We start from the raw sequence: 72,089 nt of genomic DNA, 5'->3' as shown, positions 1-72,089 counted from the left end.
GTTGTTTTTCACTATTTACAGATATTGAATCCTGCCAGCCAGCTAGTCAATATATGGAAGCAAGTGAAGAAGAGGAAGGTGAGGAGACAATGGAAGCCAATGTCCCAGGTAAGTTTCATGACCTGTTTATTAAAACCAAAACATGAACTTGAAATTAGGATCTTATTAGCTATTCTAAACTTTGAGTTACTGAATGTTATGGTTGTTTTTCACTATTTACAGATATTGAATCCTGCCAGCCAGCTAGTCAATATATGGAAGCAAGTGAAGAAGAGGAAGGTGAGGAGACAATGGAAGCCAATGTCCCAGGTTAGTTTCATGACCTGTTTATTAAAACCAAAACATGAACTTGAAATTAGGATCTTATTAGCTATTCTAAACTTTGAGTTACTGAATGTTATGGTTGTTTTTCACTATTTACAGATATTGAATCCTGCCAGCCAGCTAGTCAATATATGGAAGCAAGTGAAGAAGAGGAAGGTGAGGAGACAATGGAAGCCAATGTCCCAGGTAAGTTTCATGACCTGTTTATTAAAACCAAAACATGAACTTGAAATTAGGATCTTATTAGCTATTCTAAACTTTGAGTTACTGAATGTTATGGTTGTTTTTCACTATTTACAGATATTGAATCCTGCCAGCCAGCTAGTCAATATATGGAAGCAAGTGAAGAAGAGGAAGGTGAGGAGACAATGGAAGCCAATGTCCCAGGTAAGTTTCATGACCTGTTTATTAAAACCAAAACATGAACTTGAAATTAGGATCTTATTAGCTATTCTAAACTTTGAGTTACTGAATGTTATGGTTGTTTTTCACTATTTACAGATATTGAATCCTGCCAGCCAGCTAGTCAATATATGGAAGGTGAGGAGACAATGGAAACCAATGTCCCAGGTTAGTATTCTTATTATCTTAGCGTGCAACATGTAGTAATGCAAATACAACATGTTCAATTTTGGGGGAAGTATTCAGAACTACTGGTCCCTTGGTGTTGAATGATTTGACTACTTCCCTACGCTGACCTGTCAGGAAGTATTCAATTCATCTAACACCTTGGGACCAGTAATTTCGACTACTTCAGCTCCAAACATGTTGTATTTGTTTAACCCCAATTCTGCGCAAGCATGCATCCCAGGGTCTGCGATGACGCAAGGAAGTGTCAAATGCTCATGGAATTGCTGGCTGGGCAGCAATAACCTGTGTAGCTCTCGGTCCGTGATCGTGTGGTTGGCATGCGGAGGGATCAAAGGTTCGAATCCCGGGGGTGCCAAGTCAAAAATTCTTCTTCTTCACTTTTTCGGATCTTCTGTGACTTCCGATAGCAAAAAACTTAGGTCAGTGTTAGGGTTAATGTAACATTAGTAGCCAATGTAATGCAACTCTACTAAATGATATGTTCTGTTTTATTCATAGATACTGCAGGTCAACAAGCCAGCCAGCCAGCTAGCCTGGAAGTAATTACTGAAGGGACAGTTGAAGTGGAAGACATGTTTGAGACAAAAGGTCAGAATTATAATTTTCTGTCATTTGACATAACTAGCGGGACAATGCGTTCATGACTCGCATTACCTGGTTAAATGATACCTGGCAGTAATGCTAGCTATATGAAGAGATTGTTTCCAAACCATGTTAAGTCCACAATCATGTGTTTATCATTTACTTGTGTGAAACAATCACAATATTACTTTGGCAAGTTTGACTTAAATTGCAACAGTAAGTTGTACATGTACCATCAACAAGCCATTATTTACCACAAGAAATTGCTGCTGACCCGCTCCCACAAAACTAGACATATGTCATTAATATTGATGGCTTTACAGTAAAGGACAGTAAATGTGTAAGGACTTGTTTTGGCTCAGAAATTGCTCGATTTGGGTGCTTTTAAAACGTTAAAGAATATTCTGTTTTCAATGGTAGGTTATAGTAAACATATTAAGGAATCGTAAACATATTAAGGAATCAAAAACAATCAAAACTGAAAAACAAAATCCACAGGGTTTTTCACCCCTTTCCCAAATTTGACTCGCTGTATCTTGAAATGACTGATTGGGACTTAAGGCAGGTCTCATTATTATGCAGACTAATTGATCTTATTTTGGGAACCAAAGAGCTCACACAGTATTGTTACTGTACATCCATCCACTGTTTGATTTGTAATGGTGCATCTAACTGAAATTGCTATACATACAGCATCACAACCTATTGCAATATCACACATGTAAATGATCAGAAACATGTTTGTAAATTTAACATGGTTTAACCTAAGTCTTCATATAATTATTGTAGGCCTATCTGAAAAAGTTACCTTTGATATTCTGGTGTTTCATAGCTCATGTATTGTTACACTCTCCAAATTTAGCTATACTCCCTATAGAACCTGCAAAAAATAAATAAATACAAATTATTTATATTTCAGAAAATATGATGATATTTCACAACACATCACCTGTGGAAGATGTTCATGGATATAAAGGTTGCTTACCAGGTAAGCTACAATGTATGTACACTGATAATAATAAAAACTAGAATTATGCGGTTCGTGATTAGACCAAAAAAAAAATTGTTTGTTTGTCCACGTCCGACCGACCATGTACCCTGGTCACGACCGTGTCTTAAAATAAAATGAACAGTATAACATGTAGAACCATCAAGAGTTAAACCAGTAAAGTGCTGTGTGTTTTGACTTATTTACCAGTCTTCAAATTGTCAGTTTCAATTGCAATATCTGTATTACTCATATCATAGGCCTACAATATTTTCTTCATGCACATTAGTACCCCCACCCCCCATGTGGGGCACCCTCCCATTTACACGAAGAGTGGGGATCAAAAATTTGATGAATCATTGTTTTTATTAATATTGCTCATATATATCAATTTCAGTCATGTAGGCACAAAATAAGATAAAAAAAAAGTCATTAAAAATCATGATTTTTTTTATAAGCTTAAACATCAGGGTTTTTTTTCTCTCAAAATTGTGAAAATATTGCACCAAATGGCGTCAAAATTCAGGTCCACTTTTTTAAATTCTCAGGGGGCACATCTCCCCTCAGCCACCTCTGTCGGGGTTTCCGGCGCTAGCGCCCTAAAAGCACCACATTTTGATGCCGCCCCCTACACTCAATGTTATGGCTGCTTTATTCACAGGTAATGAAACCGGTCAGCCAGCCAGCCAGCCAGCTAACCTGGAAACAACTGAAGAGGCAGTGGTGGTGGAAGAGATATTGGAGATGAAAGGTGAGTATTTTTTTTATCATTTGACATAATGACGTATAACAAACAAGAGCACCAATGGCGCTGTGGCTCTGTGGTGACAGTGAAAGTCGAATGTGCAACAGGTGAAATCATTTGACTATATGTGACATATTATACATTCAATAGGTACATCTGGTCGGTTGGTAGCTATTACTGCCAACACCCCCCTTATGACCTTGTGAATCATTCATTCATAATTGTGACAACCTTGAGACCATCCAATCAGAACAGATCAGGATCGATTAATACGCCATAGGTCATGACCTCCTGCGTGTAAACATAAAACAAGCAAGCTGCTGTCCAAAATCAAGGCGAGATCGGGGACCAGCGACGTAACATCTATCGAATAAACCTTGGTCTTGAATTTCTTAAGGAGTCCTGGCCTAAAAACCATGTTATTTTTCAAGAGAAAGCATATCAATCTTTGATATTCTGAAGTATAAAAGTATGAGTGTGATGAAATACGAACATTTTTCATGACTTTTGGTCCGTGTTTTTGCACAAAAATTGAGGTCACAAAAATATGTGAACTTGCGCAAGGAAAAATAGTCCACTAGCACTAGGAAATTCATTTACCCGGTTCATTAGTTCAGATTTATTCAAGATTCAGACATGTTCTTGACCATTTTTTGACATTCCTCAACTATTTCTTTATTTAAATTGTAAAGAAATAGTTAAGAAAAGTTATGAAATAGTAAATAACTTCTGAATCTGAACTGAATCTTAAGAAATTACCCTCCGTTGGTTTCCGTCACTTTCACACAACTTAAATTATACAAACCAAAATAATCTCTAGCACACACGGGGTACCACAAAACAACTCGTTCATCGTGGCTTTTTTACCAAAAAATCATATTTTATCGACAGTATTTGAAATCCACCTGGAGTGCAATCGGTTAAAAATAAATAAGCAAAATTTAGAAACAAATTTCAAGACCAAATATCAACCAGACAAACATCCTTAGCATAAAAACCAACGCCCAAATTGGCTCTCTAATGGTTGCGATCACTTAGGCCCTTTAAGCTTCGCTCAGAGCCAAAAATGAGCATCGTTATATTGTTATGGCAAAACTTCAATAGTTTTGTTTAACAATGTGCAGGGTATACACTGTAGGTCTAAAAAAGGTGATCTTGTATGACCCCTTACACAGCCAAAAAAAATTGGGGGGGGGAGAGGGGTTGTCAAACTGAAATTTTCGGGGCCTGCATACTTATGATTTCACAACATCACAGTATTTAATATATTCCACAGATGTTACATTGTGCTTCCATATAAGTACACTCAATGTTATGGCTGTTTTATTCACAGATATTGAAACCGGTCAGCCAGCCAGCCATCAGCCAGCCAGCCAGCCAGCTAACCTGGAAACAACTGAAGAGGCAGTGGTGGTGGAAGATATATTTAAGACAAAAGGTCAGTATTTGTACTATCAACATACAACTATTTATAGAGTGTCAGTCTGTCGCAATCGTGATAGCACGCGGAGCTATCATAGAGTATCAACAGGCACAGTGCGCACATCAGAAAGCATTACAGGTGCATCTCATCAGATCAATAGGCTTACATTTTGTATTTTCAACACATATTTCAATACGGAATGCATGCACATGCCTATTTCAGCAGAACTAGAATTTCGCGGTTCTCGACCTGCGTGGTTCTTGACGCAAAGCCTCCACCTTTTCCCCCATCATTTTAACCAGTGCAATTTAACTTGACCCCAAAATGACCGTCACATTATTTGCCTCACTAAGGTGGCCATTCCCACCAAATTTCATGAACCTGCAGCAGTCTATGGCGATTTGACTCCAGATGACCCCAAAATTTTTGCCTTGTTTCAGTGGTCGTCCCCACAAAATTTCATGAACCTGCGACAATCTATAGCAAGTTGACCTAGGATGACCCCAAAATGACCTTACCAGTTCCAAGAAATTTCACTCGCAAGCTTGGACGGATGGACAACCAGGAAACACAATACCTCCGGTGGAGGCATAAAAAGGTCTAGTTTGTTGGAATGCACAGAACGATTGCTTTTACCATAAATCCTGATGCAAGCCGAGTATTGACAGACAAACATTTGTTTGGCATCCCGTCAAATTAATAAGTTACTAATATTTATTTAGTACTATAATATTCTTGTGATGAATTTACATTAATGTATGTATCCTGCTTCTTTTTCAGATAACACATACACTTTGCCAATCCCACAGCACCCACCACCATCATATGAGGCGGCCTTGAAAATGGCGAAGAATGAAGGTAAGAATAAGCAACTACGACATGGTTTGAGCCTGAGATCAGTGGCAGATTTAAGCTGTCAGGAAAGGTCCTATTTGGACTTCGGGCTCCCTGCTTTTTTTTATGCTTCTTTTCTATGCCCCGCTGCACGGGCATAGATAATTGTGATGATGCGTGCGCATATTTATTTATTTATTTATTTATTTATTAGATCTTATTTTGCCTGGGGAAACCCAATCAGTGTGAACACTGTTTTTCATGGGTGCCCAGGGGTCAAACAAAATACATCAAAATGGTTAACAATTTACAAGAATAATAAATATTATATATTAAAATACATTCAAAATTACAAACTCTGGAACTAAAAGACACTTAGGTACAGATAGCAAATATATATTAAAAATATAAAAATAGCATTAAGATACAATTCTTTTAAAAGTTCCAAGCTTGGCTGGAAGTGGTGCTTTAGCAGCAGTTGGAAGGTTGTTGAATGCTAAAGGCCCCCTATAACTAAATTTTCTACTGTCCGATGTGTTGCGACAGAGAGATAGGACCAAATTTCCCTGAGAACCAGCTCTTGTCCTGTAGCTATGAATGTCAGAAACAGTATTAAAAATATTGCACAGATTTGTGGGTAGACTGCCAGTAAGACTTTTGTAAACCATAATATTAAGGTGTTTCAAACGACGATCAAAGTTTTTCCCAGCTCAGTCTTCCTAATAAGACATCAGTTGGGAAACGACGTGGAAGACCGAGAATAACTTTACCAGCAGTATTTTGAAGAACTTTCAATTTAGACAAAAGAGTATTGTTGGCATTACCCCATACTACATCGCAGTAATCAAAGTGTGGAATAATTAAAGATTTGTACAACATGACAAGAGTTTTTGTTGGCAATACATTACGTACCCTTCTTATCAGACCAATACGCTTGTTGACTTTTAAGACCACTTTGTCAATATTTATACACCAGGTAAGTGATGGGTCAAACCAAACACCAAGATATTTAAATTGGTCAATTTGTTCTATTGCCTCACCTCTAATTTGAATGTTGAGCTTATCTTGGGTACGGGCAAGTTTTTGTTGAGTGCCAAAAAGCATGGATTTTGTTTTTTGACGTTGAGAGTGAGATAGTTGATTTCAAGCCACTGGGCAACATAAGAAAATTTAGAATTCAAGATTCTGTTAAGTGTATCAACTGTCTTTCCCCTGACGAAAATAGCAGTATCATCTGCATATAAATCTACTCTACAATCAACACTTCCAGACAATGACGTCAGATCATCAAGTCATCTATAGGCTATATAAAACTATTTCTGGAAAAGTTACCTTTGATAGCTTGGTGGTCCTTTGCTCATATTGTAACAGTCTCACTCCATATAGACCACGCTCCATGTAGACCTTGCAGAAATAAAAAATAAATACAAATTATTAATATTTCAGACAATGTGATAATATTCTACAACACACCACAAGTGGAAGATGTTCATGGATATGAAGGTCGCTTACCAGGTAAGCTAGTCATAATAATAACTATTCTTCTCAATTGCCATTTTCCAATTAATTTTTAGACTTAAATCGGTTAAATTTAAAAAAAAAATGAGGTGAATATATAGCAAATGCATAACCACCGTTCAAGTTTTTATTACGAAAATTTATAATAGATGCAACTTTTTAATGATTCAAATTCATGCATGGCTTAAAAGTTTCATTCCAGATTTAAGACTAAGAGGGGGGTGTCGCCCCTGAAGCTATCGATTTTCAGTATAAATGATGCCATTTGATGAAACATTTTATACTATTTTAGCCTGTCTTTACAGGGATAACATGGGAATCGCATTGTTTAATATTGAAATGTAGAATATTGGAGATATTCCTGATGGATGATAAAGTTTGATCTGATTTAATTTTGTTAAAATTTATTTATTCATTTATTATTATCTATATAAATAAAAGGAAGTCGCTAAATCTTGTTCGCGAATAGACTCAGAGATGATTTCACTTTCAGCTTTGATTTATACGTACATTGATCGGGTACATATTGCCATTAAACCATCTGAGGTTCTTTTTTGCAAAACTATTCAATCACTATGGAAATAATTTAAAAAAATGGTCGGTTGCCAGGCCGTTGAGGTCAAGAACCTTACGGCTCAGGTCATGACCAAAAACGTGTCAAATGCACGCGCGCGATTAGTGGCGAGTCATGCATGTACCCTGACACGTACTGTGTCTGGGTTTATATAGGTCGCGCGCCGCAAAGGGTTGTCTGAGGAGGGGGGGGGGTGGTGTCCACTCAGAATTGAACACTTGATCAAAATAAAGGCCTAGGCCTAATTGAAGCCATTTTCGAGTTTGTTTTGTTTTGTATTGCTTTAAAGTGTACAGGTGTCCAAAACAGAAGCCAAAACGGACACTTCTTTATACGCAGGGGGTATCAAGGGGAGGGGGTTGAGTATTTGAAAAAAAATCAAAATAAAGGCTCAATTGAAGCACCATTTTGACACTAATGTTGTTATCATCGTTTAAAACGTAAGTGTACAGCTGTCCGAAGCAGAAGCAAAAACGGACACTTCTTAATACCCAGGGGGGATGTGGCCCCCTGAGTAGGCCCTATTTGAAAAAAAATTCAAAATAAAGACCAAATTGAAGCTATTTCGCGACCACTTTGACACTATAATAGTTTTTATCGGATGTCCAAAACAAGCTTCTTATCAATACGCGGAGGGAGGGTGTCTGATGGAGGGTGTGCCGGGGGGGGGGGGGGCACTCGAATATGAAAGTAGCGTACCTGTCCCTACCAGAGTAGGCCTATGACACTAGGGGTCTATCGAAGGCGATTATGGTCAAAAAGGGGGTTATTCAGTGGGGGCCTCCAAGAAAATGTGTGAGAACACCAAAATTCAGTGCCATTAAAAGTAAAATATAACTTTCTGGGCAACGTTTTGTGAAAATTTGCCTTTTTGAAACTGAAATTGCTACAAAATTGTTAAATTTGTTCACAATGCGCGCGAAGCGCCCAAAATATTTGCATATTTGGTGTAAATTTCTTTTAAAAAAAAGGGGGTCATTGGGTGTAAGCTGGTGAAAAAAGGGGTCATTGAGTGAGTATAACAACATTTTCACAGATCTGGATATTCACTTAAATAAAAGTTTCTTACATGACAGGAGCTAACATGATTATCAACATCTGATTATTAACCGGTACTGGATGAATAATCTACACCAAGACAGCATGATTATCATCACCGTTTACTAAACACTCCTGTTTACTAACCGCTCCCGTTTACTCAACTAGCGGGAAGCACGGGTCTCCCGCTAGTTATTCATATTTTAAATCTAAATGGTGCCGCGCAAACCTGTTTTTGCCATTGTCAGTGGCAAAAACTGGCGAAAACCTGTTTTTGCCAGTTTTTGCCTGGTTTAAACCGGCAAAAATGGCAAAAACTCACATATAGTCACTCAAATATTTAAAAAAAACACCGAAAGCTCACTTGTCACTTATAAATGCATCTATTGAGCTATGGAAATACATTTGCTTTTTGAGCCTGACTGATTGCTTTTCATTTTTCTTTTCATCCCACAGGTTACAGACCAGTAACCATATATAGGTGTAATCCAGATCACAAATTACAGGAAGAAGTCAAAAATTTGAAACAAGAAAACAGAAAACTTAAAAAAAAGCTATCGCAGCACATCAAGAGGAGTAAACTTAAAGAATCAAAATTAAAAGCAAAGGTAAATGATCTGATAAAACAGGTAAAGAAACTTACGATAAATTTAAAGGATCCTTCACCAGACGAAATCGTCAATCATGTCAGTAAATTTCTGAAAGGGTCGTGTTTAACCTTATTCAAATTACAACTAACACAGCATAAGAAAAAGAAAAATGGTCGAAGATATACATATTTGGATAAGATTTTTTCTATTACTTTATATTATCAATCCCCCAAATGTTACAGGTTTTTACGCAAGTCATTTATACTTCCCAATAAGCGCACCATTTCTAATTGGTTAGAAGATGTACAATTTAAGGCAGGTTTCAACGATGATATTTTTGATGTATTGAGGGAGAAGGTTGAGAAGATGAGACCAGAGGAGAGAGTTTGCAGTTTGATGTTGGATGAGGTGAGTTTGAAAGAGGGGTTGTCGTACGACAGAGCTGAAGATGGAGTAGAAGGTGTGGAAGATTTTGGCATGTTGGGCAAGACGAAGACGATAGCGAATCATGGTTTAGTATTTATGATAAGAGGTTTGTATACAAATTGGAAGCAGCCACTTTGCTATTTTTTATGCAGAGAATGTACCTCTGGTGCTAAATTAGCGACACTAGTAAAAGAGTGTATAAAAAGATTATTTGAAGTAGGATTAATAGTAAAATCATGTATATGTGATCAGGGTACCAATAATCGAGTCATGTTTGAGGAATTCAAGATAACTGAAGAAAACCCATTTATTACTATGAATATGTTTGAGCATGTCACAGAAGAAAATCCTTTATTTACTATGTACAACGAAAAGATTTATTTTTTATATGATCCCCCGCATTTATTAAAAAATATTAGAAATAATTTAAACAATCATGACATACAATTTGGTGACAAAATTGCAAAATGGTCCCATATTGAGAGTTTTTACTTGAAAGAGAAAGAACGTGGGCACATTGGTTACAAGGCAGCGTTTAAGCTCACAGATAAACATATATACTTACCTGCCTTTTCTAAAATGAGCGTGAAACGTGCTGCCCAAGTTCTTTCTCATTCAGTAGCCTCGGGTATAAGCAGCCACGTAGCTATTGGAGATCTTCCTGCAGAGGCAATTCATACAGCAGAATTTTGTGAAAAAATAGATCAATTATTTAATTCATTTAATTCCCAATCAAAAAGAGCACCATTAGACAAAAAATGGAAAAATGCGTGCTCATCAGAATCAAATCATGTTGATTTTTGGAAAGAAAACATTGACTGGCTAAAATCATGGCATATCGATTCAAATAAAATACAATGCGTTAAGGGGTGGGTTTTATCAATGTTTTCTACAATTCAATTATGGGAGGATTTAAACAATAATTTTAATTTCAAATATTTTTTAACAAGACGACTTAATCAGGATCCATTGGAAAATTTATTTTCGGTATTAAGGCAAAAGGGAGGGTGTAACGACAATCCACAATGTAATCAATTTAGGCACTGTTTAAAGGCAGCAATCATCGATACAATTCTAAAACCATGCGGACGAAATTGCGAACCAGATCACGATAAAATACTCACAGAATTTCTGACATTAACAAAACGTAGACATCAAAAACATACATCCAATACCACAACTTCCACACCTTCATCCACAGACACATCATCAATACCCACACCAAGAACCCTGCCAGAAGATAATGTTCTCGTGTATGTATGTGGCTGGCTTTGCTTCAAAATTTTAAAAAATCACAAATGTAAATCATGTAACAATTTTATGATTAATCCACAACCAAATCTTGATGATCCCCGTTTAATGTTTTCGTACTTCAAATCATGTGACGTAAAAGACCGTAATTTTGGATACCTTAAGATACCAACAATACCAATGATTGAATTTATTTCAAATTGTGAAGACATTTTTGCACGTCAATTTCAATTATGTTACCATGCAAGAGGTCTTAAAGCCAAAATTATAGATCAAATTAGTAAGAAAACAGCAAGCAACTCAGCATGGCAGTCAATATGTCAGGAAACCATGAACGACATGTTGGATTTATTTGTGCGGATGAGGATTTTTTATGTATTGAAATTTTTTAATAGAAAACTTAGAAGCAGCAAAAGAAAAAATCGTAAATATCTAAAAGTCAGTCATCTGTAAATTATGTTTGTAATGAAATGACATTTTATTACAACAAGAACCAATTTTAAATATTTTTATATATTGTTACATGTTTTATACTGCATATTTTATTGATCATTTTTATACTTTTAATACTATTACTCCTGGTAATATTTGACAAATCAAACATTTAATAGTTTATGACACCAGATAATAAATACTTATATTTTTATACTTTCGTTGCTGATGATTGCTCCAACTTCTTTTTATCATGTTTATGTGACTGATTTTCTGCTATATGGAATGCCTCTCCCTGAACCAGTGAGATCAACTTTAGCTACATGTACATACACAACAATTATTTTTTTTATACTACCGGTAAAATAGTTTTATATATAAATGTTTTTATAATATTCCATGGTTTAGAAATGGAAGGCATATACCTTACTTTATTTTGTATGTTTTTACTCCATAGCTTGTTTATAAATTGTTCACCTATTATATGTTTGATACTTTTTATACTACCGGTACAATAGTTTTATATGTTTTAGAATATTTCATGATTTTGAAATGGTGCGCTTATTCAATACTCTACTTTTGTATATGTTTTTTTTTACTCCATAGCTTGTTTAGAAATCATTCACTTTAATATTGTATAATATGTAATGAAATTTTATAGATATTTTCACCTCTATTTCCTATTTATCATGTCATTTAAATGCCCATTCAGTGATCCCAGTGCAAATGTAAAAAAAAGTTTATAATTTGCAAAGTCATTCAAATTGTCATAGCAAAAAAAAAAAAAAAAAAAACAGTTCTCAGTATTGACGAAGTTAAGCTATTGTATACTGTGAGTAAATAATTAAAGATTTGTGTATATTTTGCCATAAATACACAGCTCTCATCTGAATGATGGTAATTTTTACAATCGGCGGTTGATCAAATCACTGAATAGGCTTTTAATAATTAATATTATTGATATTATTAAAGGTCTGTGAAAATACTACAACAATGCAGAAGATTAATTTTCCACGTATAGGCCTATGTACTGAAGCTTGGAAGTTAAAAGATGAATTACATTGTAATTTTTTTCCCTTAACCAGTACTTAGTGATTTTAATACTGATTAGTGTTGTGTCAGTACCATGTGTACTTTATTTATATGCAACAAATGGGGATATAAAGTTGCCCTGTCGAATTCAGGGCTACAAAATGTTATTACCCAAATTGAATTGAATATTACAATAACAAGTGGTGAACTGCAGATTTTACTATGAACCCGGCACCAGCTGCAGGACCTTGGGATGAACAGTGAAGAACAGTGAATCATCCCAGATAATTCAATCCCTTTGTACTTAAAATTAGAAATTAATTTACATTTGTAAAAATTAAGAAAAACAATAACAACAAAAATCTTACATTTGCTTTCAAGATTTGATGATTAGCAAAACAATGTTGAATTAATTTACATGGCTGGCTGAATTCGTTCAACATGTTGAATTCGATCATCAATCTGTTTAGATATTGAATTGAATTTATAATCTGAATTACATGCTGAAATAGTTGTAAATATTGTTAATATTTTATCATTTATTCATATACAAATTAAATTGAATTACATTAATTACTGTAAAAAGTGGTGAACTGTACTATGCAACTGCAGATTATTCTGCTATGCACCCAGCAAATGTAAACTTTTGTGTGCTTGTAATGTAAACTATGCTACATGTAAGCTCGAACGCTGCATTGTACCAGAAGGACTTTCTGCAGGACTTTGTTTTTTAATTGTGCTGAACAGTGATCCTGAACAGTTTATACATTGAATTAAATTACATTGTATATATACGGTAATTAATAATAACAATAAAAATACAAAATACAAAAAAAAAAAAAAAAAAAGCCACATTGCATACATGCTTTTAAGATATGATTACCAAAAACATGTTGAATAATTAACATTAATATTTCAACATTGTCATTGATTTCAAGCATGAACCTTTATAAAATGTGCACTAATATTTTTAAATGTAACAACCTGTTTTAAATAGTTTATAAAATGTGCACTACATTGAATGTTAACTGTGAAATGCTATAATAGTTTTTTTTTACTACCGGTATTTAAATTTTCACCTTATACCGTATTGTTTGTAATAAACGCCCCGGGCGTTTATTAAAGGTGAATTGTCAGTGAAAAAACCTTTAAATCGGGTTAATTGTGCAGATGGTGCTTCTATATAAAGGAGGGATTTACGGCTATACTAATATAGTACTATGGCGACACCCATGGAAAATATCATTTTTGTGGTAAATATATCAAAATTACACCCGTAAGTGGCGTGCATCATCAAGCAAGAATCTGGTGACATTCTACAATAATTAGGAAATGGAATGGATGGAAGTGTGAGCCATATTAGTTTTGTCCATGTAATTTAGCGAATGTCCCTGACAAGTCCTACTGACAAGACTGACTGTCTGGTGCCAGTTTCAAGCTTATTCACACGATATATTTATTAGAGGGGGAGCGTTTATTACAAACAATACGGTATGTACATTTGTATTGCTAATATTTGCCTTATGCAGGCCTCGAAATAAGCCAGAATTGCTGAGGGCTATTAATATTTGGGCCCTTGATCTTAAATGCTTGAGGGCCCTAACACATTTTTGTGGGCCCAAATTTGGGCCAATTGGTTTTAACCTATGAGCCCCACAAAAAATTGAGAAAAATTGCCACAAATTTTGCGGACCATTTGGGCCTGCTGGATGAGTCTTTTGTGGGCCCTCGCTGATTTTCGGGGGCCGAGGGCCCTTGTGCTCTCCTTATTTCGAGCCCGACCGTATGTATTTTAATTCTAAAGTGGTGAACTGTACATTGAACTTTGCAACTGCAGATTATATTGCTATGCACCCGGTAAACGCAAGTGTACAACTTTGCTTTGGGATGAACAGTGAATATTCATCCGTCATATTCATACGTTGAATTCAATTACATTGTAGATAATTTACAAATTTACAGTTTACATATAGATCTGTACAAATTTTAAAAAGAAAAGCAAAAAAAAAGCAAAAAAAAAAAAAAAAAAAAAAAATTGCATATATATTGCTTTTAAGATTTGATGATTAGCAAAACCATGTTGAATTAATTTAAATGGCTGGCTAAATTATTTCAACAATGATTTCGAGCATCAACCTTTTCATATTTTTTATGTGCACTACATTGAATTGCCGAAATACTGGTAGAATTATTTTTGACAAATTCAATTTTCACCATACATGTAAATTGTTAACTTATTCAACTCAAATTAAATTGATTTACTGTAAAAATTAGTTAAAATTAATATATCCATATAATTGTAAAATATAAATTATATATATTGTAAAATATAAATTATATATATTGTAAAATAAATTATATATTGTTAAATACTTCAGTTTTGGTCAGAGAAGAATGGCACTTGTTTACATTTTGAGAGCTTGCAGAGCGTAAACACGGTCCAAGTGGGGTTCTGATTGGCTGATTCAATCGTCTGAGAATCATAGCAACAGAACAATAATTAATCCGATTGACTAATTGTGTGTGAATTGTTGGTCGATGCAGATCGGCGCTCTTAAAGTGAACACAAAGCTTTGCGCATATCGCTCATGAATTTAAAACAGGGTGCTCGTTTCAATCTGAGCAAGGGAGTGCCGTTCTTCTCTGAAACCCAGTGTACCATATATAATATGAAGTGTATTACCGGTACTACTGTGTAACTGCAGATTATTCACTCTCCCTCTTTCTGGGATAGGTACCGTAGTTTTAAGTTCCACAGTAAGCGGGGTTGGGCGAATCCACTGCTTGAATGGGTCAATAGACCATGATAGGGTATGGCAACGGTGTACCCTATTAGTCTTCTAAATTAGAACATTCCAAACGGATTGAAACTGCAGAGGGAAGCCTTACTAATTAATTGTCATCAGTATGGATGGATCATACCCAGTGGCGGCACAAAGGGGAACGGTTCATTTCCACATGAGATCTACATTGTATGTCCCCAGTTTTGACCACAAATTGCATTAATTTGGCCAAATTCGCCAAATTTTAAGAAAAGGTTCTGATTTCCCCCATCCAAAGAAATAATAAAGCACCCCAAACACACCATTTTCCCACTCCTCAGGAAATATAACTAGCTCTAGTGTATCCTAGGCAGACGTATCTTTAAACCGTGACTCGTATTGCAATTCTACACTACACTAGTCTATTCTGAGGTAATACGGTATAAATGTACATAAACAAGTCATCTATATTATAGGCTAAGCTCAGCGTGCCTACAAGTGCATTCAATGCAAACCTTGTGCTGAAAGACATCTTTTGATTTTTAGGCTCTTGATAAAATGCCAAAAATATAAGGTTCACTCTTTGGTCTCTATGACAACCAGAATAAGTTTGGGTATGCTATAATGTCCACTGTCTAAGCATGTATTGATCTGATAATATTGTATTGCTAGTGTAAGTTTACTTGCGTATGTGTACCATTTATGAAAATTCCAATAATAAATTAGAGAAATTGATAACAAAGTACATTGTAGTATTTTTGTGTTATTGAGCTTGTTGTTATTATACTCTCGGCACATTTATAATCAAAATCATGTATAGGGCCTAGGCCTTTTAAGACCAAGTAAAGAATATAACATGCATTTTTTTGTATATTGTCTAGACAACAACAATTAGTCAGGGAGGCCCTTATTATGTTATTTTTTGACATTCATTTAATGACAACTATTTTATAAACAAAGTAAGGGAGCTGGATGTAGATTGAAAAACTATGATTTCACTGCCTGCAACCACATCCCCCTTCACCAACTTGCAGGTACAGCGACAATTTTTAGTAACTGAAGCCCGGGACTGAAGTAGTTAAATAGTTCCATACCAATTACCATGATGCTCTATCTCTATCCCCACACTATTAATTAGGGTTCAACTGATAATTGCATTGGATATCGTTTCGTTTAGGCCTGTTATTTGCGATTTTGGATCGGATATCGGTAAAAAAAAATCGAAGTGTTTGATTTCTTTGGAGAAATACTAGCCTTATTCTGCAGTGCTAGGATCACTAAAAGTTAATTTGAAAAAAAAAATGAAAAAAAGTTTGTTATAATAATAATGCCGTAACGCAACCATTTATTAATTAAAGGTTAATGAATGCGTCTTACTTGTTGAGAGTGAAATTGTACAAAATAATGCACGCGTACTGAGATGTTGGGGCGAGTGCATTAGACGCAACAACATCTCAGTACAAGTGCATTATTTTGTACAATTTCTCGAGCAACAAGTAATACGCATTTATTAACCTATTTCATACACGAGATAAAAAGCTGTAACTTTTGCTAATTTTATAACAAAATTGTCACTAAAAATGTTGGAAAATACGAGCAAATATAATACATCAACCCGCAAGGAAAATGAATCAATCCTACACGATGCGAACGCGTTCGGAGAGCACTGCGCGTAGTACGCGTCCGTGCAATTATACAATATTAATGCACTAAGCGTATTTTTCTAACGGCTTTTCTGATTGGCTATGTGGATCTAAGAGTGTATGAAACTTGTTTTTACCTCAAATCATGGTCTCCATCTATCTCATATTATTTTATGCTAGAAAAACCGATGCAACTGAAAAATTAAAATTAAATTTCATTACATGTGAACAATCTAGCACTTCAGTCAGACCACTGTGATTCTCCGAAAATGAATGATGGGACATTTCGGTTGAGCCTCAACTTCTTAACCATGAGTAGATTTCTTAATCAATTCAGTGTCTCTAGCAAAATTGCCAAGGCATGCATGGATGTATCAATATTTGACCTTGCAGGAAGTTGTAGGCCAGTGCCCTGGGCTGTGCAAGCACTCTGCTGAAACATCCATGATCATGATGATTGAACTCAACTGTATTTTTATTTCAACTTTTTTATACGAGCATTTAGAGAATAAACGATAGGAATTTTTATTTTGCCTATCCTCTACCGTGTGGTGTGATAGACGACAGGCAGGTCCAATATTTTGAGTAGTGGATGCCGGCGCAGCACTACGATCATAGCCTAGGTAGAGGATAGGCAAAATAAAAATTCCTATCGTTTATTCTCATTCTTAGTCAGTTAAATATTATTTTAATAACTGTAAACAATGTTTTTAAAGCAAAAACTAAGTTACCGTCATAAAAACTCCCCTCATTATAAAATGAACGAAACTTGTTTACAACTTCACGTATTCTGTTGCGCGCACTGCTAGCGCGTTCGCGTATTTCGCACTAGTCTACGCATCCAGCGCGATACACACGCGCACCTCTACACGCGTGTTACGCATTATCAAGACGCATGATGACGTGGGGTCGTCTACGGCCTGATAGACGGCACCCGAAATCATGCGATTGTCCAATCAGAAATGTGTCTACGAACTAGACCACTCCCACTGACTAAGAATTTTTTTTAACCAGCTCATGAGCTCAGTTGCTAATAATTTTTTATTTTAGTGAACTTGCTTTACAATCTGTATCTGTAGCAATACTGCTCAACGCTTCAGGTGAAGCCAGACGAACAGGAAATGGTTGTGCACATGCGGAATGCTATTTATTGTAGTTGCTTTAGGTGGTTGGTTGCTTGATTCTTGAATTCTTTTGAGTCTTGTATCGTGGTGATGTGGTAGGGTAGTTTGTTCCAGTCTTGTACTGTCCTTGGCCAGAACGAGTACTTGTAGCAGTCCTTATTTGCTGTTATAATTTGATATGAGTTCTGATGGGAGTGCCTAGAAGGACGTTGGACCGGCAGAAGGAGGTCGTCGACCGGTAGGGGCAGGAGACCCTCTCTAGCCTTGTGGAGGATGGTTAACCTATTGGCTGTTCTACGATCTTTAAGAGAACACCAATCCAGCTCCTTCAGCATGTTAGTGACACTACTAGTTCTTTTGTGGTCATTCATAACAAAGCGCGCTGCGCGACGCTGCACCATCTCAATTTTGTTACTTAAGTCCTTTTGATGGGGGTCCCACACTGAACTGGCATATTCAATGTGGGGACGTACAAGTGACATGTAGGCATTTTGTTTGATTTGTTTGGTGCAAGAGTATAAGTTCCTTCTAACAAATCCTAATTGTCTGTTTGCAGATGATGTGTTGCGGTTGATGTGATTTGACCATGAAAGATTGTTGGAAATCTCAACTCCTAGGTAGGGATGGCATTTTGTCTCTTCTAAAATGCTGTCTCCTAGTTTGTAATCAAACATTTTAGTGGAACGTGCATGGGTGATCCTCATGACGAAACATTTTTGGATGTTGAAATGTAGTTGCCAATCATTCTGCCATTTGACAAGTGTGTTTAAGTCATCCTGGAGTTGAACATGGTCATGATTGTGAACTATTTGCCTATAGATAACACAATCATCGGCAAAGAGCCGGACTTCAGACTGTATGTTTTGTGGCAAGTCATTGATATATATGAGGAATAGCAAAGGTCCTAGCACCGTGCCCGGGGGAACGCCAGATAACACATCTGTCCAAGCCGAGTGTTCACCCCCGACAACGACCCTCTGCTTACGGTGCTTAAGGAAGTTTGCTATCCATGTATGAATGTTATTGCGAATGCCATAGTGTTGTAATTTAAGCAGAAGGCGATTGTGTGGTACCGTATCAAATGCCTTGCTAAAATCCATAATTACAAGATCAGTTTGTTGTCTGTTATTTAGTGAAAGGGCCAGGTCATGAGTTGTTAATAAAAGTTGTGATTCGCATGAGTGGTTGCGTCTGAAGCCATGTTGTTTTGCGGTGAGAACAGAATGTTTATCAAAATGATGCATGATGTGTGAATGGATGACATGTTCTAAGACCTTGCAACATATGGCTGTGAGAGAGACGGGCCTATAGTTCGAGGCAGCTGTTCGGTCTCCTTTCTTGAAAATCAGGCTAATATTGGCACTAAGCCAATCAGGTGGTAGTTCGCCAAGACTCTAGGGAGCTTTCAAAATCATACATAATGCCGGGGCTATCTCCTCGGCTGCAACCTTGAGTATATAGGCAGGAATACCATCAGGCCCTGGGGCTTTGTGAATCTTGATGTTCTGTAAGAGTTTAATGATGCCCTCTTGTGAAATTTGAATGTCTGGTATTGTGGGATAATTACTAGGTCCTAATGTTGGTAATGTGTCATCTTCATTGGTAAAAACAGATTTGAATTGGTCATTGAGAATGTTAGCCTTGTTATGGTTGTCAGATTCCAGAACACCTGAGTTTGATCTCAGGGTAGATATGCCAACAGAGTCGGTCTTCAAATTCTTCATGAAGGACCAGAACTTTTTGCTGGAATCTAGACAAACAGAGTTGATAAACTCTCTGTGAGCCTTCCTCGTAGCTTTCTGAGTGGCCTTGCGCAAATCATGGGAGCGATCAAGAGATTCCTGGTCCCCAACTTTCTGTTTATGGTTAAACGCACGCTGTTTCTTTTTCAGCTGTCTCTTAATATTCCTCCCTATCCAAGGGGTCAGATTGCGCTTGCTGACCATGCGAGTCGGAATGTGGGAATCCATGGAATTCTTGACCGCTTTCTCAAAATCAGCCCATAGGTCACTCACAGAGCACGATGATGGATCACTAGAAGTCAGAGTATCACTAAACTGCTTGAGATCATTTCTGATGGCACTGACGTCAGCTTTCTGATATAAAAAGACCTTTCTAGGCTTGGTTTTGATCACCTTGGGCTTAGAGCTGACTATGATCATGGGGATACCGTCATGATCACTCAACCCTGGGATAAGTGAAAACCTTTCAACCAGGGTTGGATTGTTGGTGAAAAATAGGTCTAGGATGTTTTTGCCTCGAGTAGGTTTAGTGACCATTTGCTCAAGGCCAAAGTCTGCAGCAATCTCAAGCATGTGTTTGGAAAGTCCAACATACTGGGAATTAGGGGTGACACTCTGAGAATCCCAGTCGACTCCGGGAAGATTAAAATCGCCAGCAAGCCAGATATGGCTACGATTAGATCTTTTGATCTTGCTGAGCGAATCCCTAAGTTGGTCCAAGTACTCAGTGGTGTTACCAAATTGGTGCGATCGATAAAAAGCACCAACAATGATCTGTTTCATCCCTTGGACTGAGATAGAAATCCAGACAACTTCACAGTTTGAATCGAGGTCAATTCTGTGAGTGGCGATGAGGTCGTTCTTAACTGCAATCAGAACTCCCCCTCTAACAGCAGAACCAAAGTCACGGTCTTTTCTGACTATTTGGTACTGTGGTGGGAACAATTCACTACTATTAATGGAGCAATCCACATGGGTTTCTGTCCCTATGATGACATCAGGGTTATTGGTGTCTATGCAACAAGCCAATTCAGAAATCTTGCCCCGTATACCTTGAAAGTTGATGACTAACACTTTCAGGTTACTACGTTTGGCTGGCCTGTTATTATTGCCAGGAGTAGTACGATTAATATGAACACCACTGGTCGCTCTAGGCGAGGATGCCGCCAGAGGAGGGCTTTTTGGCCCAGAGCTATTACAACTAGCGTGGCTAGTGTTGGTTTCTATATCAGAATCGGTTGACAAAATTGAATATGAGTTGGACACGGTGACATTAGATGTACTAAAGAATGAGTCAGTAAAGTTTGGCAGTCCACACTTAATACAAATCCAGGAGACGCTGCAATTGGCAAGTGCTTCATAAACTGACAGGTCCATGTTCAGGCAATCCGAATGGCACCATTCCATGCACCTGTCGCACCCTAGCGCACGCTGCTTCCATTTAACCGCTTTGTTGCAGATCATACATGGGAATTTTGGTGTGTAGGGACCTGGATTGGGATGTAAGTCACCTGCACGTGCGAGCATCAGTATGGAAATATAACACAAGGTGATCTTCCACGGCCGATTACAACTCGTAATCCTCAAAGATTGGGGTCCTGTGTTGCTTAGGACTCCCAATAGGGCCGGGAAGTGGTCAAAATAATTCTGACTAACTAAACTGATCTCATTTGACATTGAGGGTTGATACTGAAGAGTATCAGGCATATGTTCCATCCAGGTTTGGTGGATCTGTAAGCCAGATCCAACAACGAATAATAGAGAGACGAGAACAATGTCAAGTCTCATGATGCGAGCGGGGAGTTTTCACAGCAGCATAAGAGATTTAGGCTGATGAAAACTAGCGTCGGGGATAACTACGCTCACGCGATCTTTTAAAGCAGGACTAGAACGTGTAGTGATGACACTACAAAGTCAACCAAAATTTGGCGCAAGTGTGGTGTACCTGACAAGCTTTACCCTCGGCAACATTACATGTAGCACGCAATTGAGCAAATATAAATATGATACAAAAATATATATTTAAATGGCAATGACAACGCCGTTGGCGATGTATACATAACAAAGTAATACAGTATACAATGCAAAACATGTAAGCCTGTCTGGCAAATGACAGGTAGGATAATATCAAAATTCATACAATCCAACTTACAATCAATGGAGCACTAGCGCAAGATTTTGATGCGCAAAATTTTGGTGCGTACGGCCGCACGCACAGCAATGAAGTATGGTACAAAATTACATAAATATCAAAGAACAATAATGACAACGCTGTTGGCGATGTTTACATATATTATATAAATACAGGAAACAAATATATACATGAGATAACAAGCAAGCAAATGCCAATGTGGATCATAATAATTCAAAGTCCACAAATTTGCTATAATATTTTAAGCTAGCACTAACGCAATTGGCGTGCGCACGCTCAAGACTATATATATACAAAGCAATTATCAATAAATAAGCAAAATACAATCAATATACGGGTATGCATAATGAAGATGCAATGTAAACAATACAGGGCCATACATTCATGCATTCGACAACATGAAGAGGCATGTAAACATGAGCATGAAAATGCTCAAAACAAGGCATATGAGAGGGACAACCTAACCCCACCGGTAGAGTATCTCACAACTACCGTCCCGCGGTCCAAGGCACTACTGGTCTAGCCAGCCATAACTACGCAATTGGGTTCAGTTAGACGAAGGAACCCCTCGTTGACAGAGTGACTGCACAGTGTGTAGATTGTACCTTGATGTCAAAATGGCCGCTACTGGGTCGGCGAAATACAAAACTTCAACACAAAATTTGAGGAAAATAAAGTCTTAAAGCTACCAACAAACCACACTATATCGCTCAGTAGATGTCAAAGAGCAATATCTGGAAAGAGTTTATGGTGGATGGAAAACATAAACTAGGGATTCTGATGGATAAAAATCCCCCGACCTCCAGGTCTACAAAAAAGCAACTACCGTCGACGCATGCGCACCAACCTTAACTTTTTAAGGTTAGGTATGTTCACAAAATGCAAAAATTTCAAGTAGGATATTTCACATGGAAATTAATTTGTTTAAAAAGGTGATTATTTAACTTAAAAAATGAGGGGTCAACCGGCATGACCATGTCTGTAGGTCAAAAATTAGCAAAGTTATGTGGACATGTCTAACAAGGTGTCATGCTTCAATGAATCCGACTAGAATTTATGTTAGAAACTGTGCCGGCCCTGACTGTTCACATTAGAAATTTTCTTCTTTCGACAAACCTCGAACCAAGATTGTATTTTCCTACTTCTACTTCTACGAAGGAAAGTGATCATGTCATGTCATGCATGTGACAAATGATCTTCGCCAGCAGCTTTAAATTTTTAATTTAAATAGCTGGGCGTTAATAGCTTTGTTTAGAGTTTCGTTATTTTTTTTGTGAAATGTGTACACAGTCAGTGCAGCGAGTCGCAATGTCTTGGACTTTGTTCGGTCTTCGATCCAATTCGTGGCTACATCAGATCAGTACATTAAACATGTACATGTGTATACAGTATGACATTTAGACTTCTCAACCACCTCTGGCTTCGAGCATCATCAATGATGACATCATGACTCATGTTGAGTTTTTTAAGCTTACCTCAAAACATGCAAAATTATACATGTACGCTGTCACATGTTCATTATGTTGGAGAAATCCTTCAAATCACCATCAAAAATAATTAATGTCCGCGTTGGTTTACATGTTTACAAAGGAAAGTTAAGAACTCATGAACTGATCATAAAACACTTACATTTATGCTGCTGCAGTAAAGGTTTGTCCGGCGAGTGTCGTCTGACATTGACAATCATCATCATGCATGCATGTTGACTGTGTTGTGTTGAACCGATTTGTCGAGTCGAGTCTCGTCTTTTGCAACTAATTTTATCACCTTTTTTTTACATTATTTCATCCCTAGATGAGCTCAGTTTGTGCAGTAGTTACTGCAGAATATAACATGTTGAAAAAACATAGTTAAGATCATTTTTAGGCGAAAATTTCGAATGAAATGATCTCACAAATTCGGCGTGATGACACTCACCCAGTCTGACCCAGTGTAAAACTTTCGCGGGAAATTGACAGCGGCAATGAATATCATTAGATTGCCTGGATACGCTCCGCCCATTTAATAAACGTCACACGAATTCATGGCCAATCTCATGAATAAGTAATAGCAGAAAAATGACGCTGCCGCCAACGGCGACAATAACAAGTATGACGTCACTGTCCTCAAATTGCACATGAGAGTTGCCATTCCACGCACTTCGTGCGTAACCGTCGATCTTCCTTGGTCTAATCCGAAAAGAATTGTCAGTTTCTTGTTGAAATATAATCGTTGGTGTTTTTAGTGCCATAATAATTACGACGTATGTGTAAACCTGCTTTATGAAATAAACGCACCAACTTCATATCGAGTTAGTGTCATAAATATTTAGAATATTTACATTAGGAAATTTTAAAGTACAATGTAAATGTAAATCCATCAATCTTTACTTATTTGACATCCAATGACCCTGATGACCTTTGTAAAATGTTGTCTTTGAACACATTTCATTTTGACCAACTTTCATGGAAATCCGTATATCTTTACTTAAAGGAGGATTTCGTGATCCTATCACTCTCTTTTTATGACATTTTTCAGTAGATTTCCACGAAAAAAGCTTATTCCCAAAATGTCAGTTAATTCAAATTTTGCCTTTGTGAGTTATGCGTGATTATGTATCTTACACTGCTCCATATGCCACTGTTGTAATTTCGTTCTGGAATACCAGAACGAAATTCAAATTTGACGACATTTTCGCTAATTGAATTAATCTGCAAGAAATTTTTGGTACATAAACATTATGTAGCCAGAGGTTTCCAGTGGTATAAAAATCTGAACTTTTTTTGAGAAAAGTGGGGGATGATGCTGTGGATCACGAAAATGCCCTTTTAATTGCCCTCTGATGGCACCCGATGTCCTCCTTGTAATGGTGGATCAAACGAATTAATGTGGATTTTGCTTTTTTAAAACAAAATCTAATTTTCGAAGATACGGTTTCCTTTTACCATTAGCTTTCCAGCCAAAACATTTTTACTTTATAATAGTGAGGATACATTTTAAAATTTCTCGGCAAACTTGACCCTGCATGAATCCTTAAAGACAGAGTTATGGGTTGGTATTACCTTAATAGGTAGGTAAAAAGTAGGTACGTACCTAATGAGATGACGCACAGTGGCATCGCCCGATATCTTCATGGCAGAAATCGCCATGGTAGGTTGAATCCACCGCCACGTATGGCCATTTTGTATCGACCTGTTTAATAGTTTTGAGTCGCATAATGGGCCGAAGGACATCTGACTAAGGCTACTGACAATAGCCCCGATTAGGCCGGTGACTGACCTCGCTGTGTGTGAGTCGAGCATGGTACGCCATAGGTCATAAGCTTTTAGACTACCTGCACGATTGGCCTATACACTGCGCTATATAATTCGGCACATATAAATCAGAATTATTGTCAGTTTTTGACTCAAGACACAAGCTTCTTTCTCAAGACGCAAGCTAACGACTATCATATCTGTTCAAAATATATATTCAAGTACAATGAACCATATCTGGTTTCTTTATACGAAATCATTTACGGGAGACATTCATCATTTTCTACCCCGGTATCCAAAGATTTTCGTCTCATATCAAACTCGTGCATAGTACATCACGGGTATTTATTTTAGTATCTCTGCTGACAAAGTAATTATTAGCCAGGCGATGTCGGTGTGTGACGTAGGTTATTAAAGTCAAAAGATATGTCTAAAGGAAGTCAGACAACCTTGAATCAAAATATATGGTATCATCATATAATCAGTCGAGAAGTATCGTTTCCGACAGCTATAAGGATTGGCGTGGCATATATATAGCCTACATGTAGTTATAAAAACATTACCCATGTATTATTATTATCGTATACAAGTAATCATGATCATCGTGTAAAGCCTGCGTATGAACATGACTCAGTGGTTTCGGTTTAGGGAGACCAGAGAAGACATCTTCTCTGGGGAGACCAACCTACACCAATACAGTGACAATAACATTTCCATAACAATAGTAGCTATGAAACATTTCATTTTAGAAAAATCATGTTAGACGCATGACTCTTGAAAACCCAAGGTCAGCATGTACACAATACACGTGTTGTAATTTCCCCACATTTTTGATTAGAATAAGTACTGTTGCTTTTGATTTTCTTCAAAACTGAGCATTTTTTAATACAGCTGACAGCAGAGTTGGATTCGTTAAGTAATTTATTTGCCTAAATATCTATAACTTTTGTACTTTAACAAAATCTTTTGAGGAATTATTACTTCTTTTTTAAAATTTAATTTAATTAAATGATCATGGTTTGATAATGCTTTATACATTTTAACAGCCCTAGTAATATCTTTTAGACTGTTGCTACAAATTGAGACAAACGGATATCATGATTATTATGAATACTAAGTACATTATATCTTGTTATGCGCTGGATTTCCCCACTTTTTTGCTAAGTTAAAATAGCCATTGTTGAGAATTTTTACATTATGTAAATCTGCCGGCACAGTTGGAGTCGTTAATAATTTGCCTTTGTATGTATAATTTCAATACTTGACCTAAAATTTCGCCATAATGAAACCCAAAATCCTCCATAATTTCAAGGTTAAATTGTTTCGCACAACCCTAAATGTAGTTATGATTTATTTGAGGGCAGTCGTCAAAATCACAGGCGGCAAAGCAAAAGGACTTTACACACATTTGTGCAACAATGTTGTAATCAAAATTGACCAGCTACAACTTTATAATTTCTATTTTTATGACGATATATAAAAATATTGAACGCATGTTATTTAACATCATTAATGTTAAACAAGATAACAATTATATTGAATTGATTGCATGAATTTAAAGTGAAATGTATGCAACTATAGACAAGTTCATATTCAATGTCTCTTGGATTGTCTTGTAGAATTCCAAGCATATGTGCCTCTAAATGAGTGTTGTTTGGTTTTTTTCACGAAAGAGACTAAAGGCAGACACCCTCCACAAAAACATTACAATAGATTGGTGTTACAATAGTACATGTTTGTACGGCCCAGTAATATAGTTGTTCAACCTCCAAATGTTTTTGTGGAGGGTGTAAGCCTTTCGTCTCTTTCGTCAGACTGTATTAGTTGATCACTACTATAATGCTGGCACATTGGGCTATTCTATTTAAAATCCACACTACCCTGTGGAAGATTTTGGAAATATCTTTCACAGGGGAGTATGTTTTTCAAATGTAATTGATCAGTGTTAATCTTTTTGATACTCCTTCTGTATTATGGCTTCCACAATGAAATATTAAAATAGGAGTTACCCAACTATCTATTTTATTCAAAACTCATACTCCCCTGTGCAAGACTTTAGCTAAATCTTCCACAGGGGGAGTGTAGACTTTAAATGGAATAGTCCATTACGCTACAGACGCCTAAACAAATCACTCGTATTTAACCAACATTTAGTAAAAAAAGGGGTAATTGACCATTCAACTATACTTTGGTCAAAGGTCACTTTCCGGAAAGCTGCAAATCTGATTCCATAATCCCTTGACTGTGTGATAAACTGACAAAATGGCTAAATTGATCAATTGCTTAAAGGGACATGTAGATATATTTGTCATAGTTTAGTTAAATGTCAATCCTTGCATGTAAGCAAACTGATAAAGACAGAAACTGTATAATTGCGAAACTATGGTATAACGTATACCGTAAAAACTCGATAGTTAGCATATGTGCTTACTATCGAGCGCTCTTGAAAACATGAAATTGTACCAAAGTCCGGCGCTTTACCAACTGAGCTAATGGGGGTTGAGACACAAATTTGCAGGTTTACTTGTCGTATAACTATGTGTATCGATGATTTGCTCAAAACCCTTTACACTTTTGTGGATGGTGCACTTCATGTTTGCATGTTTAAAGGCGCTCGATAGTAAGCACATATCGAGTTTTTACGGTATGCGCTAGTAGTCGACACTGTGAATAACAATTGACACTTATGAATTATTACATAAGATTTATGATCAGATTAGTCTATGTATATTTGTTGATGATTTGGTGATACAGTTTTAAGACAATTTTTTTGTACAGAAAATATCTCGTTTGTGGGCATTGTCTTCATCGTCGTCTTCATTAACTTCATCGTAAATAATTAGTGACGTAACTGCGAATAATTGTCTGGAGTTGAAGCCGAAACCAGATTCGTCTGACTGTATGGCTCTAGAGAATGCGTATCTAACTGAACCTCAGAAGATTTGACCTCATTGTTACGATTAAATTGAGCATAGGCACCTGATGGTGACAATGGACTCTTCAGCATTCCATACTTTTCTGACTCGGCAGTAGATGTCGCTGATATTTTTCGCTGTTTGTGGTCTATTTTGTTGTAGGTGTTGTTATTACCTGAGGCAACTGCATTTAGATGACCATATTCCAGTGTTTCTGAAGACTCTGGTCCAGTAGGTCGACTATTACTAGTGGCTACCCCTTTTGAAAAATCCCTGTTCACCTTGTTATAAGGACTCGAAAAATCATCGCTATCATTATTACGAAGTTCGCCATATGAGTTAAAGCTTACATATACAGGAGACTTTGGTGATGCAGAAACTCTATTCAAGCCATCGTAAGGATTGCTAACATATGTTCCTTCAGCCTTTCTTTGATGTGAAGGATCCACGTTTATATCCACATAATCATATTTAAATACAGCATTCGGAGGTTTCACTGCAGCACTGTTTTCCTTTGTTTTCTGTAATCCTTGAGTAGTACAAGATATCTCCACATAATCATACTTAAATTCGACACTTGAAGATAATTTATCATGTTCATTGGTTTTGTTTTTGGCAAGATCTTGCCTGTTTACTTTTTCCAACATTTCCGGTCCCTCCATTTTCTTGACAACATTATTTTTTCCAGTATCGGATGAAGGTATGCTAACGTCAATGTACGTGTATGCACTAGTACCGCCATCTGAATTTACATGTTGATCTTGGAGGTCTTGTGGTATCCCTGGTTCCGAATATACACTGGATTCTACGTCTCCATTCTGAAGAGAAATCTCCGAAGGTGATCGATATGTTGACTGACCTTTGATAACCGTTGGTGGCGTGTTTTCATGTCGGATCTTAGCTACGTATTGATTCTGACCGTCACCATTTGTATTTGTTCCTTTATTGCCGTCTTTTTTGTTGTCACTTTCCCTGAAAGAGAAAAAGAAAAAATAATAACGAAAACAATATAATTTCAATTACAGTGCTTGTATGAATTGCGTTTCTCATCCTGTTTTAAGAAATTATTAATTTAAATCCTTTACATGCATCTAGATTTGGTAAATAGATAATTTTCTAATGTGCAATCTTTACGTACTTCTAGATTTGGTAAATAGATAATTTTCTAATGTGCAACTTTAGATGTTTGTATTATACATTTTTTATAAGTTATGCTGCCATAACAGTGACAACAAATAATCTTTAAGAATAATGTATAAAATTTGCAATATATGTTATTTTTTTTACTTTAAATGTGTTTTTGAATAGTTATTGAATTTTAAATATGGTCCCAGGGTAAACAAACCAACAAACATGTATTGATGATCACTCGTGCTCCCATCCACTATTGAATTAGAACAAAAATTGTGTTTGAATTTACCTTTTCTTACGTCGACGGTGAATCATCACCACAGCAATAACAATTGTCATACCCAGTACCAAACCCAACGCAAATATAACGCCAGTAACAACAGCGGTGACGTCGTCACTCTTGTCTATTATTCCTTCTGTACAATTTGTGCAGTTTGAAGGCTGCAAAGATGATACTGTGAAAAGAGTGTCTTCATCAACGAAAGATACGTTCGTTCTGCTTGAAGATGCCCAGATAGACTTTACAGTTGTTGTAGATGTGTGGATTGAGGTTGCAGAAGCTGTAGTTGCTATCCTGGGGTAAAGTAAGATTGATTTGTATTAAACATCTCATAAACTGCAGTGTAACATATGTTACATAATCATTCCTTTCTTTGTTGCCACTGAACTTAATTGGTGGATATATAGCAGACAGATTGTTTTACATTTCCTTTTGTGATGCCGATTTTTTCTTTATGCCTTATGACAATAAAAGCATCCTGTAATATTATTGGGACACACTGTTCAACACGCCGTGTATTGAATCATGTGATGGCACTTTTAACGTATGGGATGTCAAATGCATATGACAAAATAACCAGCATATTCTGTAATACCACACAATATTATATCAGATGGTTGAATAAATTAATGTCATAAACGATATTTGATAATTATAATATCTTCGTGTTTTTGGAAAGGCATTTGCTTGAAAAGGTATTCGTTTCAAAGAAAGCATTTGACCTTTTCTTCTGAAATCTAATTGATTTTCCAAATATTTTATCAAATGAAAAACAAACAAAAAAACAAATTGGTGCAGAATTACGAAAATCAGCATAAAAACAAGTAATGGTTTTCACTACTATAGATATAGTCCTGAATAACGTGTTCGGCCACAAATTCGTTCTTATATCTAGGTTATAAAAGCTCCTGCATGCTAGTAAAATTATCCCAAGCATTTTTTTAATGTGAAATATTTATTTCGTTAACATCTCTTATACCTTTTCTTGCAAGAACACATTACAGAGTCGTCTATTTGGACCGATTTTCTACATTGACAAACAGTGGGTTCAACTAATGTCTCAGCATTGCACAAGCAAGTATCCATCATACCATCGATATCATAAATATCTGACGCACTACAGTCGATACTCTGTCGACATCTATCCAGTCCTGATTGAAACCTAGTCGCGCATGGCATATCAAAGCTGACCACTGAAAAAAGATAATAGTAATATAAAACAAATAAAACATTATTAAAGAGATTAACTGACATTTTGGCGAATTTAAATTACATGTATACTGCAGGATATATGAAGTCCACAAAGTACAATTCCGAGAAAAAACACGATTTTCTGATATGGCCATTTTAGTCTATTTACTTTTGTTAATATTGCGTGTGAGCAGTAGCGTAGCCATCTGGTGGGGGTTGGGTGTGGGGGGCGGGGGGGGGGTCGGGGGGCAATTTTGCCACCCATGACCAAGCAAGCTGGCTACGCCCCTGCTTGTGGGTAAGGTATCGTCATAAGGAACCAAAATAACGGGTTTATTTGAAATTTTTAAACTTCGTATATTTTTTATTACATCTTTTGTTTAAAAACAATTAGTGCACTAAGATTGACCCACTTTCTAGAAAACCCCCCTTTTGATCGTTTATAATCTTAAGTTAGTGTGTCAGTCTTAAGAGCTTGGCAACTGCTTTTCATATCGAAAACAAATAATCAAAAATCTCATTTCCTCTTTCAATTATGCGTTTATTTTAACATTTAGCCAAAATGGCCAAAATCTTCAATTATTTGGGATTTTCCAAAAATTCATAAAATTTCGTTTTTTGCTAAATTTTGACAAAATTAATTTTTAGATGGTATTTCTATGGTTTAATGTAAAAGAACCATAGTGTTCTGTAGCCTAATTCAACAAAAAACGTTTAAATTGTGCGTTTATTGGTCTATTGTAGCTGTTTTTATTCAAATTTTCCCCCAGTTTTTCAGGAAAATAAGGAAGATTACCGGAAATCAATAATTTGAATATCTCAAAAACGGAAAAAGATATGAATGTGAAACAAAGACCAAAAGATGTAGTTTAACGTGTTTAATACGGACATTCATATTACACTTCTCCAAATTCACTAGTCAAAATATCTATATAAACTGCCGGTCCAAGCGATCATACATTCAAGTGTATCATAGATTGATTATATTTTAGAAATTGAACAAGTAACGCTATCTAACCTGTTACGTCTATTCCCGAAGTAGTAGTGCAACGGCAGACACTGAAAGAGATATCGAGCGAAATTAGTGCAAAAAATAACATTTTATAAATATGTCCAGCTTATCACAGTATCTTCCTTCAAGAACACACAAAAAACACCTTTTATTATAAACACCCGTCTATCTATTCAAAATCACTCTTCCATCACTCTCCTGTGACGAAACAATCCCTTATTGAGCAAGTATTGAATATTCTACACGTACAAAATGAACGCGCAGACAACGTAGAAAATGCACAAAATTGGTCAGTTTTACAAGATTAAAGAAAGTCAAGGATATTGAACATACGAAAGACAGCGTAACTATTAATATGCTCCATTTTGTTTTTAAGAAATCATTATAATAAAGTAACATTGAGGTGTGAAAATGTACTTCATTCTAACACGCGGTACACATTTTATCCATTGAAATGCCTTTGAGATCGGCCGTATCAAAAAGAGATTGCGATTTGCATGTTTGGTATAAACTTTCACATAGAACGCACGGAGGACGTTGAAATTTGCAGTTTTGTTCCTCTGTCATACGGTTCATGCAACTCGACTAATTTTCCCCACGAAAAAGTATCATTTTGAAAATAAAGTCATGAAAAGTGTGATAATAGAGACCGTAAAACATCTTGTTTGTCGCCCTCCAGTGGACAGCAAAAGTGTTGGTCTCGGTCCCAGCCGGCTTATGCTTCTTCGTAACGAATGAGTACTATCTAGTCCATACAGGACCAACGCAATATTTAGTACTATAATCAACGCCGTCAGGCGTTGGTCCTTATAGATCCGACATATCCTCCCTTGGAAAGTCAAGGGAAATGTCAAACTGACTAACCACGCCTACTGACAGCTACTGACGATATTTAGCCAATCAGATTAGACTTGCCTTCCACCTGCCAACTACTAGCTTCCAGCTTTGGATCTAACACCACTATTGCGTAACGATATCGATAATCAAAGAGGTTTTAAATAGAAATAGAGTCGCAATAGATTATATAATATTTTGTTCGTTTGATGCCGATTAGAAGTTGCGACAGGCTATTCATAAAAGTGGTACCATTGTTTCGAATAAAGGGGTTCCGCCATTAAATTGGTCACTGATCCGGCATCATATTAACGCTCTACACAACAGGCGAGTATCAATAAGTGACCACACTACAGTCATGTGTAAGGGCAGTCATGTGTAAAGTGGTACCATTGTACTCATGTATTCCAAATGTGTGCTTGTGTGGGTCTGAAGACTATAAGGAGGCTTTAGCTGTCGATGCAATCATCTTTACCACCCACCTGACGATAGGTGTTTCATTTAAATAAATTGAATGCTCTTGGTGATCGATTACACATTAGAATGTATGAAGGCTGCCATTTCCAGTCCATATACATTATCTATATTACACCGTATAATGGTATACAAATATTAACTGTCTATGAGCGTGTTTATAGTGAGACAATCTTTCCGTTATTTAGCTAAACTACCGCGTAGTCTAGATTTGCAATGGTTAGTAAAACATAAACAAATATAGACTGCGTGGCAGTTCAGCTAAATACCGCATAATCTGGCTCACTATAAACACGCTCTATGAGCGTGTTTATAGTGGGAGCAGATGTGCGGTACATTGCGGTACAATTTCTACCCGGTTAGAGATTATCCGGATACTTGCCCACTATAAACACTAGCAGTATATGTATGTACGGTACATCGATATCCTTCTAAACCGAAGGATATTGTGGCGAGATATTCCCACTATAAACACACCAGTATAAATTGTGTGCGGTATTACCGGAAGTGGGAGCTTCTTCATGATGCGTAGGATGCGCGCAGGACATTCGGAACGATTGTCACCCCCAAGAGTTATCAAAACAGAAGCTACATGTTCACCGCCATGATCATATTGTTGAATGGGCTCTTTATAGCTCGCGCCACAATATTTACACATTCCCCGTGTGACCTCGGGGTCATTGCAAATGTACGATAATGTTAGTTGGTATATAATTTGTGCGGTAACTGTGTCTCACTATAAACAGCAAGGGTATCGGTATATATACAAGGATTATCGTATACGGTATACTCGATATGCGGTATATTCACTATAAACACGCTCTATGAGTGTGATGGTCGAAATATAATCACGAGGTGAAAGATGGATTGTTCCATTTCACGAGCCGGAACGGCGAGTGGAATGGAACAATACATCTTTCACCGAGTGATTATATTTCGACCATTACACGAATTTAAGACAGTTAATATTTGTTTTATATCACTCATGCATAAATTCTATTACTAAAGTACTATTTAAGGTAGCAAATACATTTTTTCATCAACATAACACCATGTTTTGCCGTGATGTACTTCACATTTTGGTGTCCACCCCATAACTAAATCGGCGAGTCCAAGAGTCAGCGCACGGCTTGGCGCAGGCGCACTACGGCAGAGCACATGATGGTAAAGACTATCACACGGAGAGGGTGATAGTAAAAATGATAAATGTTAATCAACCAATGAACTGTCTAGAATTTATGTATGAGTGATATAATAATCGCTATACGTATGCATGTAAGTATAAGTATAGGCCTATAAAGGTTGTTTTTAAGAAATTTCCATTTAATTTTATTTTAAGAAGGAGATTGGTATAGAAATAGTGGCGTATCCAAAGAGGGAGGGGTTGGGGAGGGACAGATTCACCTCTGTGAGAAGTCTTGGGAGGGGGAGGGAGGAAGAGGAGAGGAGGGGATATGGAGAATGAGAGAGGGCTGGAGGAAGGGATAATAAAAACAAGTAGATAAATAGAAATATAAGGAAAATGATGGGAATGAGAGAGGAAGGTGAGAGGGGACAATGAGAGCGAGGGAGTGATAAAATGTAGGCCTAGGAAAGAATAAGTACGGAAAAGAAAGGAATGATGAATACATTTAATAATAATTATTAGGCCTATATAATAACTAAACACATAACAGCACTGGGCAGCCATTCGACGATGTCAATGCCTTTATTCGTTACGTAATTAAAACGCCCAGTCAGATGTATTTCACACCTACCAAACACAACTCACCCAATTTCGCAAACTGGACGTTGAATGTACACTCTCATGAATATTGATTGGCAACATTTTCCAATATGTCAGCGCTCTAATCGGAAACAATAGAACAATAGACCCTGCAGAGCGTTGTCGATAATCATGTCCATTCATTCATTCATTCAATTTATCTATGTCCTCTTCAATCGCGATCAATGTTCATCATCCACGTGAATGAGCATTGATCTGATTTTACTTCTTTAGGCTGCGTTCACATAGAAGTATACTATTCGGGTATACGGTGCACGTTTTACAGGTGCACGCTTATATAGTTAAATCGAGCAAGGCAATTTCATAGTACCGGGTCACATAAAGCTACGATCGCATAGAAGTATACTATTCGGGTATACGATGCACGTTTTGAAGGTGCACGCGTATAGATTAAATCGAGCAAGGTAATTTCATAGTACCGGGTCACATAAGAGCTATTCGAAAAGGCCGTATACCTGCGTATAGTATAGTATAGTGGGAATCGCGCATGTTCGATTTTTAGTGCAGCGTATACCGTCCAAATTTTAAAAACCTAAACCATATGTGGGCAAATTCATTTTTTTAATTGATGCACTATCTAATTCTGCACATTATGACACCTCATTGAATGCAATGTGACCTCAAGAAGTAAAGTTACAAGCATTTGATAAGACGAAGAAAATGGGTAAACTGACATACTCGATATTCGCTATACGAAATACGCTCATTCGATCAGGCTGAGTTCACATAGTATACTCCTATATGAACTCAGCCTGAACGAATGAGCGTATTTCGTATAGCGAATACCGAATACCGTATACTTCTATGTGAACGCAGCCTCACAGGGTTACAAAACCGCGAGGTGGTAGGCAATTGGCAACTGTTGAAGATTTTCCCCGGGACTTTTGATAATAGAGGTTATCCACTTCACTCATGTGTGACTTCTAACAAAAGCCACTGGTTCCCGTAGTATTCCCCATTCAAACTAATTCAATGTACGACCTCGGAGTTACCTGCATGACTTTGGCGGGCTATTTTTGAAACAGTCATGGTTGCACATGCAGGTACTTCTTTAGAATGTCCTAAACAAGGTATATCAGTCGTTGATAGGACACGCAGCTTATAGAGCGTGTTTATAGTGAGCCAGATTATGCGGTATTTAGCTGGACTGCCACGCAGTCTATATTTGTTTATGTTTTACTAACCATTGCAAATCTAGACTACGCGGTAGTTTGGCTAAATAACGGAAAGATTGTCTCACTATAAACACGCTCATAGAACATGGATAACTTCTATTCTTGTCCCATATAAATCAATAGTTAAGAAGATATTTGGCGATTATTTGACCCGTGATTCGGGCTGAAATGTTCTTTTTCAAGTTCTTCACTTTGTAGGTTGCGCACATTATACAGGTTTTTTTTGGGGGGGTGGCCATCGTTTCATTTTCTCATTAGGCCTCAGTTATTATTATTTGTTTTACAATAATATAAAAATAGATGACGCCGCTATTTTGCATGCTTCGAATAAACTAGGAATTCAAGAAGTTACCCGCCAACAGACGAAGGGAGTTACAAGTTTTTTTACATGGACATGGTTTTCCGACAGGATATGGGAAGAGCTTTATTTTCCAGTCAGCACCAATTTTAAAATGTCGACATCGCCATAAAATGTAGTAATTTACTTGATTTGCAGTTTCGTCCACTTCCTATTAAAGTGAAGTAGGCCTATTCACTTTCTTTACTAACACAATATTTCAAGAGTTTGTTTCCAAAAGGCATTAGTTCAATAGCTGCCTTGTGTAACATTTTGCTGGAATATTTTTACATTCTAAAGTTTAAGTGACATTTAACGATTGGAATGGATATGTTTGCACATCTTGCTTATTCTCTTTCAATAATAGATTTGTCCCCTAAAATTGTCAAATCCAAGGTTTTAAAATGGCTGCTATTGCACTTGATGCCTTTTTCTTCTTCGCACGTGGGAAGTTAAAGGGATTTGCAATTATTTGCCAAAATTGTTATAACTATTATATTCTACTACGCCAATGTTATTAGAGTGGCAAGGTTAAAAAATCCCACAAAACAGTCTTTGGACTTAATGCCTTTTGGAACCAAACTCTTCATTTAATGATGTTCAAATTTTCTCCATTATTTTGGGACCCTGGAATAAGGCAAAAAAGACCATCGCTTAATTCAATACATTTAATTTATGGGTAAAAATGGCATTTTTTGGTGATTTTTGTTCAGTTTTGACCAAAAGAACAAATTTTTATACGGAATTTTTTTGAAAATTTACATATACATCTTGCAAAGTGTATCAGTTTACTAAGATGGATGTTTGGATCAAAAACGCCTGTCATAACATTTTTCTGCGACCTATGGTTTTTGAGCTATGACCCCTTGGAATTCATAAGTAGGCCTAAAGTGGGTGTTTTTAGTGATTTTGGTGTGGGGGTACAAAATATTTTGGTGTATACAAAAAAGGATCCAAAAAGTTTTGAATCTATAAAAAAAAGTTTAACATATGTAGGGGGTCAAAAAAGTTTTGACATACCGAAATCAAAATTTTCCAGCCCCCAAGTATTTATGAACGTTCCCTTAGCTCTTTAAGTACTGTATCTCTACCAAATGGCAAATTAGGCCTATAAACATTTAGATTTTGCAGTGTTCATACAAACTCTGTTATTTCCAGTTAGGTGTTAAAGGCTTAATGTACGATTTCTTCCAATTTTAAATTTGTCATTATATATTCAAAATGCTGAAATAATACAGCAATAGGCCCTAATTATCGGGAATGGCTTCTGTCCATTTTGAACTGAAATAACGAGGTAAACACTGCTTGTTATTTTGGCCATTTAACACGCAGTTCTATAGGAGGACATAAAGTCATAATTCTTGAATTATGACTTTATGTCGAACTTTGCTCTGTTTACCTACAAACACAACAAATTTGGCTGATTCCATTTAGATGCAAGTTGTGACATGTGTATACATTACAAATATGCCATAAAATCAGGTTTGAAAAAAATTAACCAAATTCATATTATAAGATCGTACATTATGACTTTAATAAATCAAAGTTCAGTTCCAAATAAACGGTGTGTAGAATTGATGTTCTTTTAGCTTTTTTAATGGTATCACGGTTAGGCCTATCGACAAATGTGACAATATTAAATAAAAAAAGAAAACAAACCTAGAATCATACAAATGACTTTTTGTTAACACTGATTAGGCCTACATTATCTCTGCACTGATATAGCAACAAAAAACTTTCATTTAATTCATACCAGCCCGATTTACACTCAGTTAAGGGGGTACTACACCCCTGGCCAATTTTGTGTCTATTTTTGCATTTTTCTCAAAAATTATAGCGCATTGGGGACAAGTAAGATATGTATATTATAGGGGCAAAGACTACAACTACTGCAATGGAAATTTTATTTCAGCACAGATAACAGTTGTGGAGTTACAGTCAAAAATGAGGGAAAACCAGTATTTGATCAATAAATCAAAAATTTCTTGCTTTGACTTGCTGAATTTTTAGTACAGTAGGTGTAGTCCTTGCCCCTATAATATACATATCTTACTTGTCACCAATGTGCTATAATTTTTGAGAAAAATGCAAAAACAGGCACAAAATTGGCCAGGGGTGTAGTACCCCCTTAAGACGCTGGACAACCAATTCTTTAGAAATGCATAGTCGCGCTAAAAGTCGATCGATACTTGTTGAAATCAGCACAATTCAGAGATACACCTTTTTGCTATGAAATTTATTTTCTCGGTCAAATATAAAGCAATATTTTTTTTCTTCAGTAATGTCAGTTAAAGACATAGTGCTTGGATATACATTTTTTAAATCCTGGTGTTAAAATTCAAGCATCATATTTTGTCTTTTAGTGTGATATTTTTGATTTTTATAGGCCTTTAGTTCGCCCGCGAGCTTTTTACGTAATTCATTTTTTAGCGTCTCAAACTAATATAGTTTGCTAAAGAAAGATATTTCCCACCTCTGTAAAGCACATCGTGTGGGTCTATATATTATAGTTTTGTCAGAATTTCTGTTTTTATTTTCCCCTTTTTCCCTTCATGCTCCGAAAATGTCAAACTCAGTACTTTATCTCGAGAGCAACCAGCAGAAATAATCGACATTTCAATTGTTGTCAACCAGGTCCCTTTTCCATTGAAAACCAGGATTGCCTGACCAGCGATTTGGTAGCCCAAATCCCCAATTCTGGTAAATGAGGTGAATTTTGGCAATTTGCTCCCGTGATAGCCTGCAATTTCAATTTATAGGGGCTATGGATTCCATGATTATGAAAACCATTTTGTCTGTTTGTTTGTTTGTATATTTACCTAGGATGAGGTCCATGGGAAAATCCACTGTCCAAACCTAGAAAAATTCGCGTGTTATTAGAGGGGATTTTAATTTTCTGTCCCTCCTATCTCCAGGTGAATTTTGAATGACCCCCCCATCTCGGGTTGGCATTTTCATTACACCCTTCAGACTTGCGTTCGGGTTTGTGTAGGCCTATTTGTCATAATTTAGCGCTATAGGACCTACTTTCTAAATGTATAGCTATAGCCGTGCTATATAAATATTATAAGGTACCGGTATGTAATATTATAAAATAATTAAATAAGTTTAATTAACACATCATGGCCACTACTCCGAGTTTCATGCTACAAGCATGTAGCAATCATCAGGTGGAATGATATGACAATGATCACACAGTCTTATTTTTTCTTAGCACGGTTGGCCGGTTTGTATCCATGACGACATTTAGATACTAGCTCAGATCTTTTATTGAGGGCACTTGAGCTATTGGTTTTTTTGGCAAGTAGGATTGCCAGCTTTTCATCAATGCATAAATTACAGTTACCAGATTGCCTCATACAAGTATTTGATTTGTGCACAATTTCCCAATTGATGTTGTAATCACTGTTTTGTTGCTTTAATTTCCAGATATATTTTGATAGCTCAGTTTCTTTTTCATACTTACTGTGCCTGAATGACTTAGTATGATTGTTATAGCGATCCTTGAACTTTCCCCCCGATAAGCCCACATAAAACATAGATGTATTGCCCGATTGGACGGTAGCCTTATATATGATGCTCTCTGTTAAGCATTTCCCTTTAAGGGGGCAGCTGTTTTTAGTCCTGCAATTGCACTCCTTCTTAGGAGTGTTCTTGGCTTTATTCCTGATACGAGTGTTATGCGATCTCGTTATAGAGCCCATATTGCGCATGCAGCTATAGCTGACCTTCATACTGTTCTTATTAAAGATCTTGTTTAGCTTGCTTCCTGCAGGGAAATGCTTATTGATTAATTTGAGGAACTTTCCTCCTACATTCGATTTTACATTGTTGCTAAATGGCGGGTTAAACCAAATTGTCTTTCTTTTTCTTGTTCTATGTTTGTTATTACTTCTTCTATTGCTTGCTGTGTTGGATTCTTGATTGCTCTCCTCGTACGTTATTTCTTCCGAATAGCCGCTATCTTTAAGCGCTTCATTGTAAATGTCCGCAGCATTGTTGAAGACGTCTCTACTAGAAGAGATGTTGGATATTCTCTTCCCAATACCTGATGGTATATTCTTAATTATAGACGGGGGATGGTTCGAGTTAGCATTTATGTACATAGGGGGGTTGTTTGGTTTTCTGTATGGTTTATGAATACCAGTACTGAGGTCCAGATTTACATCAAGGAAGTTGACCGCTTTGAGGTTGGTTTCTACAGTAATTTTCAGATCAAACCGCTTGAATATTTGTATGATTCTTTTCCTTGTACGATCTGCTCACTACCAGAACATTGCTTTAGCACTGCCAACCCGTCATCACGGTATAAGCCAACGCTATGAGCCCCGAGTTTGGATTTGAGCTCATGAAGGATAAATAGGCCGACTAGCTCACACATTTCTGCGCCATCAAAGGCACCCATCGCTACGTCAAATGCACTAGCGCTGCCTCTCTTGATCCATGGCTTGCCATTACCGTCATACATGACAGTTTTCCTTGCGTGCATAATTGTGTTATGTTCTAGCTCGGATATGCTAGTAAATTGCCTTGCCCATTCCAAGGTTTTTAAGAGGAGCTCTTCTGAAATCGAGGGATAGTAATCTACTATATCAAATACAAGGAAAGAAAGGTTCTTTTTGTTTTTTAAGCTATTGAACCATTCAAGCACGGCTGTAGTATTGCGCCACTGATTTACTGTAGATTTTCCCTTATTTCAGCATTAATCCTGTCGAGCATGATTTTACTTACTTTGCCTAGTTCAGATTTGGTGGGGTTGATTAATCTACACTTTGGGTTGTTTTCAAAGTTCACCTTATGATCTTTAAGTGTTACAAAGGCTTCTTTACGCGCCGTCTGCTCGATTCTGTCACTTATATCAAGCCTTTGCGCGATGCTGTCAAACTCTCTGTTGATTTCATTGATGGTGTTTTCCTTTGCTACTTTGTACTTTTGTGTGATATTATCTGTTAACATCTTACTGTAATCAGCATTGTCCATCTTGTAGGTATTTCTTGATTTGTCTGCTTGCACAAAAACCTTGTCGGATGAGTTGATATTTTTAATGTCCTCTTTTAATTTTGACTGAAATGCGTCCTTGACCTGCCTGAATTCGATGTTTTCTACCATATCAAACATGTCTTGCTCGAACTCTGCCATATCGTCAATTTGGGGAGGTGTCCTTTTAGATCTAAAACCAAAGATCTTTAGCTCCCGTTTTCGGTAGAGCACTCTGATCATTGGCAGTACAGAAGTTTAGACACACATCCAAAATGGACAGGTTCACACAGAATTACTCCAGCAAGAACATCCCGACACCATCACACAAGGAATATCTCAAAGGTCTGCTGGAAAAAGTCGAGAGCGTAATCAAACGCATGCGCTGGAAGGCGTGGTTTTTCTTAAATCAGGATAGTGATGAGGAATCAACTGATAGCGATACCAGCGAACATGTCGACGAATGCAAGCAATACGGTAACTTTGGTTTTAGATCTAAAAGGACACCTCCCCAAATTGACGATATGGCAGAGTTCGAGCAAGACATGTTTGATATGGTAGAAAACATCGAATTCAGGCAGGTCAAGGACGCATTTCAGTCAAAATTAAAGAGGACATTAAAAATATCAACTCATCCGACAAGGTTTTTGTGCAAGCAGACAAATCAAGAAATACCTACAAGATGGACAATGCTGATTACAGTAAGATGTTAACAGATAATATCACACAAAAGTACAAAGTAGCAAAGGAAAACACCATCAATGAAATCAACAGAGAGTTTGACAGCATCGCGCAAAGGCTTGATATAAGTGACAGAATCGAGCAGACGGCGCGTAAAGAAGCCTTTGTAACACTTAAAGATCATAAGGTGAACTTTGAAAACAACCCAAAGTGTAGATTAATCAACCCCACCAAATCTGAACTAGGCAAAGTAAGTAAAATCATGCTCGACAGGATTAATGCTGAAATAAGGGGGAAATCTACAGTAAATCAGTGGCGCAATACTACAGCCGTGCTTGAATGGTTCAATAGCTTAAAAAACAAAAAGAACCTTTCTTTCCTTGTATTTGATATAGTAGATTACTATCCCTCGATTTCAGAAGAGCTCCTCTTAAAAACCTTGGAATGGGCAAGGCAATTTACTAGCATATCCGAGCTAGAACATAACACAATTATGCACGCAAGGAAAACTGTCATGTATGACGGTAATGGCAAGCCATGGATCAAGAGAGGCAGCGCTAGTGCATTTGACGTAGCGATGGGTGCCTTTGATGGCGCAGAAATTTGTGAGCTAGTCGGCCTATTTATCCTTCATGAGCTCAAATCCAAACTCGGGGCTCATAGCGTTGGCTTATACCGTGATGACGGGTTGGCAGTGCTAAAGCAATGTTCTGGTAGTGAGGCAGATCGTACAAGGAAAAGAATCATACAAATATTCAAGCGGTTTGATCTGAAAATTACTGTAGAAACCAACCTCAAAGCGGTCACCTTCCTTGATGTAAATCTGGACCTCAGTACTGGTATTCATAAACCATACAGAAAACCAAACAACCCCCCTATGTACATAAATGCTAACTCGAACCATCCCCCGTCTATAATTAAGAATATACCATCAGGTATTGGGAAGAGAATATCCAACATCTCTTCTAGTAGAGACGTCTTCAACAATGCTGCGGACATTTACAATGAAGCGCTTAAAGATAGCGGCTATTCGGAAGAAATAACGTACGAGGAGAGCAATCAAGAATCCAACACAGCAAGCAATAGAAGAAGTAATAACAAACATAGAACAAGAAAAAGAAAGACAATTTGGTTTAACCCGCCATTTAGCAACAATGTAAAATCGAATGTAGGAGGAAAGTTCCTCAAATTAATCAATAAGCATTTCCCTGCAGGAAGCAAGCTAAACAAGATCTTTAATAAGAACAGTATGAAGGTCAGCTATAGCTGCATGCGCAATATGGGCTCTATAACGAGATCGCATAACACTCGTATCAGGAATAAAGCCAAGAACACTCCTAAGAAGGAGTGCAATTGCAGGACTAAAAACAGCTGCCCCCTTAAAGGGAAATGCTTAACAGAGAGCATCATATATAAGGCTACCGTCCAATCGGGCAATACATCTATGTTTTATGTGGGCTTATCGGGGAAAGTTCAAGGATCGCTATAACAATCATACTAAGTCATTCAGGCACAGTAAGTATGAAAAAGAAACTGAGCTATCAAAATATATCTGGAAATTAAAGCAACAAAACAGTGATTACAACATCAATTGGGAAATTGTGCACAAATCAAATACTTGTATGAGGCAATCTGGTAACTGTAATTTATGCATTGATGAAAAGCTGGCAATCCTACTTGCCAAAAAAACCAATAGCTCAAGTGCCCTCAATAAAAGATCTGAGCTAGTATCTAAATGTCGTCATGGATACAAACCGGCCAACCGTGCTTAGAAAAAATAAGACTGTGTGATCATTGTCATATCATTCCACCTGATGATTGCTACATGCTTGTAGCATGAAACTCGGAGTAGTGGCCATGATGTGTTAATTAAACTTATTTAATTATTTTATAATTAGCTCTACTGGCAGTAATGTTAGTATTGAGCACTCTTGTATAAGGCCTATGATAACTTTTTCATTTGGTATGTAATATTATGTAGGCCTATGGGGTGGGTACTTAACACATTTTAACCATGACTTACAATGCAAGGCTCATTGTTGCCATAAATGATTTTTCCTTTAGGTCATACTGCAGTTACTGTCCGTTTTCCTATACACAATACACAGTGCTCTCACCATTGACGCGTGACCTTTACAAATGATCTACGTTGGAAGAATGGGCACTTGCCTAGTTAACATCACTGTGTGAAAAATAACCAGCCAATATGTTAGCTATTCTCCAAACTTCTAGCAAATATATTTCTCTAACATGACCTAAAATTACAGCTAGGTTAGATGTTCAGAGATAGTCGCACTTTTGTAAAATATGAGTGAGGGCAAGGCATAGCTAGCCAACTCCCCGTGTTAATTGAATGGAGATTTGACCGAAAATATTGGTATCGGACCGCTCACTTCTGAAGGATGCCACAAAAAAACGGTACAAGCTACATTTTAACTATTCTCTGGCAATCATCATGATGAGTTTCTTATATAGTATGCCGAAATTGGGTACTGTAGGTGATTGACAAATGGTCGCACTTTTCTGATAAATAAGTGACAGTGAACATGAAATATCAGCGCCCATAAACCCAAGTTAGTAGCTAGTTAGTGGAGGCCGTCACGGGACTGATTATTGATTATTGAAGTGCCTTATTAATAGATACGCACGATTTAGGGCAAGAAAAACAAACCGGGACACTTTTGGAGACATCATCATCATCATCATCATCATCATCATCATCATCATCATCGACATCATCATCATCATCACTTTCTACATTTTTCTTAAAAACATAGGGCCTACCGTTTTAATAAGATTTTTTTCTTGAAATGCATGTAACTATAATTATTGTTTAGAGCGTGATGAAATAAAACATCACGATTTTCATCACAAAACAAATATAATGCATAAGAAATCTTTTGTTTTAGAGCGTGATGATGAAATAAAACATCACGATTTTCATCCCGAAACAAAGTAATACATAAGAAATCAATTTTTCGTGAGTGATGAAATAAAACATCAAAATTGTCATCACGAAACAAAGTAATACATGAGAAATCGTTTGTTTTAAAGCGTGATGAAATAAAACATCACGATTTTCATCACAAAACAAAGTAATAGGCCTACAAAAGAAAATACATTTTTCAAGAGTGATTGAATAAAACATCACGATTTTCATCACGGAACAAAGTAATACATAAGACATCGTTTGTTTGATTGCAATCAACCGCGACAGTTCGTCTCACACACATAACAATGCACTGCGATCAAATAGGTTGATGACAACATTTGATTGAATGGACTGCACTGCGCCATGATTACATGCACCGGTTCAAATCCTTTGTTTGGAGCCAATCAATAATTTCACGTACAGCCTCTATGCAAATTAGAGTTTACACACGCTGCAGCTGGGGTAATCGACCGAAGCTTGTTGCCGTTAGTGATCGAATGCATGAGCTTATTTGCTTTACTGAATCGATTTACTGGATTAATTTCCTGTTAACTGGGTTTAATGCCACAAAGATATCGATCCACAATGCTAGTATTAGCCTAAGATTTCACGCGTGGATTTGAAAAATTTTCAGCTGGTAGTAAAAAATTATGGAATCAAAACGGAAATTCTGACAAAACTATGTTATATCGCTCACGGTGATGTGCGTTAGAAAGTTGGAAAAAATACTTCTTTAGCGAGCTATATTACTTTGAAAAGCTAAAAGGTTGATCCAAAAAAAGGCTCGCGGGCAGAGTTGAAGCCTATCAAAATCGAAAATCTTACACTAAATGACTGAATTTCACGTTTAACACTAAGATTTGAAAAAAAAAAATACAGTATCAAGCATTACAGTTTTTCCTGACATTTACTGAAAAAATGAAAATTATTGCTTTTCATTTGGCCGAGAAAAAAACTTTACACTGAAAAGGTGTAACTCAAAATTTTGTTCATTTGAATACCAAATTCGATCGTTTGTATTGCCTTATTAAATGACTGAGTGAGCCTTGCAGAACAATAACAATCGGTTGTCCAGCGTCCTAACTGCACTGGTCATGGAAATAGTAGATATCTACTACTGCATGCACTGGTAAGCGACCTCAAAAGTTTTTATTGCTTTGATTGCATTATCAAAATCAATCGATTGGGATACCAAGTACTTGAGATGACTTGAGAGTCCCAGTTATGTAATAGATGCGGTTGAATGATGGCCCGAATGATGGGCGCGGCTATTTTCCATATTTGGATTCATGACGTAACTTATTGACTGGTTTGGTTTTGGTCACTGTTTATTATAATGAGGGTGCACTGCTGGGGGTAGCGAACGGATTTGTAAGGACCAACGCCTGACGGCGTTGATTATGGTGCTAAATATTGCGTTGGTCCTGTATGGACTAGTACTATCCAGCTTGGAACCGAGATTAGAGGTATATAGACCACTTGACATCAATGTTTATCAACAAAGGCGAGGGATTGGTCTTTCGATATGATCGAACGAACCGCTTCACTGTTCAATGGCTTTCTTGTACTATATGAAATGTGGTGGGAGATTTAAAATACACATGCCCTGAGCAAACTACGATGCGCACGCACACTGCAGGGCAAAGAACAATGGAGCAGTGACGTCACATGTCAAGTGGTCTATACGTTTAATAAAGTCTTAGAACAAAAAGAATCATTGATCCAGCTAGGGCAGAATTTTTTTTAAAAAACCACGATTATAGCAACAACAACAAAATTTAAACTACAAAATTCCCATAACTAGACTTAACATATAAATATGTATCTTACCCATCAGCGTCCACACAATCGAAACTATCTTCACGGTATTCAACGTCCATTCCACCACAGTTACAAGCAACTTTATGATCGAAGACACCATCCACGGCAGTACAAACACAAACGTCTTTAACAGGGCGTCCATTGATGTCAATGGGAAATAAGTCCTCCCTATCACACTGGATAATGTCCTGCATGCAGCGGTTGTCAACTGGTGGCTGAGTGGTCAGAAAGGCCGTTGCGCAGTCGTCGGTTTCTATACCTGAGCGAACGAGATCATAATAATTCCACATTTACAATTGCATCAGTGTAGGTACACTGTTACAAATATGTACATAGTACAGGCAAATATCGACAGAAGTGTGTATGTGCAATGTATAATGAAAGACAGAGATAAAAAGAATTTATCGCGTCTGACGTCATCTGTCAATCAAACTCGAGCACGGTTTGTTTACAAGTGTCGTGATGATGACTTGCTGAACGCGGCGGTATAACCGGGCGCCTTATTTTTAATTTTGCACCTTCAAACATACAAACCATCTCAAAAGTTAGGTTTTTATAGTAGGAAACTTTCTTTCGCGAAGGCACCATGTCAACAATGCCTAGAAAAGTTGATTTTTGCCATGTAAAAGTACGTAATTTTTCGCCATTTTCTGCTATTCCTTTTGTCCGATCGGCACCAGATAAATTGAACTTCCTTTTACGCGCTATTTAACCTGTGTTAACCTGTGTAAACCAATCAAGGATCGTAATTGACAGTGACATACGCGATAAATTCTTTTTATCTCTGTCTTTCATTATTGATGAGTACAATATACTGTGTGTAAATTGCCAAATGTTCACTGGGCAGCTATTGCACTTACCCACTTCCGGCACTGAGCAATCGATAAAGACCCTTTTTACCACGTTTTACGGTATATTACCATTTTTGACATATTCCATGGGAAAGTTACCGGCAGTTGGAATTCCAGTAATTTAAAACCATTGAATGGTAGGAGAAATAAACAAATAATTTTACCCTCAGAGAATTCAAAAACTGACTTGTCCAGCTATAATATCGCATTTTGACCAAATATCTTTTAATCTACAGTCATTTTTCAAATTGTAAACGTTGTCAATATTATTACGCCCTGTATATAATGGTATTTTTGTTTGTTATAATTTTCAGTGATAAATAATGCGCAAAAATCCAAATTTTGTATGATTCAATATCATTGTTACTTCAAATGGAGAATGTTTTTACTTTTTTGGTATCAATAAAAAGAGGAAACCAATAGCTATCGATTGGTATCATATAGACATTGGACGTTTAATAGCCAAATTAAAGGGGTTGTCAAAATGTTCAAATGATGGATGGCTTTTCCTCTCAGCTACATACACGTTAAGTACATATCATCAGATTTAATAATTACAAACAAGGAATAAAATTACATTGCAGTTTGACAGAACTATTTCGTGAGGTCTTGAAACAAGACCTCACTCTTCAGAAACCAAAATGTGGAGTGTCAAGATGTTATTGTTTTTAATAAGCGTAGGCCTACTGCGAGTTCGGAAGCGGTGTAGCGACTGGGCGCTACGACGCATAAATTTATGCCCGCGTAAAGCATGCATCAGATTTATAAAGTTTATTTTGAGAACTGTTTTGGTATCAAAAATATTTGAAATTTGTTTAATAATTTGCAATAAAATTTGTATTAGGTCGCGACTCAAAATAATTTGAATGACATTCCTCGTATTCAGAATGCCATTTGGTGTATCTGATGTGCTCTCAAGTCCCACAAAAAATACTGTGCAAACGTTCTTATCGATTTCTTAATGCAATAAAAGTCATATAAACGTTTTGTGCGAAATTGTATATTCGCCAGCTAGCTCATGCATATACAGTCAGTCGTGAGCACGCTCAAACGCTGCTCTGTGTGAAAGTAAATATGCATAACAACCAGTGCGCGTAATGCTCCGTGGCCAATTATGCATACTAATTAGCTCATGACATTCCTCTGTTTGAAGAGCTCTCATTTCTTTGTTTTAACACGAAAAATTACGAAACTTTCAAATTATCATGCCAACCCAATGAACTTGCACGTTGCGAAAACAGAAGTAGATCCAAGTTTATTTGGATGAATAAATAGCGTGTGTTTTGAACTAGCACATTTCAGTACAAATGTCGGAAAAAACACAGTATTAAATTCCATTTTTCTGCGGTAATTGAAATAACACATTCGTATAATTCAAAAATCTGACCGATACAAAGGTTTTGAATACAAATACCTCGAAAAATCCGTACGAATTGGCGTAAATCGACCAGGAGGTAGACACTTTTTTGGGAAGGTAAAATGAGGTTCGAGAACAATCAGCCCATGACATTTCCCTGTTTGAAGAGCTCTAATTTCTTTATTTTAACATGACAAATTATCACTCTCTCAAATTAGCATTCCAAACTAGTGAACTTGCATGTCACAAAAAAAGAAGGAAATCAAAGATTATTTAGATGAAAAATAAACGTGTGTTTTGAACTAAACAATTTCAGTAAAAAGTTGGGGAAAAAAGCATCATACTTAAACTTAATTTTGTATTTGTAATTTAAATAGCACAATCGTAAAAATCACAAATATGAAAGATGAAACGGTTTTGTACACAAATGCCACGAAAATGTTGTACAAATTGACGTAAATCACCCGGGAGGTAGACAGTTATCGGCGAAGATGAAATGAGCTTTGAAAATATTCAGGTTTTTTAAAAACTTTTGTTTACTTATTTATGCTGTGGCGAACTTAAACGCGTATCACACTGTACACCACTTGCATAGCGCGAGCGTCACGCAAAGTTAACCGCGCGCCGGCGCGGTGTATGTGTTAGGGCGCGTACAACCCGAATGTTGATTGATAGGTGACGCAAAAAATACCACGAGAAAGGCCTGCAATTCGGTAAAATTCGCATTTTTCCATCATTTTTGAAGAACAATTTAGACACTTAATCTAAATAACACATACCTATAAATATACCACACGAAGCGGAATTATGTCAACTACGTGAAAATGAAGTCAAAAAATTTCATGATTAGGTAAATCGGAGGGGAGGTAGACGAATGTCGCCTAAGGTTTTCAATTTGGAAAAATTGAACAAAAAGTTAGTGTCATTTAAATGATCAAAAACAACAAAAATAAAGCAAACTTGGTCTCGTTTTTTGTCACTGAATTAAATGTACATGTCTCCTTAGCAATTTGGAAGCAATTTTGAAATGTTTTTCAGAAAACAGATGACAGTATATACCTTATCTTTCAGGTCAGCCAGTGCTGAGTGTGTTTTTGTCTAAATTATTGTACACGGATTGCGAGCGAGAAACCATGAGATTCTTCGAGATCCTCATTTCACAACTAGCCGATTCAGCTCATTAGCGACCGTGCTCACGACTGACTGTATATATAAATATTAATGAGGGGGCGTGGCTAATTAGCATATCTGAATATTAATGAGGGGCATTTCCGGTTGACCTTTTTCAAAATGGCTGTATTTCCGGTTGACCTTAGACCCGGACAGGACCTCGTGACCTTTGACGAGCAGTGAGCAGTGCAATGAGCGAAAGAGCAGTGAAATGAGCAAATGAGCAGCGAAATGAGTCAATGAGCAGGTTATAAAAAGGCAGGTTTCACCTCGTTCTTGTCATTTGGAGATCAACTCTCGACGAGTCGACGCATGCATGGCTTCTATTTCAGCGTTCAAAACCCACTCTTGTCACGCGTGCGACAAACATTTCGATCGATCATTCAACTTGAGGAGACACGTGAAAACGATGCACGGCGAAGAGGAGGAACGCTCCGAGACGGACGATTCCGAACCCGAAAATTCGGGGACGGATGATTCCGAGCGGGGAAGCGCGGCATCCGGAGAAGATAGCGACGTGGAGTTGGAGGATAATGTCACGTATCGAGAATGGCTTAAACGGGCCAGAGTAGCTACTCGCGAGATGAGGGCCCAAAAATACGAAAAGTACGTCAACGAAGGTATGGCTGAAGACCTGGCCGGGGAAAAGGCTAATATGAAGACTGTATGGGCCGTTAAACGAGATTTTTTTGACAGCTACGGGACATTTTTGACACATAACGTCCATTTGAAATATGACGAAACTCATCAGGATATCGTGATCGACATAGAAGAGAAGACAGATAAAGGCAAGGACGTAGGCAAAGCGGTGAAAATAACGCTGGCTAAACATCGATCTCAATTCGCCGGGCTTTTCCAACAGGACGAAGAGGATGACGAGATGGAAAGCGATGATTAAAGCTTGTTAATCGACCGCTCTTTTCTGGAAGTTGCTATTAAAAGTTTAAAAAGAAGATAGAATCTTACGTTTGTTTATTTCATTTTACATGCTCATTGACTCATGTCCATGCTCATTTCCTGCTCATTGACTCATTTCACTGCTCATTTGCTCATTTCACTGCTCATTCGCTCATTTCACTGCTCATTCGCTCATTTCACTGCTCATTCGCTCATTTCACCACCCCAAAATATTAACGTCCCTAAATATCAACATCCCTAAATATGAACGCTGGTAAAATAACATTTCTCGATTCAAAATTGCGGTATTTTATTTACATTCGCTCATTTTTTCGAACATTTTTTGATTTTTTTTAAAAATTTTGTTAATTTTTTTTTTTGGAAATTTATTTTTTTAGAAAATTTTTTGAAATTTTTTTTTGAAAATTTTTTGTGAAATTTTTTTTTTACATTTTTTTGAATTTTTTTTTTTTTTATTTTCTTTTTTGAAATTTTTTTTGAAATTTCTTTTTTGGATTTTTTTCTCGATTCAAATTGGCGGTATTTCCGGTTGACCTTTTCAAAATGGCGGTATTTCCGGTTGACCTTTTCAAAATGGCGGAATTTCCGGTTGACCTTTATTAAAATGGCCGCACTTCCGGTTGACCCTTGCCCACTTCCGGTTGACCTTTGAACACTTCCGGTTGACCTCATGACCCATGATCCGGAAGTGACCTTTGACCTTTAACCTGGTTTGACCTTTGACCCGTAACCGGAAGTGGCGACGTCCCTACAGGCGTATATACTACTCGCAAATACCGCCGACATAGTGCAAACGTCATGGTCAACGCTTGGTTTGCTTTCCTGTTACAAGTCCATTGACTTTGTGTTGTGATCATTTTGATCGTGGTACCGAACAGAGATAGCGCAAACCAGTTGACCTGGAAACGGCCGCTTTTGAAGTCACAATACGACGGCATAATGAGCAGCCTATAGCCAGCCAAATGCAAAGATGACTTTTTGCACTAATCCCGCTTTTTCTTACCAAATGCTATCTCCATATTGGTGCGATCCGTGAGACAGGAACAGTCGCTATAGAAATAAATAAAAATGAAAAAAAATCATAAACCACGAAATCGTTGATTTACACGATAAATGCATTCAAAGGTGCAAATTATTTGTTCAATATATTACAACTTAGTAGTAGGGACCCATATAGGAATATTAATCTATTGGCTCCCCAAGAACAAAGTGGGACAGATTTGAACGGCCGGGGGAAAAATCATGATCATCATTATCATGATGATGATCATCATCATCATCAGTCGGCTGCGGAGCAGACTACAAGCTTTTTCCAACTATTGCGATCTTGGGCAAGCGAAATCATTTTGTTTGGCTGCAGCATCCCTTCAGTATCTCCCAGGAGGTGCTTGACATACTGTAAGTACAGTGTGCGCAGCAGTCCCGGTTTCCTCTTCCCGTATGGTGGAATATAAAGGGCATATTCTTTCACAGGCTCGTCGTCTTCAAGACGCAGTATATGGCCAAGGAATTTGAGTTGATGAATCTTGAATCTGGCAACCAGTTGGTCAGATTGTAGATATTTTCATTTGGAATCCTATCCACACGCTTGATGTTTAACATGACTCTGTAGCAAGATGTTGCAGGGGGAAATACCCTACTCTTTTCAAAACTGACTGTGGTATACATATGCAGGAGTTACACTCTATACACGGGACCAACGGCTTAAGGACTGAGTACTTCTCAAGTTTATTCACCTAATCTAAATGGACCATGGAGGGAAGCGGAAGTCTACAGATATAGCCAATTAAATTTAAACATTTATTTCACGTTCATACCCCAGCAACTTACCACCGCCGGGATTTGAAGGCGAGTACCGTAACAATTAGGCCATACTTTTAGTGACTGCTTTCAATTTTCTTTGTGCATTTATAGTTAATTCAAGACAAAAGTATTTGAGCATGGCTATCAAATATCTTTAATGCAGACTATGTTGTTTTTAAACCATGGGTGCCACAAGTTAATACGCTTTCTGTGACATCCACAACTCAAACGCCATGTACCACTACTACAAAGTTTTTTCGGTATTTTCGTAAAAGTTTGATTCGCCCATGAAAATACCTTTAAAAAATAAGGTCCCCGACGGTACAGCTGTTATTTCAGGAACGCCGTGTATACAGTCATATCAAACAATTTTAAAGGATTTGTACACACAGAGTAAACAAAATAGTTAAGAAGAAAAATTATTTTTAAGACCTTGGGTTATAACAATATAAAAGCAAGTGTGATTTAAAATATGTAAACTATAATAAGGACTGCTTTATTACTTACCAGGTTTCCAAAGCAGATATTGGAAAGAGAAATGTTAGCATCGAAAGAATAATCCTGACGATGTAAAATGGGTCATTGCCCACAGGAACTAAGGCGGTCATCATTGAATAAAACAGGCGAGAACAGTAAGGCAGTGCTGGTTCCAGTACACGTTTCAACTAATTATTACTAAGCAGTTAACCGACAAACCAAACGAGAAAGATAAACAATGACCAATGCTTTCCGTTTATTATCTCATAATCAATTGTCCATTATATGATATCCCACAATGCGCCATGCGAGGGCACTTCCGCCTGCAATATTATTATTTTCACGTACACATATCGGAACTTAAGACAGAGTTCAAGCGTTCAATTGGGTGGCATGGCAAGTGCATGGTGGAATTAAGGATAAAGGTTCGATGATTATAATTCTTCAGTAGATTGTCGTGTCATTGTAACCTTCTGCCAGGTGTTCTAAATACCAATAAAATACAAATAAGGTGTGGAGTTTCTGATTATTCATTTCAGTAAGATGATCATGGGCCTCAAAGATTATTTCATTCATTTAGATAAGTAATTTTACTTAGCAGTATGTCATGTATATTGTTGACTTGTATTTTATTAGCTCACATTAAAGTGCACACACTTTCTAAGTTACGACGTATATTAAGGAAATGATTTAGTACAAGAAGTAGGCCTACACTTTTATTACGCTCAGGGACACCATGAGCCACACTTGATCAAATGCAACAACAAAAATGCATGTTAGCTTGAACATAAAAGAATTGTTTAATTAACTGAGTGCTATTTTAAATGATGACTTTGTAAGCAATAATATGACCTAAGACTGTCAATGAACCAAAACCACGTATTTCAGCTGCGGCACTGAAATTTATTATACGCTACAACAATTAAGGTACCATAGATTGGTCATTGCAGCTTTAAGACTGCGTCCGGTAACTCCGAACTTCATCAGACATCTGATTGGTCACGTGACAAAAGACAAAAAAGAAACAAGAAAAAAGTGGTTCGAGAAAAAAGTGGGCTGGGTTTGCCATCAATGGGTCCTGCTACAGTAAAAATTCAAATTGAAAATGTATACCTTCCATCGGTTTTATTTCATAATTTGGTGGCTTCTTCATCATTTGTAATGGTTGATATCTCAAATTAAAGCGTATAATTTATTATAATTACCTTGATTTTAGGAATCTACCGTCACTTAGGTTGTGAGATTATGTTTTAAAACAGTGGTAATTTATTTCCTGTGCATACTGTATGTGTGAACTTTTGCGGTCTGAATAATGCTCTGGTGGCAAGCACCAATTACTTCCGAGTAGTTCCGTCATAAAAGCAGTTCTACAAGGTTATTTGAACGCTCATGGTAACATACATAACAACAACAATTTGAAAAGTGTCGTTTCATTTACTAGACAAAAAACAAATATACATAACAAAACAAGGTGTCCATGAAAGAACTGTGTCGTCTGAAACTTCTATTTTTGGGGTACCCTGGTATTTTAATCACGACAGAATATGTTATGTAGTTGCACAGTAAAACAGCTCCTGTTATTTTTTTGTTCATTTTGATAAATAAGAATAACAACAATAATTATAAATATGTTCATCTGGAATTACATTCTTATTTTCTCGATATAAAAATCCTTACCCAATCTTTTAAACAAACTTAAACACGCACTGGTTACGCGGCCCTATCTTCTGATTATTGGTTAAAAGCCTTAAACTTTGCCACTGTTTATAACTTTGTACAATTGTACCTTTAACCTTTAACCAATAAATGCTTTAATGTTTTAAACAACTACTTGTTTAACACTTTAAACTACTAGTTGGTTAATACTATTGTTGTTTAGAATACGCTCGACTTTTAAAGCAATAGTTACTTAAATAGATGAATAGGTCAATAGGATTTGGGCTTTCATTCTTTCTTTCTGATTTATTTTTATTATGTTGAAACAGAATTCATATTAGATTTGAGGTCATCAAATCTAGGTCAACTATGAGATTGGAGATTTGTTCAACAAATGCAGTTTCAGTTTGAAGTATTTTGTTTTGTTTCGTTTTTGATTTCATTTCCACTGGATTTCAAACCGCTATGTAGCCGAGTAAAAATTTAAAATCTAATGTTCAGTGTAAACCTTTCTCTCTCGCATGCATTACAATACAATGCTAAATTTAGTACAAGTAGTTTTTACGGTCTTGCATTGTCAGTTCAGCATAATTTTCTGTGCAATTTATATTAGTCCCTACAGTGCTATTTTTAAGTTGTCCGTATATGTTGGTAATTGGAGTTCATGTTCACCACAAAAGATAATACCTAGTGACTCAAGTGGTCATAGTCCACATTTCCAACCGTCAGTTGAAGCTTAGAGTATTGGTCATCGTTGTATTTACGTCGGAATCCAGATGCATTCACTTCTGAATACTCAAAACTAGAAGAAGGCTCCTGAGTGTCAACGATGGCAAAGTCCACATTTCCAACCGCCAATTTAGGTGTCAGCTGCGCGCATTCATCGCTGTTGTCGTAATATTCGTCGTCGTCGTTGTCTTTACGTATGAGTTCAGATGTATCTACGTATGAATACACAATACCGGCAGGAGCCTCATCCTCAAGCACAAATTTAGGTCTCAGCTGAGAATGTTCGTCGTCGTCGTTGTCGTCGACGTCGTTGTTATAGTCGACGATGGCATAATCCATATTTCCAACTGCTAATTTAGGTGTCAGCTTAGCGCATTCATCGCCGTTGTCTTTGCGTCTAAGTTCAGACGCATCTACGTATGAATACTCAGCACCAGAAGGCTCGGGCCGAGGGTCGACAATGGCATATTCTGATGTGCTTACGGCTTGAGGGGATGGAAGTGGTGTGCGGGAGTAAAGATTAGGGGAGAGTTCACTCTTTTGTACATATCCGTCATCTTGACTTTCAGCCAGGTTGAGGTCTGTGTATGGTGACGGTTCAGATGATGGAGTGCTTACGAGTGCAATGTCTAATTCATACGCACTATTGGTCACTGGTGCAGCACCTTTATGATTAAAATAATTAAAGTAAAAAAGTGTAAATATGCCAGTCTTTCTTTGTTTAAGGGGGTTCAAGCGTGATTCAGGATCTTGTGAGTAGTACATGGGGTGCCATTATGCACAATCAATGCACTCCGCGTACTTTTCTAATCGTTTTTCTGATTGTCTGCTTTGATATGTATGTAGGAGTGTATGATAAAGATGTATAATGGGCTATTCCAGTTATCCAACCTGGTAACCCAAATTGAAACTAACACTCCCAGTGCGGATTTTAAAAGGCCGTGTCTTCCTTATGGGGTGGGGATTTCAACTGGAATAGCCCAATACTTAAGTTTAGAAGTACGTCTCGACATTTGAAATGCGATTTTCTGAAGCTAAATGGCCCCTGTCTCTGAAATCTAAAATTAAACTATAAATTTACAGTTTTGGTGTAAGATTCAGGGGGGATACATTTTGATGTTCGTATACGTACCTTGAGTTGACTCGTGGACTTGCCCATCGGGTACTGTGTAAATCCCAACGCTCATTTTCCTGAAACAAAACAAATATCGTTACTTACTTTATATCCAATTGTTACATTATGTGTTTTCGTTTGTTATGACATAAATATGTGAGTAGGACACAGTGGCATACCCAGGGGGCCTGTGAGAAGTCTTGTCCCCCCTGGGATGTTGACCGCACTGATATTTCAGATGTGTAGATCTTTTTGTGTTTTAGCCCATTTTTAACCATTTTTGTCACATTTTGGCCCTTTGAAATTGCCTTGGCCCCCTTTTGTCTCCCCCTCTAAAAAGTAGCGGCTACACTATTGGTAGAGCCCTACTTTGTAATACCACATTCGCATGTACGACATACCTAGAATAATATTGTTGTCCTTTTTTCTTCCAGAATACGGCGATCCCAATTGTCAATAATATGGTGACAACTGCTCCGCACGTGAGTCCAGCGACAAGCCCTATATTCCTTTTCTTTGATGAAAGAAACGAAGGGGTTATATCTTCCAAATTACTCGTTGGCGAAGGAAAAAATCCGTAACTTGTTAATGTAGTTAGTACTGTAGTTGTTGTTTTACTTCTTATGGTGATCACATTCGAACGTGTTGTAATGAAAGGAGATGTTTTTAAATCGGCTGCAACTGTAGTTGGTGCAATGGCTGTAGGTTGACTTTCAGTTGATGTCATGGACGTCACTTTTGGTTCGGCTGGAACTGTAGTTGTTGCAATGGCAGAAGGTTGACTTTCAGTTGATGTCATGGAAGTCACTTTTGGTTCAGCAGAAGTTGCGATTCTGAAGTAAAGTCAGGGAGTAAAACAACAGACCTGTCGTTTAAACTACTGTTATGCAAATTGAGTTATTTTCTGATAATCGAGAAAAAATATATACTTATATATTAATTGTTTCAACTAAACAAAAGTAAATGCATGGAATCATGTTATCAATACGTATGACGAAAAAGTAGCTTGATATATTAAATTTGGTCGTTAATGTCGGTTTTTATTAGACAGGTGCCATGTTCAATTCTATAAATGTAACATATGTTTTATACAAGCTGTATCAAAATAATTGTTTTTCAGCCGATCTCTGTCTGTTTTTGGTGTTTTTGAAAGGCCCGCATCTTCTAAACGCACCATTTGATCTACTTAAAATGAAAAGACCTTAATAAAGTATAAATTCCAAGTGGATCCAATGGTGCATTTGGAATAGGTGAGCTTTTCAAAAACAAAACAAACGTATGAGGACACAACATTTTGAAACAGCCTGTATCCAGTCGTTCCGTTGCATTCACTCAGCTTATTACACATCATCAACAATCTAATGTAATGTGGATCTTGAGTTTCTCCACCGGAAATCAATTTGTACCAAAATTTCTCAACAACCTATTCAAAGTGGGCCACTCCCTTCTGATTCATACAAAAGTCGTGATGTATGACTTTATAACCGACACTTTTGGACTAAACATCACTTCGCATAAAGTTGCATCTTACCTTCTGTGGCAATACGATATTCCATCGGGCTCTGTTGCCTTTTTCTTGCCTTTCCCTTTTTCGCATTTACAAAAGGTCGCACACCAGCACAATTCTGGTACTTTAGTACCGTCAAGATATATGGAATAGTAGCTACCATCACAGTCTCTCTTCGGCTTGCAATCCTTACGCTTGTCCATTTTGGATGGCGGAGATATTTCACTGCAGCTTACATCTATATCAATACAATTAAATAGGTTAATATGTATTTCACATCACAACTAGTAACTGGTCCCCTTTTTGGAAGTAAAAAATATATTCAAAAATAAATACATTTTGTGTGACTCCGTCGCTAAGTGAACGATTTTACGGGCTTATTAGTTGAAATATCGAGATCATTGGCACCTGCACATACACAGGAGATGAGTGCAGCCTGCAGGCTAATATATTTATTAAAAAATATGTGCAGGGCAATACCAGGGGGCTGGCACTAAATTCACGGGTTTTTTATATTAGCAACGCAATTCTATGTGAATTCCGTTGGTTTGCGATCTATATACAAAGTGAGGCAAGGTATCGATCGGTTGAGGGTTACGAATCATATCAATTTGTAAGCGCTCTTTAGCAAAGTCATAGTTCATTGAATTTACAACCGTATGACAAAACAGGCAAAAATAGTAATTTTTTGCACAAGATTTGCAATTTAGGCCCTAGTATATGGACAATATCAGTGTGCTTTTTTATTTAATGACATAAAATTTGAACAATATTGTAAGGAACACTTGAAGTTTTGACATTTTGGTCAAAAAATATGCTTGGATAGGTAGTTTTCAACAGATTTTCCACATTCGCCTTGCTATAACATTGAATTGCGTTATCTGTTGACCTAGTGACGAAAAGTGTTTTTAGGAGGAAGTGTTAGCTTTCGTTTGATATAAAAAAAAATCTGATTGGATGAAGGGAACACTTGCGGTTTCGACAAAAAACAATAAAAGATGCCCATTTTTCAGCTAGAAGCTCCACAGCTCTTAAATTGCTGTGCACTCAACCGTGTAGTGTAATCAAGGACTGTGCGGAGACAATTCACTGCTTGCTTGAGAGCTTGGACAAAAATGTGTGTTCAGGTGTATTGAGGTGGAACCTGTGCGCATGATGGTTTATAAGAGAATCGTTTTTGTATAGAAACCTTTCCATACGGAATGTGGATTACGAAGTGCCCCTTTCTTTCCAAATCTTTACATGGATTTCTGTGATGTCAAAATCAACCATCTGGGAAGTAATGATTTGTTCAGTTGGAAACTGACACTGGAATTATACAAGTTGAACCCGACATCGCCTGGTTAATAATTACATTGTACAGCAGAGACACTAAAATGAATATACGGGATCAATACACGTGAATGTGCTATGCACGATTTGATATACAGACGATAAATATTTGGCTATCGGGGTAGAAAATGATGAACATCTCCCGTAATTTTTTTATTCTTGAGAAGCCATATTTTTTTCCTTGCACTTGAACATATGTGTTGAAAGGATATGATAGTCGTTAGCTTGCGTATTGAGAAAGAAGCGTGCGTATTGAGCTCAAAAACTGACAACAATTCTGATTTTATATGTGCCGAACTATAGCGCAGCGTAGGCTAGCTGCACTCACTTGCTATACATGCTCACTCACACACAGAGAGGTCAATTACCAGGCTATTGTCAGTAGCCTTAGTCGGATGTCCCTCGGCTCATTATGCGTCTCAAAACTATTAAACAGGTCGGAACAAAATGGCCATGCGTGGCTGTGGATTCAACCTACCAGGCGATTTATGCCATGAAGATATCGGGGCGATGACACTGTGCCATGCACAAATACCACACACGCAAGCATATATTATTTTCTGATGCACCAGCTGCTTGAAACATTAATGAAATAATTTTCTTCTGCACAAAACCAGAATTTTACTCACGATTGAGGAATTATAGTCGATCGACATCTTCGGAATACGCGGATTTAGGGTTTCTCTACCGGAAGTCAATTTGTGCCGAAATTCCTTCCCACAATGCAATATGCGTATTGCATAACAAAGAATAGTGATTAACCTCCGAACTGTATGTATTGTTATGCAAAACGCTTATTACATTGTGGGAAGGAATTTCGGCACAAATTGACTTCCGGTAGAGAAACCCTAAATCCGCGTATTACGATGGTTGATCCTCACTTCCGGTTTGCCGGCTCCCGACTGCAGAGGGTGTATTTCCAGTCATATCGTATACGTGACTTTAGAAGTGGGGCTCTCGTCCCTATTCATGATGTTGAATCCTCTTCTTATCTCCTGATCCAAATGGATTCGTTGATGTGTTTAGAATTATGGGGGCTCACTTTTTAAAGTCACGTATATGATCCACTCATGTGTGAGGTATATTGTTATTTTCTACATGTTATTGTGTAATACATTGTATACTTTAATCACAAATTTTCTATATTTTAGATATGTAAAATGTATCCTACCTCTTGTATCACAGGTACTGAAATAAAATGGAATAAGAAAAAATGTTATATGATAAAAAAAATGTGTCATGCATGTTTTATAGTATCTATAAAAAACGACTGCAATCAGAGTTCAAAATTAGCCCTATTATAGGGCAATTTGACCCCCCACACCACACAATTTTATATATATTTATGATACAACATTCAAAGTGTGGTGCAAAATTCAAAATTGTTATACCACATTTCACTGACTTTATAAGTTCTATCAAATAATCTTGCTAAAATTTTACCCCACAAAACTTAAGGAAGGGGTATGAACGTTTGGACAGTATTTATTGTGGGACATTAGAGCACATCAGACATATCAAATTGCATTCTGGATACGAAGAATGTCCTTCTGATATCAAATAATTTTGATTTTTGAAATTCGCAATGTAATACACATTTTATGGCAAATCATTAAAAATTGATATTTTGATATTTAACAGTACTCGAAGTAAACTTTATAAATCTGATGATTTATACTTAAAGTGTATGTAGGTGGGATGAAAAGCCGACGATCAATTGAAAATTTTGACCTTTCATATTCCCAAAACACCAAAAAAAATTAGGTCTTTTGGGGAAAAATCCATGTCTTCAATATGAAAGGTCAACATTTTCAATTGATCGTCGGCTTTTCCTCCCAGCCACATACATTTTAAGAATATATCATTAGATTTATAAAGTTTACTTCGAGGACTGTTATATATCAAAAATTTGAAAAATATCAAATTTTAATAATTTGTCATAAAATTTGTATTATATCGTGAATTTCAAAAATGAAAATTATTTGATATCAGAAATGTAATTCGATACATCTGAGGTGCTCTCATGTCCCACAAAAATACTGTCGAAACGCTCAAAACGCTCATTCCAGATCCCTTAAGTCTCCTTAAATCCACCATTTTAAGCTAATTCATTACATTATTAGCGCCATAATGTAAACTCATGGGAAGCACATTTTCTATCAAACAATTCTTTTACACCATCTCCCGACACACCCCAATCAATATTTAGCCCGTGCGGTTAATGCTTACCCCTTCCAGACCAGTCTTGGAATTTTGCGAAAAAATACTAAATGTGAAGTCTGTAATTAGGTCTGGTCTTCAGTATCAGTTATTGTTATAGTTATTTTTACTTTGATATGCACACAATCCAGTATCATAATAAGTATGGTGTCTTGCAGTGTTATCTTTTTTATTTTACAAGAAATGTTGAGTGAGACGTCACTTTTTTATTTTAGGTTTTGTGTACAGTATCCCCTGGGGTACTCAATATACGGGTATGTGCTACTAAAGTAAGTAGGTTTTTCACGAGAAATTCTTAGACATGAGTCTATGATTTGAAATCAAAATTCTTTAGACACTGGTCTCCTTTTAAAAATTTTCTGCGTTGCTATAGCTCGAATCCTTAGAAATGGTTCCCTATTTTGAAACAATCCTTATATATGGGTCTTTATTTTCGGAAAATGCTTATATATATTGGTCCCTATTTTTCATAAAATTACCTATGGAAATGGTTAATAGACACCCAAGACAATATAATCGAACACTGATTGCAATAAATCTATAATATCCGTTTATCAAAAACAATGAAAATTTAAATACCATCGGCTTTCTTGTATTGAAGAAGCTTCATATTCCACATAGACAAAGACGACGAAGAACAATATCCTCTGTGCGAACATGGTCGTATTAAGCATCCCAATGCCAATGATACAGTAAAATAAAAAACACGTTTAGAACTGTGTTAGGATCTAATTCTTCGTTAAAAAGGAAATTCGATTCCTTTTTCCTAGTGTAAGTTTTACACTTACTGTACATACAAGTAGGAAAGAAAGTAACTTTACAGTGTTCCTACGCATATTTTATACCGGTATGGTGCAAACCAGTTTTCACACGTCATGATCAGTTTCCAAATTTTGCATTCTAAAAATTCCAGGTAACTGCCTAATTATCTTCAAAGTGAATCTAAAACAAAACTTGCAGACAATATAAAAATAGGTAATCACACAACTGCAATACGAATATATATCCGGGTTACTGGTTTCAAACAAATATAGGAAGCAAACAGGAAAGCACGTAGTTCAACCTGGTGTTAACCTGGTTTTGTCAAATACCACATGCTTCTACAATGTGTTTCAAAAAATTCAAACAAACACATCTACCAAGAATTAGAGATGTGTATCATTTGATTAAGATCTTTGGTTTTTACCATATGAGTTTTCAGGAGTTGATCATGACAAGATAACCCAGTCTCAGTTTGTTCACTATTGAGTCACATACACATTTCTAAATTCATGCAGCAGTTAAAATACTACTGCCCTCTCTTTTTACTTGACTCTAAATAATATTGAATGTGGTGCGATTTATTCGTCTCACTTTCACCTTATTCCTGGTGGAAAGAAGTGTGGCCTCATGATACTGAGGTCCTTTGTGATGCCGCCTTTACAAAATTAATACATTTCCTGTTAAAGTAACTAAGCTGATATGCACAAAAAAGCCCCGGATAAGAGCGAAACTGGGTCCCGAGGACTGGGTTTACAAAATGGCTATATTTAAAATAGAGGGCGACAGTGCAGATAGTTTATTACATTTGGCGCTCAAATGTTGGTATCTTCGGTAAAGCTGTGGGTTGTTTTTATTTTTATTCCCTTTTGTGATTAACTTATTTATTCTCATGATTTGTTTTAATTATCTTTACTCATTTGAACGCCAGGTTATCAGCTATTTCTCCACAATATTTTATTAGGGCATGCGCGAAGCAATTAGCTCTATAATTGTGTGAAAAAACGCAACACTTTGTAAACACACCCCTACATAAATACCACGATATTAGTTTCATATGCAAGGATTTATGCTTCTTTTATTTTTATTTTTGCAATGTACGATATCAAAATACAACACAATTAGGGTAACATTTATTGCATTAGTTAGAAAGACTCTGAGCTAGAAATTGATCATAGATAATAATTATAGATAATAATAATTACCATTGTCTCTACGTCTACGCATTTATAAATTATTACAAGCTTTAGATTTATCGGAATCTATTACCGTAGACTACCACTTCTTTACTCGTCAATGCCATCATCAGTCTAGCTAAATTAAATAATACAATTCATCACCCTCTAACTCTGAAGATCGCTTACACCAAACTTTCTTAACCAATCAGCATTCAGTTTATCAGATGATACCTTCACATATCTCTCCATTGTTTCACAATCATAGCTTCTCACGACTCTCGTCATTGTCAATCACATACCATAATATAATAATAATAATAATAATAAACAAACACTTAATATAGCGCATTATTTATTACGAAGAGCCTCAATGCGCTTTACAACAAAATATGCAAGCATAAAAACATTAAAAGAACCAACACGCCTAAGAATACATTCAGAAGGAGAGCAAAACAAGGCGAAAGACTGAAACTCAAACGTGATGGTTTTACAAAGCAGGCAAGCAATAAAAAGTAAATTACAGTTACAGAACCACAAAATATAGGCAAGCAATATAATGATATAATATGAAAGTAAGCTACAAATATATCAAAGCAAATATATAACATAAAAATATTTCAATTACAAATGGCAAGCTTTCTCCTTAAAAACCTATTAACATTCTAAATACAAGATCTTTAATTAATACAGATGAATAGGACGATTTAAAAACCAATGTCCAAGATTCATTGTACCCCGAAGTAGAATGAACCAAATTTATTTTGTGTAACCATTACTCATCAGCACAGGAAGTACATTGTCCATATGGAGGAGATAATAATTAAAATATACGTAATTGATATTCATATTGTCAATTATCAACTAAGTATAATAACTATTAATTGACCAATTCAATATTTAATATATTCCTCTTTCACCCTCTCATCCTCATCACCTTTGCACGCATACTTTTCACTAGCCCAATTTTCACTAGCGCAATTTGGGGGCTAGCATGTGAGTAATTTATAATGTACAATATGCACAAGCCCCAAAGCGCAATTCAAATACATTAAACATACAAAATATACCATTCAAACAAGCAAAAAACTACAGATCATCATAATAAATAAATGTTAAGCTATTTTGTAAATAAATGAGTCTTTGGTAATGACTTAAATATATTGTTATTTATAAAGTCATATAACTAGTCCAATAAAAATCCACTTACATGCATATAATAAACAGTTTATACAGATCGTTATTGCAACAAAAGCATCAATAGAGAAAGTTCTAACCGTTTTCGAAACGTCTGCATGTAAGTGGATTTTTATTCGACTTGTTGTATGAATTTACAAATAACAATTTACTTTGTACAGTCCTGGTGAATGTCTTCAAGGACTTGAAAAGATGAATGTGGATCCAAAGACATGAAAGATATGGCGCTGCATATTGATATTTTCTGGAGCCATAAAAATTGTTGACTGACGTTAAAGTCGCCGATTTGCGGATAGAAACCAATAAAGTAATGATTTACTCGAATCAAGCCTGGAACTAATGAGGCGTATCTTCATCCAGGTCGCAACAAATTTTCGCATTTTTTAGATATATTTGATGTGATTTGCCATTTAAAAACAGTGTTTAATCCATATAAGCACTTCGATTGCATTGTTAGCAGAAGATAATGATTGATCAATTCATTGTAATCGAAAATCTTGAGAGAGTCATTTTTTTAAATTTATAGTGAAAAAGAAGGAACTCAGTTTTTGCATCATTTAGGCTAAAGCAAGCATATTTGAAACGATCCATGACTTTATAAACAGGATATATCAAAATGATTGGTACCCATCAGTTTTAATGTTTATTAAAAGGCCTACTTCTTCCAAATGTAACATTGGATCCTCTCGAAAAGGTCACAATTTATCATTGTGTGACCATTTATATAAACATTTACCGACAAATGGGGTCAATCTTATGTTCTATTTTGATATGGTTGTCTTGATAATTATCGGTGGAAAGTATTGGGTACCAATCATTTTGATATAGCCTGTATTTACAGCAAGCTTCATCATGTTCATTTTTGATATAGCTGACAGACGACCTTCAGTGTTAAAAGTTACGTTACACCACTTTCCAGGATCTGTGGTTACACCTGGTTACAATTGTGCGTCGTCTCAGTCGTCTGTATTAACCATTTCAATTATATGATATCCTGGGGAGGAGTGAACATCATGAGTCTAGTAACTAAGCCTTGTGGAACTCCACAAGAAAGTTGATGAAAATCCAATTTAGTTTTGTCGACGGTAACTGATTGAGTGCGATTGTATAGGTATGGTGTTATCAAAGTAAGTGCAAGACCACTTATTTCATAACGAACATTTAAAGGTGGGTAACCTGATGACAATCTCATCCCCCACTTTACCTCATTAAAATGCTGATTTTGCTATCAGATGAAAGCTCATATTTTTCTCATAAACATATTGAAATTTGGCTTTCCAAATCGGTATATTTCCGAAGAAATCATCAAAAGACTGCCGGATTAGTCTCAAATATAGTATACCATAGTCAAGACTAAAAAAAAAGTCAGGCAGTTTTTTGATGATATCTTCGGAAATACACTGAGTTGGAACTTCTAATTTCAATATGTTAATGATAAAAATAGGGCCTTTCACTTGAAATCAATATATTACATGATCATGATGATTATCATTAATAAAAACAATGTAGACTACCAATATCACGCTGTATAAATGTCGGTAATTCCATTAGGAATTAATCACATTTACAAAAAACATTTACATGTTCTTTTTGCATGAGTGCTGGAAAGGGATGACATTTTATGTTATACGTAAGATTTAAAGAATGTGATTTTCCAAATATATCAGGTCACCTTCCTTTAAACGAGATCAAAGATGCTTATGGTTTAGAGTGTCTAGGCACTTGGAAAGTCAACGAGTACAAAAACTGCATCCAATAGTAACGGAAACCATGTGGTCCATGGCCACAGATTTCTGCATGAATTTCAAGAATGATATCTTTCATTATTTGAGATTTTTTATACATATAAATATAGATACTTTTCTTGCATGGTCTAAATAAATAAATACATAATAATAATAGTAATAAAATGGATGCACAACCACTATAGAGGAGTTCGGATTGACAGTTATGATTGCTGGAAATCCAGACTTTCAAGGTGTCTGAATACGATAAAAATCAGTAAAAAGTAGTTCACTATCGAAAATCCTAAATTTGAGGAGCTCATTCCGAACAATTCCAAGATTTTTAGACATATTATTGCATTTCCAAGCTTTTAATTTAGGGATTCAATCATGTTTCACTGTTGTTCATCACCGATTAACAACGACGCGTCCGCGTCGCCTGAGTGGTTTAAGTAGCGAAGTAAACCACTCAGACGCGCCGGACAATAACGAAATAAACTCAAGATGTCTAATTTACATGATTCTTTCATTGGGAATGTCCGTTTGTTGATATCAGCAATAAAACTAAAGAATAAAGCGGTAATATTTAGCTGCTACCGCCAACATAAGAGAGTTCATGTTTACGCATATGTTCCAGACATGACGAATTTTACTCGCTCATGCGTAATGCATACGCGTTAACTAGGAAAAGTGTGGATTCATCATCGATTAACAACGCTTGGCTCCTGCACAAAGGTATAGGAAGAGTTGTTGAAAATAACATTGGCAACTGGAATTCCAGTCTCTTTAGGAAGCAAACCTGGAAATCCAGACATTATTTTCTTTTATCAGAAATTTACTCCTCTATAGGGGTTGTGCAGTTATTTTCTGAAATAGCCCAATGTTATATCTGCCCCGATTGTTAAAAGAACAGAACATGTCCATGTTCAATACTTTCACCACAAAAGCCCTGCCCAAACGCTCAAACGCTAATGGCTCAAGTGATCATATTCATTATCGCCACCTGCCAATTTAGGTTTCAGCTGAAGCTTCGAATATCCATTGTTGTCATCGTTGTCTTTACGTCGGAGTTCAGACGCATCCACGTATGAATACTCAGCACCAGAAGGCTCCCGAGGGTCAACGATTGCATATTCTGATACGGTTGCGGGTTGAGGGGATGAGAGTGGCGTGCCAGAATAGACATCAGAAGACAGCTTACTCTTTTGTACAGTATACTGGTTTTCGTTACTTTCTGGTGGGTTAATCTCCGTGTATTGCGACGGCTCAGATGATGGAGTGGTTTCGACTGCACTGCACGCAGGGTTTGTTACCTTCGCAGAACCTTTATGACGAAAATAATTGAAGTATGTTTATCAAATAATTTGCTATAAAATATATAATGTATTAAATTAATATGATGAAACTAACAACAGCCTAGAATTAGACTAGGAATTGATTTAATTTTCTCAATTTTTTTTTCTCAATAATTTGAATCCACTTTTCTGGCTTACGTACTGCACCTTACACGTACCTTTATTTGACTCGTGGGCTTGCCCATCAGGTACTGTATAAATCCCAAGGCTCGTATTTCTGAAACAAAACAAATATCGTCACATCCAATGGTCGCATTGTGTTTTTTGTTTGTTTTTGTTTGTTTGTTTGTTTTTTGTTTTGTTTGCTTTGTTGATGTTGTTGTTTTAAAAGTAACATAAGGACGTGACTTGATTAATTATAAAGCCCAGTTCAAATCAAATCAAAAGGAGCTCAGATCATTCACCCTTTAAAACTGCTTCAGTAGAATGGTAACCTGTCAAAATGCAACCCCCTAGCCCTCTCTCTCTCTCTCTCTCTCTCTCTCTCTCTCTCCTCTCTTTCTCTCTCTCTCTCTCTCTCTCTCTCTCTCTCTCTCTCTCTCTCTCTCTCTCTTCTTTGCCTGCAAATTTATATTTTCGTTGATACACACAATAGATGAAACTTCAATGTACTCATTGAAGTCATGTATGGTGAATTTGTTAGTTCTGATTTTGTCTTAATAACATAGGCCTATTCACATGTTATATTAAGACATACCTAGAATGATGATAGTTTTTTCGTTTATATTTGCACAGTACCGCGGTCCCAATTCCAAGAATTGCGACAACGGTTCCGCACGTGAGTCCAGCGGCAAGAATTGTTTTCCTTTTCTGTGATGAACGGGACGAAGAGTTTAAATCGTCACTGATTACTGAAGTTTGTTCTGTAGTTGGCGTTTGACTTTGTGAGGTGATCACATTCGAAGCTGTTGTTTTTGAAGGAGATGGATTAAAACCTGCTGGAACTGAAGTTGCTGTAATAGATGTACTGTGACTTTCCGTTGAATAGGAATCTTCTGGAACTGAGTTTATTGTAATGACTGGAGCGGGAATTTCCGTTGATGCTAATGGATCTTTTGGTTCAGCAGATGTTCTATAAAACAAAACAAAAACCCTCATGAACCCTCTCATTAAAACTATGTTTACTTGTTATTTTCTGACGAATCGAATAATTATACTTGCCTCAGCGAAAACAATACCTTGCACCGTATAGAGAACGTGTGGTGCTATTGAAAAAGCATAAAAATGCTATGTGAGCTTTATTTTTATTTTATTTTATTTTATTATTTTATTGAGCACAGGAAGTCCTGTTCTTGACGGTCCCAGGAAGGAAAGGAACAGCACCCCTTTAAGGAAGCCAATAAATATTGCTACATGGAATGTACGCAGTATGTCAGGAGGAAAGATTGAAGTTGTGGAGAAGGAGATGGTTGCAAACAATATTAAGATCCTAGGAGTAACAGAGTTGTGGTGGCTTGGACAAGGGAGGTTCACTACAGATGATGGAAGTATGTTTATCTATTCTGGAAAAGATACTGGAAGGAAACGTGGAGGTGTGGGTTTCATAATAGAAAGAACCACAGCCAAGTGTGTTTTGGGATATAATCCAATAAATGAAAGAGTGATGACTGTAAGACTGCAAGGACATCCTTTAAATATATCTATCATACAAGTGTATGCACCAACATCAGATGCATCAGAGAGTGAGATGACAGACTTCTATGAGATGGTACAAGGAGTTATGGATAGTATACCTAGAAGAGACTTACTCATCGTACTGGGGGATTGGAATGCTAAGATTGGCAAAATGAAGGAGAAAACTGGGTGTATAGGCCAATATGGACTTGGGATCAGAAATGAACGTGGAGACAGACTGGAGGAATTTTGTGAAGCTAATAACCTAGTCATTGGGAACACGTTATTTCAGCATCATCCACGGAGACTGTGGACTTGGATGAGCCCAGGAGATAGAACAAGAAACCAGATCGATTACATCATGGTCAGGAAGAGGTGGAGAACATCACTCCAAAATGTCAGGACACGACCAGGCGCTGACTGTGGTAGTGACCATCAGCTACTTGTAGCCAACGTAAAACTAAAACTGAGAGCTAAGAGAGACAATGCACCACCTACCAGGTATGATGTTGACAACATTCCCACTCAATATTCAGTAGATGTGAAGAACAGGTTTGATGAGTTACTGAAAGTTAATGAAGAGGAGCAGACCCCAAATGAATTGTGGGAAGACATGAAAGAAGCAGTCCAGAGCACAGCAAAGAAGTACATCCCTAGAAAGATGAAACGGAAACAGCCGTGGATCTCTCAGCAGACCTTAAACCTAGCTGATGACAGGAAGAGAGCAAAGGCAGATGGAGGAAAGGAAGAATGGGCACGCTTAAACAAAGAGGTCTCCAAAAGTGTTAAGGAGGACAAAAGAAACTACATCGAAAGGAAGTGTGTGGAAATGGAAAGATGTAAGGGTGACTCAAAAATAGCTTTTGGTATTGCCAAAGAACTTACCAAGAAGTGGACCCCCGGATGGATGTTATAAATGATGAGAAAGGTAACACTCTTACCGAAAGTGTAGACATCAAAAGGCGATGGGTTCAGTATAGTTCCCAGCTGTTTGAGGCACAAGATGACAAGGTGTATGTACAGTGTGAAACGAGTGAGGAAGAACCTCCACCATTGAGATCTGAAGTTGAGCTTGCCATGGAACAAATGAAAATGCTAAGTCACCTGGCATTGATAATGTAGCTTCTGAGTTGTGGAAGGCAACTGGGAAAGAAGGATAGACCTAATGTGGCGTCTATGTGGTATCATCTGGAAAAAGAAGAAATGGCCGAGAGACTGGTGCAGGGCAGTATTTATTCCACTGCCAAAGAAGGGAAATTTGAAAGAGTGTGCCAATCACCGGACCATCAGCCTGATTTGTCATGCAAGTAAAGTGCTTCTGAAGATCATCATCAAGAGAATGAAGAACAAAATGGAGCAGGAAATATCCGATGAGCAGGCAGGATTTCGTGAAGGAAGGGGTACTAGGGACCAAATTGTCAATATCAGGAATGTGATTGAGAAATGCAGAGAGCATAGACTTCCTCTTTACATGTGCTTCATAGATTACAGTAAAGCTTTTGACTGTGTTAGCCACCCTCAGATGTGGGAAACTATGAAAAAGATGGGTTTTCCAAGTCATCTTGTGGATCTGATCAGCTGCTTATATGAAGACCAAGAATCGGCAGTCAGAACAAGTAGTGGAGACACAGATTGGTTCAAGATTGGAAGAGGCTTACGACAGGGCTGTGTGCTATCACCAAACCTATTTAACATCTACTCTGAAGACATAATGAGAACAGCTTTGGAGGGGTTTGAAGGTGGAGTGAAGTTTGGCGGTACAAGAATTACTAACCTGAGGTACGCCGATGATACCACTCTTATTTGTAGCAGCAGAGTAGAGCTGATTGATCTTTTGAAGCGCATCAAAGAGGCCAGTGAAGAAAAACACCTTCTCCTGAACACAAAGAAGACAAAAATAATGGTTGTAGACAGAGAGAAAAAGTGATGAGTTTGTGATAGATGGACAACAGATTGAGGAGGTGAAGCAATTTGAATATCTGGGTTCAATGATTAACAACAGTGGTGACAGCACAACTGAAATTAAGAGAAGACTGGCTATTGCAAGGACAACTGTGCAGGGCATGTCAAGCATATGGAAAAAGCAGAGGCCTATCCATTGACCTCAAGGTACGCCTACTTCGTGCAACTGTGTTTTCCATTGCCACTTATGGATGCGAGTCTTGGGCTATGACCAAGAATGATAGGAAAAGAGTAGATGCTTTTGAGATGTGGTGTTACAGGAGGCTTCTACGAGTGACATGGAAAGACAGGAGAACAAATTCCTGGATCCTTGACAAGATTGGTACAAGTCTAACCATCAGAAGCGGCATAATGGAGAGAAAGCTGAAGTACTTTGGCCATATTGTCAGGAAACATGGAGGTGTAGAAAAACAGATTTTGCAAGGGGCCATGGAAGGCAAACGAGGAAGAGGACGTCCACCAACATCTTGGACTAATGACGTGAAGCTGGTTTCTAACCAGGGAATGCAAGGTGCAACACACTTGGCATCGGATCGAGTGAGATGGCGTACTCTTGTGAAGACCACAGCAGCGCTACACAGCGCCACCTGACACAGAGAGAGAGATTGAGCACAAACAC

At 37.0% G+C, this 72,089-nt stretch overlaps 1 protein-coding gene and 3 long non-coding RNA genes across 4 annotated transcripts in view; 1 reads left to right on the top strand and 3 right to left on the bottom strand.

Annotated features, from left to right (window-relative positions):
- LOC140142719 (uncharacterized) overlaps positions 1-23,688 on the bottom strand; it is a 28,278-nt gene extending 4,590 nt beyond the window's left edge. Inside the window, exons 1-4 of the long non-coding RNA XR_011857564.1 lie at positions 23,401-23,688; positions 10,199-10,294; positions 6,820-6,891; positions 2,306-2,377 (exon numbers count right to left, since the gene is read on the bottom strand). This is a non-coding gene — a long non-coding RNA (uncharacterized lncRNA). The remainder of the gene's footprint in view (positions 1-2,305; positions 2,378-6,819; positions 6,892-10,198; positions 10,295-23,400) is intronic.
- On the top strand, positions 4,617-7,004 carry LOC140142720 (uncharacterized). The gene is made up of 3 exons (XR_011857565.1): positions 4,617-4,668; positions 5,434-5,511; positions 6,934-7,004. It is a non-coding gene; the product is annotated as an uncharacterized lncRNA (long non-coding RNA).
- A 22,884-nt stretch (positions 23,689-46,572) lies between the features above and the next one.
- LOC140142560 (uncharacterized) lies at positions 46,573-53,403 on the bottom strand. Its single transcript, XR_011857539.1, has 3 exons — positions 53,157-53,403; positions 51,850-51,896; positions 46,573-46,809 (listed from the first exon to the last, which is right to left on the bottom strand). It is a non-coding gene; the product is annotated as an uncharacterized lncRNA (long non-coding RNA).
- A 1,137-nt stretch (positions 53,404-54,540) lies between these two features.
- On the bottom strand, positions 54,541-62,507 carry LOC140142716 (uncharacterized). Its single transcript, XM_072164718.1, has 6 exons — positions 62,264-62,507; positions 60,636-60,652; positions 58,157-58,370; positions 57,027-57,458; positions 56,644-56,702; positions 54,541-56,176 (listed from the first exon to the last, which is right to left on the bottom strand). Exons 1-6 carry the CDS (start codon positions 62,356-62,358, stop codon positions 55,470-55,472), a joined length of 1,524 nt encoding a protein of 507 aa, XP_072020819.1. The 5' UTR covers positions 62,359-62,507; the 3' UTR covers positions 54,541-55,469.
- Positions 62,508-72,089: the final 9,582 nt, after the last annotated feature.

Source organism: Amphiura filiformis, chromosome 20 (assembly GCF_039555335.1).
Source record: "Amphiura filiformis chromosome 20, Afil_fr2py, whole genome shotgun sequence".
In the NCBI taxonomy this organism is placed as follows: Eukaryota; Metazoa; Echinodermata; class Ophiuroidea; order Amphilepidida; family Amphiuridae; genus Amphiura; species Amphiura filiformis.
This window is presented reverse-complemented; position numbering and strand designations above follow the sequence as displayed.

Coding starts and splice junctions, on each gene's coding strand:
- LOC140142716 (XM_072164718.1), bottom strand. CDS start 62,358: ATGCTTAATACGACCATGTTCGCACAGAGGATATTGTTCTTCGTCGTC. Junction 57,459..58,156: donor ATATCGTATTGCCACAGAAG/GTAAGATGCAAC, acceptor ACTTTACTTCAG/AATCGCAACTTCTGCTGAAC. Junction 56,703..57,026: donor GGACAACAATATTATTCTAG/GTATGTCGTACA, acceptor GTTTTGTTTCAG/GAAAATGAGCGTTGGGATTT.